Source organism: Ctenopharyngodon idella, chromosome 11 (genome assembly GCF_019924925.1).
Source record: "Ctenopharyngodon idella isolate HZGC_01 chromosome 11, HZGC01, whole genome shotgun sequence".
Lineage (NCBI taxonomy): Eukaryota > Metazoa > Chordata > Actinopteri > Cypriniformes > Xenocyprididae > Ctenopharyngodon > Ctenopharyngodon idella.
This window is the reverse complement of record NC_067230.1, coordinates 9,519,400-9,580,347: the sequence shown is the minus strand read 5'-3', so window position 1 is coordinate 9,580,347 and position 60,948 is coordinate 9,519,400. Positions and strand designations below refer to the sequence as shown.

The window sequence follows — 60,948 nt, the reverse complement described above, 5'->3', positions numbered from 1 at the left end:
CAGTTTCATTTGAGAAAACGTACACCATTACATTCTTGCAAAAGAAAATACGACTTGCATCCGTCTTTGATGATTTTATATTTTACAAGAAAGTGAATTTCTGTCTGACATTATTGTATAGTGTTCACAGAATATATCTTCTTCTGATCTCCCTATTTTCACGGCGTGTATTTAGTCAGGATTTGTCTTATTTATGTCAGGGGTTCTCAACTCCAGAGTTTTGCTCCAACCCTAGTCAAACACACCTGAACAAGCTAATAAAGGTTTTCAGGATTACTAGAAAATTATAAGCAGGTGAGACTGATCAAGGTTGGAGCTAAACTCTGCAGGAAAGTGGTCCTCAATGGCCAGAGTCGAGAACCCCAGATTTAGGGATTTAATCCAATATGTGTACTATTTTTAGGGTTAATCATGTCAAGCTTAGGTAGTTTGCTGACCAGCTATCTAAGGGGTCTTGGAGCTTTATTTCTTCTGTTCGTAGTGTTGTCTATCGAAGTGTACCGTTTGTGCTCGACTTGAGACTTCTTGTATATGTATTTACTTTTATTATTTCCGATATACCTGCACAAAATGTATGTAGGGATTAATTTAGCTGCTTTTCCCATTTTGTTTATTCTTGTTTGTTAAGTAGGCCTCATATTTTGCTTTCATATATAGATTTCTATGTAGGATTAGTTTGCGCCATATTTAAGTTGGTATGCTTATATTATATAATAGAAATACTTATTTCTTCCTTTTCAAGAATTGCTACACAACCTTTTCGGTTTTAGCAGAAAGAAAAAGTTCTTACGTTCTGCTGCAGTGCTTTATGTCGGGCATCATGGTATGCAGTTAACCGTGTTGTCCACTAGAGTCTGCTATTGTTGCTCTCACCCTAAATCTCCTGTCGTTACACATTCTCCAATGAGAATTGGGCGATGTGAGTGAGCTTTGAAGCAGAAATCCTCAGTGCGAAGTCGCCAATCAAACCCGGTCAGACAAACGGAGGGAGAGCGTGCGTCTCATATGGACTAACAGAGACGCACCCGTGACTTGGCCCTGATCAATACACGATCTATTGCCACTGGACACCGGAAACGGCCGCCTGATCACGATCTATCAAAGAACAACGATTGAGACTGATAATAAACGAGGAGGACTATGACACAGGCGCTCAAGAGGCCATGCACACGGTATGTGACGTGCTCTTTCATTCACTATCACGAAGAGCGCTGTTACAAACGCTTCTTGTTTATATACGACCAGCTGTTTTTGCGCAGTGGCTGTAAATTTTCCTAAAATCTTTGTGTTGGTATGAGCTTCTCCCGACCTGAGAACGAAACACTCTGGCGCGATAACATTTAATAGCTGCACGGAACATCTAGAGGCGTTTGACCCCCGCGGTTTTACTCATATTATCGTTGGTTTCTGTTTCAAAAACGAATCTCTATCAACTTGACAAGTTTGAGCTTCTGAGCTCAAATAGATTTATATTCAAAAGAGACGTTTATTTAGTAGGACACTTTGTTTTGATAGACATTTCATCTATCAATGGCTCAGAAGAAACGTTGTGTAGTTGGGTAAGATTACTATTTTTATTGTTGTTGGGTTTGTTATATTTTAAAGACATCTTTTAGTACAGATTTAATCATTTGTAAACTGTTAGATGAGGGTGCTGTAAACAGAAATGAGCATAATGGTGTGTGTTTTTAATTATTTTATGAATGCAATATAATTGATATTGCATGGTTTATTTAAATTTATCTCCGTGACGTTAAGTTAAAGTGTCTTTAGAAGAGACAAAAGTGTAAAAAATCACAAGGTAATTTCAAATCTAAAACAAATGTTGCAATAAGATAAAGTACATGCATTCTAAATCAGAAAATTAAGAAGTCAATGTATTTAGAAATTATTTTTAACATTATTTACATTTACAAGAGATATATAGGCTATCATTCTTATCTGAATTTTACAGCAAAACATTTGCATTAATTATAGTGATTGACGCAAAATGCTCACAAGGAGGTTTATGCAACTCAAAGCACAGGAAAGGTGTTTATACTGCCATACAGCGTTTAGATGCATAAAAGTACATGTAAATGACACTGTAACCACAATTTGGGTTTAGTCTCTGAAAACCTCAAATTCAAAATTCAGCATGTTTTCTAATCACCATGGCATGTTGGCCGAACAAGAATTGCATTGATGTTTTGTAGTGCTTTGTGACTAAGAGAGAGAAATGCTATTCATCATCTTTGATTAAGACCTTATGTTTTCTTCCAGGTTTATATGTCCTCTGCATGATCATAGTCTGCATTCTTCAAATCAACATGACCATCAGGAATTAGTCTCAGACATTTACCTGTTTCAGGTCTATCAGTGTGCAAAATATCACGTGTTCTATCTCTGAAGCCACCCGCGCACCTAAGACCTGTCAGACGGGGTAAAAAAAAGCAACACTGAATATTTTATCAGCTCAAAAATCTGTTTAAACTACGTAGAACTGTGGTGTCTGAACTCTAAAGATGTTCTTGGCCAGGCGTCATCTTCGCAACAGGTCAGACATGCCATGTGTTTGTTTGAGTCACCTTCCTGTGGGTTTTGCGGTTTGTGAGTTTGGCCTTTTCATCAACTGTTTCCATTTTTCTAAATTGGGTCTGGTGTTAATGGTTGGTTTTACTTTATTTCAAGTTTGTTTTGTGTTTGTCAAATGTCAGTGTTGATTTTCTTCTGACTTTCCTACCGGATGCCAAAGAAGAGGCTTAATGGTTCTTCATTGGCTGAATGTGGGCAAGCTCGCCACCATCTGCCTGTCAGATCAGAGTCGAGTCAGCTAGCCCAGAGGTCTTTGAACCAATATTAGGGTGGGAACGCCACAGGAAGAGAGGCATATTGATGATGGAAGACTTCAGCATACGGCGCACGAGCCCTGATCAGCTGGAACTAGCATAAGCGAACACCCTAGGCATGAAGGGAGCCGTGTGATATTTGTTGATGGGTGGGTGTGTTGGGGGAGGGGTGTATATGGGGGACAGGGATGACAGCGGTCTCTTTGTCTTTGGCTCTCCGAGCCGTGTGAACGTGTCTGAGTTGGCCCTGCCTCACGTGACGCGGCTGCCCTCACTCCTCCCTGTCCTTTGTTCGACCAATCTGGGAGCCACCCCTGATTGAATGGGATTATATCCCAGCAGGGGATTGATTCCGGGGGCCTGTATCTGGCTGGCCTGGGGTCCCTGTGGAACAATGCAGATCCACCCTCCTTGCCACCCCTCCTGTCTTGCTGCACCCCTCCGGTCAAAGCTCAGTCATGAGACTGCATAGGAAGCCCACGGGAGGCCGGAGCTTCTGGGAATGAAGCAGAGCCCCAAAAAGGCCGTCTAGAAGGAGATACACTTATATTTGTTCAGTTCATCTGTTGGTGCCTGAGAATGTTGTTTACAAACACATCTAGTTTTTCGGAAGTGTTTTTGCGCAAGTGTTTATATGCTTAACTGACTAGAAATCTGAAGGTTAATCTGAAGGTTTGTCCTAACAATTTGTATTCGTAACGAATGTCAAACAACAGGCTGTTTCGTTGTTCGCTGAGTAGGGTTGTCAAAAGTACCGACTTCGGTACCAAGTCGGTACTGAAATGTTAAAAATGTGAAAATACCAGCATTTCGACCTAGCATTTTGAGTGCTGTTGAGTGGATTCTTTGTGCCAAAGTCTGTATTTTTGACAACCCTACCACTGAGTTTGTATTTCTGCGGCATCAAGTGTGGCGTCAAGCTAAATTTCACGGACAGACAGATGACTTGCTGTTAACTTATCGCATCATACCTGGTTTGAAACGGCGTAATGTGCCGAGTCCTCTCTGTTTACCCTGATCTCCATATGTACATGTTTAGTTCAGCAGAAATTAAACAATTGACTGCATGACTTGCTGATTGAAGGCCTAAAACACGTCACAGTCAGGCTGCTGCTTTCTTCTCTGTTGATCTGGAAAATCATTTTGTTTATTTTACCTTATTTATTCAGATGAATGTCCTCAGATGACCAGAGGCATGCTGGTTTTTGCGTTTTTGGGATGCAAAATGGGGTCAATGTTCAGCGATGGAAGAGTCCAGGAATGTCTGTCAAACAGATGCCTTTCTGCTTCCTCTTTAGTCCTTGTTCTGGTGCCACTCTTCTACAGTTTTCTACAGTTGTGTTTGTGGGCGGAGAAACAGACCCCCTGCCACTGTTGTCACATTCTGAAGGAAACAACGGGTCACAAATGGTCATGCACTTAAAAGGATCGTTCACCCAAAAATGAAAATTTTCATATCCTCACCTTCATGCCATTCCAAACCCTTACAACTTTTTCTTCTGTGGAACACCAAAGAAGATATTTTTTGGGATGGGGGGGGAAAAAGCCTTTTGTTTTGTCTATCCAAAGAAAGTTAAAGTGTTAGTTCACCCAAAAATGAAATTTGTGTCATTAATTATTAACCCTCATGGCGTTCCAAACCTTCATTCATCTTCGGAACACAAATTAAGATATTTTTGCTGAAATCCAAGAGGTTTTTTTATCCTTCATAGAAAGCAATGAAATTACCACGTTCAAGGTCCAGAAAAGTAGTAAAAAATCATTAAAATAGTCAGTGTGACTACAGTGGTTCAACATTAATGTTATGAAGCGACGAGAATACTTTTTGTGAAAATAAAAAAATAACGACTTAATTCAACAAATTCGTCTCTCGCCGTCATTCTCCTACGCTATTTACATTGCAGCACTTCGAGGTTCTACATCAGAATGCTGACTGGGTATTGGCCGACGCTGTTCATGTGAGTAGCACGTCGCACACGTGTACTGAGCTGGTGTTCTGACGTAGAACCTGGAATTGCTGCAACATAAATAATAAACCACTGTAGTCACATTGACTATTTTAACAATGTTTTTACTACTTTTCTGGACCTTAAATGTGGTAGTTTTGCTTTCTATGGAGGATAAAAAAACCTCTCTGATTTCATCAAAAATATCTTAATTTGTGTTACGAAGATGAATGAAGGTCTTATGGGTTTGGAACGACATGACGATGAGTACTTAATGACAGAAATTTCATTTTTGGGTGAACTAACTCTTTAATGGGGTCCAGTGGTGTTGTTTTAGAGCCCATTGACTATAATATGGACAACAGTGAAAACATTCTTCAAATTATCTCTTGTGTTCTGCTAAAAAAACAGACATAAAGGTTTGGATTGACATTATGGTGCATAAATGATGACAGAAAGTTCCCATAAAAATGAACCATCATTTTAAACCTTTTTGTTGAGCCACAAGTTACAACCCATATAATTTTACACAAAGTGGCATACTTTTAACCACTTTGGGGATAACTCTACAATTCATTCATGTTGGAAAAACAGTTGTTTGACCTTAGACTTTCCCATCTGAACCCATTTACCATTGTACAGGACTAGATGACAATTAAACCCAATGGTTCTGCGTCTCTATGGGGCAGCAGCTGTGTCATGCTACATGTGTTGTAAGGCTGATCAAACACTAAATCCATTTTAGCGGCACTCAGCAGGTCTTGGGGTTGATTTAAGTTTGAAACTTAGCATCTGTCCAGCTGTGACATCAAAGGAACAGGCCTCTTAATATGGCACATCAGTCTCCATGTAGGAGAGAGAACAGCTCCCCCCCACCCCCCAACTACGGAGGAACTGTTGTGCTGCAGAAGAACTTGTGCTGAACTGATGACTGTGCTGAAAGAGAGAGAGATCAGCTTGGCTCTGTCTTTTGCTGAACAAGCAAAGACAATAAGAGCCAGATGATCAGAGCTGAAGACTATCAAAGTCAGTCACACTTGTGAGCTTCTCTAAACTCATCTCACATCTGTGACTGAACATGTGGCACTTTGATCCATATGTGGTTCAAGAGGTTCATTAGTTAAATGGTTCTGTCTTTATGTCATTAATTATTAAGATATTACAGGTGCTTTCTACAGTATATCTGTACCATATTCGCTGATATTAAAGATTTTTAAATGTACTAGTTTCAGTCAATATTGGATAAATATTGGCTGATATTGGACGTAAAGTAATCATTAGCATATCTCAAAATGAATATCCATTTTTCATACTGTACATTATAATGTTGTGATGTTTAAATTCACTTGAAGCATTTAAAATGATTCATTTTAGTATTGTTTTTAATTTAGACAAAATAGTATAGAATTATATTTTCAATACTAGTGCATCCCTAACTGACCTCAAATCATTCTTCACATTGAGTGTGCTATAATGGTCAAACTATATACTGCCAAGGCTGATATACTGGGCAATATTTGCCTTTAGTTTTTTTTTTTTTTTTTTGGGGGGGGTTTTAAAGCCAATAAGTTGGAAAAAAAAGACTTATTTCGACTTATTTTGTATCCTAAGTACCAATGGACAGGAGTGAACATTCCTCTGAGTGATATTGCTGATAATATATCCAGCCATTTGTAATCATTAATTTGAGAGTCAACAGGATGTTTATTTAGTTGCTAGCCTTTTTCTGACCAGTGCCAACATCTCTACGTGAAGGTTGATGGCAAATTTTTATACTGGCTCCAGATGTTGCAATCTCTATGAGTGGCAAATGTCAATAGCATGCTTCTTATTCTTTCACTCTTACCTCCTAACAGAGCCTAATGAACCGGTTGTGCAACTCGTAGTGCCGTCAAGCCCCTTTCTGCGTTCCTTGTGCACTGCAGCACCCCCTTACAGGAACATGTCTGCGGCGCAGACTCAGAATGACCGGGAGCAGCGCTGGGGTTGTCTGGAATCTCTCGGCCTCAGCCAAAAGGAGCTGGTCTTAGCAGAGGCCCTACAGATGGAGTATGACGCCCTCGCCCGCCACCGACAGGACAAAAGCCCAGCAAATACGCTACCCCCTGACACCAGCAAGTCATCGCCCTCGAGGAGCGAGCCCACCCTGCCAAGACGTGTTCCCAGTCCACCTTGGAATAATTTGCAGCAAGGTGTGTCCGGATCTGACCCCATGCTTAACCACGTTCAACCCGGAGTGTCGAACCTATCGCATTCCAGCGGTGAGTCTCACGGATTTAGTAAGGAGCCTCGTTACATCCTGGACGAATGGGAAAGTGACTTTGAAGGAACATCGCAATTGCTGTCAAAAGGGCTGCCATCCCTAGATGAGCCTCCACCACCAGTACCGCCCAGGAATCCTATCCCCCAGAATGATCCGTTTATTGTTCATCGAAGCTCAGTCCCACGGGATGTCAACTTGTTCACTCCTGAGGTGGACCAACCCAAGCTTTCCCCTGGAGATGCTCTGAACTATGACAACCTCAATGACTCCCTGAGCAAGCTAAATGGGGATTGGCTGTCACCTAATAGAAGCCGGAGAGTAAATGGGGACAAATCAGGGAAGGCAGTAGCTCGCAGTAACACCCTTCCTCCTCAAGTTCCTCCCCGCACCTATGTTCCGGGGCAGAAGAGCACTAGAAGCCAGCGCAGAGTATCAGTTGATCCGGTGAGCATTCATAGAATCTTTTTTATGATTCTAGAAGGTTTCTTTTTTTTTTTTTTTTTTTAACATTATTTTGAAAAATTCTATGAAATGGTTATCATTGTTTTTACTCTCAGATAAAGGAATATTTATTAAAAAAAAAAAAAAAAACCACAAACTCTTTTAGGTATCTCTGGGTTCCAGACCAAATGGCTTTGGTTACGAGCTCTTTCAGGTGTCTGAAGAGAGGGATGAAGAAGTGGCGGCCTTCTGTCATGTACTTGACTTGTGAGTTACTAATTTTAATTTTATTAATTTAAAAAAAAAAAATGCTGTTTGTATACAATAATGGTTTATTTATTTAGTAAATTAATTGTTAATATTCAAATGTATTTATGTACATCCTTTACTGTTTTCATCAGGCTACGATCAGCATACCCATGCAACGACTACTCAAAAAATGCGGGTTTTGTTTGGAGTCCATGTGTGGCACAAGATGAACTGCAGCAGGGCCTAGGGGTCAGCATAAAGGTCACAGTTTACAGTTACCACTTCAGAGAACCGCACACTTTCTCTTGTGATGGTAAGAACTTAAGTGTATTCACTTAGCCATGTCAACACTGCAACTAAATTCAGTTCAGTTCACCTTTTAGTGCTTAATCCTGTTCTGTTCACACACAGTTCAGTAATTTACAGGAGTGACAACCAAATTAACTTCTGAAAAATGCAGGTAGTGATAACCACACTTACAATAATATCCAGTGTGTACGGAACCGAAATTAACAACTAGTTAATGTCATATTTTAAGAAATGTTTCTCTTTTGTTCATGTGTAGTGCAAAAAATCACAGGGAGAGTGGTACGAGCCTTGAATCATTCGTGTTGCCAGATCTTACTAGGAAAACGGCGGACAAGAATAAGCCTACAATAAACCGAAATAACTCCAAGGGTTTTAAATAAGACCAAAATATTGCGACCTTGAATAACTCTGTAAACTTGATCACTTTATGAGCCAAGCTTAAACAAGACCAAAAATGCTTTTAATAAGTGGATATGGCAACACTGCAAGAGATCACTTTGTGAAGCAGCCTTTCCAATCATAAGCAAAACACGACTCCTTCATCGACTGTTTTAGTTAAAATTGCTGAACCAGATGAGTCTTTTGTCAATGTAAGATTTCTTTGGTCAGAATAGTGGGTACCAAACACGCGAGACGGCAGCAAGTTGCTATGATTACCGTGGTGTCAATCATCGCAGTTCCAAGAGAGTCATGTTCCGTACACACATGGAATGATAACTTTGGGGACTCCCTCCTGCATTTAAATGCAGTTGTCACTCCTGAAACTTTACAGTGTGTATTTGGCCTTATTTATATTCTAGCAATACAGATCATAATAATTTTATATATTCTGTATCTACTCTGTTGAGCTAGGTTAAAATTGTAAAGCTGTATTTTCTGTTCCACATCCTGAAACTTTTTTGAACGGGGCCACGGAATCTCGTTGGAAAGACTGTTCTAAACTCTGAATTCTCTTAATAGCATTACACTGAATGGGCGTTCTGCCAGCCATCTGTTTTGTGTACTCAATTAAAAGAGGCAGCTTTTCATTCACCCGCCTTGGAGGAACACTCACAAACTCTTTCTCACACACACACACACACACACACACACACACACACACACACACACACACACCGATATGGCCTCATATGGCGAGAATCGAGAGGGGCCCGAGAAATATGTCATGAACATGTTTTCACTCTCACTTATTCACTGCACTTGTTTATCTTTTGTTTTTCTAGTTCTTGCATGATTTGCTTCACAGATGCCCTTCATCATGGCTGCCTGCCAGTTTATGATGAATGTTGTCTGTGGTGCCATTCTCACATGGGTCTCCTTTTGTGTCATATTTAGCGGATTTCACAGCTGCTTGTTATTAAAAATGATGCAGGTCAACTCAAAATATTTCATAGGGCATGGAAATGTTTTCATAGCTCAAGGGTTGGGTAGTGAGTGATATATTTACTCTGTCTGCTCAGTCAGACAGTTAAAGAATATCTTTCCAGTGTATATCCATCTTTCATATTATACATTATGCCGTGGTTCCTAAATCTACTTTGATTTTAATTTTTAGTTTTAATTTGTAACTTATTTAGAATAGAATAGAATGACGTTATTGCCAATTATACCATGTACAACGCAATTAGGAAGTGCTTCCCTTGGTGCCTGAAAAAAAACACAAAATCATACATACAAAATAATATAGAACAATAATTTATTACATTTAATTATTAAATTATGTAATTTAATTATTAAAAGAATGAATACAAATTGAATATTAAAATAAAGTGAATTATAAAATATATTATAAACTTATCATTAAAAATAGGGTAACACTTTATTTCAATGGTCTACTTTAGACATTCTAATACTAACTATAAGTAACTTTGCAACCACATTTAAATGAACTCTTAGAGTATTAGTAGACTGTCTGCTTAAAATCTGCTAACACTTTATTTTGTCAATCTATAGACAATCTACTTGACTCTAAGTAACTTTCTACTTTTCTACTAACACAAATCCTACAAAACACATAACCCTAACCTAACAGTCTACTAATAACTCTATTGAAAGTTTGTTGACATGTAGTTGCAAAGCTACTTAGTTTATAGTTACGTATAGCTTAATGTCTAAAGTGGACCTTCAAATTAAAAAAAATAAATAAATAAAAAAAATTGCCAGTGGATTTGCATTGATTTATCAGCCCTTTGACAAGATTCTCATATTAATGGAAACCCCAGAAATAACTGACAATTTAAATGTTTCTAAGCCTGACTTTCAAAAGTCATGAAAAATGAAATATTAATGCCTGGCTTCACAGACAGGGCAAAAGTCAGAAATTTAGTATGACAATGAAGATAGTGATTATAAACGCATGGTGCTGCCCTCAAACTCACGGCATTGGTCAACTCATGAGTCCGTGTTGCTATGTCAAGGTGCTCAAACAGAGAAAAGTTTAAAAAAAAAAACACACACACAGAACCGCAATGTTTGTGCTTTTTGGCGGGAGTCAACTGACAAAAGGGTTTACTTGTCTCTGCATACTAAACTGGAATGAAGTATTTTAACAAAAATAATCAGCAGTAATAATAAGAAATGGCTCGCTTTGTCAATGGAAATTGTGTCTTGCAGAACAAATGTGGGTTACAAGTGTCTTGTTTCTCTCTTTCCATGTGCACTCTCTGTGGTCTCAATTTGAAATGAGTGTATCTGGGTTCATTCACATCAAAAAAAAAAAAAAAAATTAAGAGCCATGCCTCAAGACTCAACAGAACTGCCCAATTCATTATTGAGAAAGTACGGAGGAAATGGAAATGGAAGTGGAGGTGTGGGTGTGTGTGAGAGAGTGAGTGAGACAGGGGCGTTTCTCCAAAAATGTGCTCCCACTGTGACCGCAGTGCAGTATATCTGCCCAGTTAGGGTGTAATTTGTGGGAAGGAGGGAAGGGTGGATTAACCTTTTTCTGGTTCATCCCTACCTGCATTTTTTTTTTTTTTTTTTTTTTTTTTCTCACAACCTCCCAGTGAAGTGACAAACATTGCTATGAACCAAGGGAAAATTCCCATCTTCTTGCCTTTGTCCATCGAATGTATTCAGATCAGTAGGTGCTAATTTACTGTATCGGGAGCATCTGGCAGCGTGTCCATTTCCAGGAAGGGCTGCACAGATTTGTAACTAATTGATGACCTCTTATTGATCTCGCTATAAGATAAACCAATACGTTTTGAGGCATACTGGACACTTACTGTTTCTTTGTGTGCTCACTGCCTTTTGTTGGCATATAATTAAGCATTTGTTTTGGGAAAGTTACTTTGAAAAATTGTAGTGTTTCAAGCCTTTCGTGGTTTAAAGTAGTTAAACATTCAAGCTAACCATGTAAAAACAGTCAGATACTATAAAAGTTTTTAGCTAATTTAATTAAAGCTATTTGAGGCGTCAGTAAGAGATAACTACCATATCATTTAATGAATTTTTACAATCAGCAACGTTTGTCCTGCACAAAAACAATAAATATCTGTGTGGCAGACAGTATTATATTTGAAAAGATGAATTTACAACCATATACAGCTAATAAAAGTATAAAACTATATCTCTTATAAATTGTTTAAAAAAAAATAAATAAATCCACAAACACTTTTCTACAACAAAGTAGACTGCACAATGATACAAATGAATCAGTGATTCATTTTTTTTAATTGGTTAATTTAACTGAATCATTCAAACAAAAGGATTTGTGAAAATGGATCAGACTTTCCAGTGCTACATAAACTACCATTATGTAGGTCAGTAAGATTAATTATTTTTTTGAAAGAAATTATTACTTTTATTCAAAGATGCATTAAATTGATCAAAAGTGACAGTAAAGACATTTGTAATATTATAAAAGATTTATATTTTAAATAAATGCTGTTCTTTTAAACTTTCCATTCATCAATCACCAAATCAGCATATTAGAATGATTTCTGAAGTATCATGTGACACTGAAGACTGGAGTAATGTCTGCTGAAAAATAAATTACATTTTAAAATATATAATTTATTCAAAATAGGAAAGTTATTTTAAATTGTAATATTTCACAATATACCTGTGTTTACTTTTGATCAAACAACTGCAGCATTGGTAAGTATAAGAGACTTATTTTAAAAACATTAATAAATCTAAAAATGAATCTCTGTATATGACAGAGAGGACATTCTAGGAAAATGAGTTATTTCCTCAGTTCACTTGGTTGTAATGCAACTGTAATACAGATGACAATTAAAACAAGTGTATCGGTTTATTACCTCTACTTGTTGGAAATCGTTGCATGTTACTGGAAAAGCTACACAATATGTAGTTACTTATTTACTCCCCAACACTGTTGGATAGTTATTTCTCATCATGCAAGTAAAGTTAAGTAATGTCAGTGTTGTTCTCCTCTTCCCAAAGGATCTTCAACCATAGACCTGCTGATCTATCAGACCCTCTGCTATTCCCATGATGACCTGGATATGATTGATGTGGATGACTACTTGCTGAAAATATGTGGCCAGGCAGAGTTCCTCAAAAAGTAAGAACTAAGGATTCACCAAAAATGACTCATTTATTGATGCTTTGTTTGCTTGCTATCTAAATGCATAGAACTTCCATAGACATGCATTAAAAGTTACATAGTTTCGCCTTTGTCTTTAGCCTGCCAAATGAGCCTACATAAGTGCAATTAGCAGCCTTGGGATGAAGGCTTACTCTGAAAATATTATTCATTCTGAGCTTTTTGTTTTTGTTTTTGTTTTTTTGTTTTTTGTTTTTTTGTTTCTTTATAAGATAAAGCAATATAATCCCACAGTAGTCTTTATTAGACATGCACCGGCCGACCGGCCATATATCAGAACAAGCCGGTTTTTGCTCCAAAGCACAATTATTTATTTATTTATTTTTATTTTGGCCGATCTCTATTCCAGACTTGCACACAAACTGCATTGTAATCATTTCCCAAAATGTCATTTGTGTGTAAATATTACAAAGTCTGTAAACAGGACGTTAACACAGACCAGAGACGGGATATTCTGAAGATGGATGCAAAGACAATAACATGGACGCGTCAGCAGAGCAAATACTGTACCAGGCACAGCAAGCTCACTGTTTGCGATCAAATATTGAAATGGGGGTGGGGGTTTATGTGAATGTATCTCTAAAGGAAACTGGCTTTCTTCAGAATAGTTTTGATGGCATTTTCTTGTCCTCGTACCTAAAGTAATGTTAATAAGCACAGCGCTGCTCAGTGTACAGCGGCACCCAAAGAAATCGCTGCTGTTTCATAAGCACCACCTACTGTCAGAGAATGAATTTGCATTTTCATTCAGTTTGTCTGCTGTTTTTGTTTTTTGCAGGTGTCTTGTATAGCATAGTTTCACAAATCTACAGTCAGACCATTCTGTTTTTGCTTTAAATCTTGAAATTAATCAATCTAATTCAAATCAAAAACAGCTTCTCATGCTACATGTGTGTAACATCTTTGTTTGGATCGTGATTAAAATGCAGTGGTTGCCTCTGATTTGTCATGGTTGATGCATCTTTGTGTAGGAACATGACTGGGAATAATTCATAATCCAGGCTTCTTCCTGTAAATTCTGTTGACAACAGTATTTTTTGGACATCTGCATTTTTCTTCCAGGGGTTTCATGTCCACACCACATTGGCTCAACACGAGTGAGCGGTCGGATTTTCTCCCCAAAGCATTACAGCCAAAAACACCCCCACCTGCTTGTCAGTTTGCAGTGTCTTGTTAAAACATTCCCGTCCAATAGCATAATGAATTACAAGTTACAAGCAGTTCTATTGTAAGTCCGTTTGAGTTGTGGGTGGAAATGGGGTGATTCCAAAAAAACAAGCTAAACTGGAGATCTGCGGTTTGTGGTTTAAAAAGTTCCTCGTCATATAACTGTGGCCCTTCAATTGTGGTTTCATAAAAACAAGCTGTGCTTATGTCTGTGGACTGCTATAACCACATTTGGTTTCCCCATGACACGACCACCATTTTAATGCAAAACTAATCACTCATACGTATGCTCTTCTTGTTTTTGTTTTTTTTTTCTTTAAAGGTCGCTTGACATTTTTGACGATAAAGTTGGTTGTATTTCTTTTAAAATGCAAAATAGACAGAGCTGAGACTGAGTGTGTCTGTGTGACAAGAACCGCAGGTGTGATTCTGTTGAATGTTTTTGCTGTGGGTGCAGCTGCTGTGTGATAGGAAGTGTGTCTTTTCCTGATAACCATGTGCTTGTGCAGGGCCGTGAGGAAGAGGCACATTGTATGACTGTTTTAAAATAAATACATGAGCATCAGTTTCAGAACAATAACGTACTTCACTCAGAGGCCCTTTCTGGGTCCTGCAAACCACAATGCCATTGGTGCAGAGGGGCTCATGCTTCAGTTTTTGTATGATTGTTAATGTGTTTTATTGTCATTTAGAAGAATGGTTTGTGGAATTTTCATTTCATATTAATGTATCTTGTGCTACATTGTAATATTATTACAATATAGAATAGCCGGTTTAGATTTTAATATTTTAAAGTGATGTATTCCTTTGATTGCAAAGCTGATGCCGTTATTATCAATGTTGTATATTTTTGTGGAAAGATGTCTCCCCACCAGGATTTTCAGAATAGAAAGTTCAAAAGAACAGCATTTATTTGAAAAAGATAAAATAGATAAATGACTTTCACTGTCACTCATGATCACTCACTTCAGCATATCCTTGCTGAAGTATTAATTTCTTAATATAGTCTTACTGACCCAAACTTTAGAACGGTATTATATAAGTTTATAAATACATTATGGCTCAATAAAACTCAAGTTTGCTTTTGCTTGTTTTGTTTCTGCTAAGCACTGAGACTCTGGCGAGCTTTGAGTACATCCAGCAATGTCTGAAGTTTGACTGGGACATTCGACTCATTCTTACCAAACGGAGTTCTGTCAGCATGGAGCTCGCCCGAATGGTAAGACCAAAGTTGACAGCAGATGGATTAGTGACTCCACAACATGTTTTCTTCTTGTTTAAAAACAGTTAAAACTGCAGGAAACATCTGTAGGAAACATTTTTTTTAGACCTCTTAAGACTAACAAGTCTGCACTCTTTGTGTAACCAATTCTGGACGGTCTGTATAAAACCTTGAGTTACAGGTTTGAATGAGTGCAATCAATATTAACCTGACTGAATCTTGAACATTTTAAAAATGCAGTCCACATTGCACCAAGCATGTTTTCCATCATGCAATTCCCCAAGCTTATTTGGAAATGTCAAAAACCATTTATTTTAAATCTCACGGCATTCATGTTGCCTTTATTTAGAGTACAATGCATATGCCTGGTATGTGACCTTACACCTAGATGTTGCACTTACACTTTTAAAAATAAAGGTATCAGTTTTCACAGCAATTACGTTGAAGAACCATTTCCTTAGTGTGAAGAATATTTTAATCTTCTAAAGAACCTTTTTGTTTCATGGAAATTAAAGCACCGTTTATAACCTTTATTCATAAGTGTAGTTGCTAATGGTGTTTGAATTCTTAAATGTTTGCATAATTTAATGAATGTTGTTGATTAACAGCCCGAAGATGATGATACTCTATCCACCATGAACCACAGTATTCTACTGCAAGAGAGGCCAATCAGACAGACTGTGACCAGGTAAGAGCAATGAAGATGAGGTTTAGGCTGTTGTCTTCCACAGTGTTTGACGAATCATAATCTTTCATTTGTGTGACAGGGAGGCTCTGACTCTTCTACTGGATACCTTTCACAACGAGGCTGAGTCTTTCCTTTTATCGGAGGTAAGCTTGTTACAAACCATTTAGATAAGCTTGCTGAAGATAGTTTAAGGTAGTGTACATAGTGTACCTTTTTTTTTTTTTTTTTTTTTTTTTTTAAACAATTTAAATGAGGCAATACATCATCAGTCCTTCATTTTGTCTTACTCTGGTAAGCCTGTTATAAGTGTGTGTTTTAGATGTGGCGGGATGGTTTTCATGGGAAATTTTATACATGCGTCATTCGCCCGTGCGTCTCTTGTCATATCCATAAATAGGGAAAAGTTGCTTCGGCTACTTTGACGCGTGTATGTTGTGGGAATGGCATAGGTTAGTTGTCACAATGAGCGAGAAAGGTTGACATGGAGTGCCCTAAATCACGAGTTTTAAAAAAAAAAAAAAAAAATCTCAGAACAGAGGAGAGTCTGTTGGTAAACAGAGAACACAACAGAGCTTGTAATAAAACAAGAATCAACATTGGCTTGGCTTTTTGGAGATGGTGAGAACTTGGAGGATTTGAAATGTTGTAAAAGTGATGCAGAGATTTTTGCTGCTCAACAGGTGAATAAGGTATTTTATTGAACAAATAAATTATCTGCCAATTAACCAGTTGGCCTTTCTTCCCTATTGTGATGTATATCCGAGTGAAACGGCTCCTCGAACAAGAAAAATTAATTGATTGGATCGCTGTGGTTTTCCTATTGCAATCTCATATGAGTGACAGGTTGTCTTGACCCCCTGGGTCGAAAATTTAAGAGAAGAGATGTCGTTGCAAGAGGGAGAGGAAGTTATTTTGAGTTTACAAGGGCACATGTTTTGTTTTTGTTTTTTTTTTTCCCAAAAAAAAAAAAAATAATAATAATAATAATAATAATAATAATAATAATAATAATGTGCCTGGAAGATTCATTCATAATAAATACTGCAATATTCCATAATGGTCAATTTTTATTTAATGGTGACTTTAAAGTATTTAAATGTGAAAAAATAACCTTTTAAATGCACATGCTCATTATGGTTTTTGAAGTGCCTTCATCCTTCCTTCTGTTTGTTTCAATGTGTTTTCTCTCACTTGCAGGTGGAGTTACCGTTGCATGTGGAGCGGTTAGTGCAGTCAGTGAAGGCCCTGTGTACTTCTCTAGCAGCTGTTGAAACCCCTGACATCACTGCTGCCCTAAACCAGCTGCCAGCTTGCCCCTGCAGACTACAGCCTAAAGTGCAGAAGGTAGTACCTTTGAACACCTTAGTCAGAAACATAACATGGGAAACATTTTAGAAATCTGATAAGCAAATATGCATATGCCCGTTTTTTTTTTTTTTTTTTTTTTTTTTTGGCTACTTTCATGTGAGCACAGACGCAGTGCTGCAAAACTGCAGCTTTTGCTGCTTCTAGTTCCTCAAATGATTAGACCATTCTCTGCATTGCTTAAACCGCTAACCTTTAAAACTGCTAGAAGTACACTGTGCATGTTTTTTTCTTTTTTGGTTTTACAAGTTTCATTTTCACTGCAGAAATGATATGTCTTTTTCTGTTTGTCTTTATAGGATGTCAGTGTCTTGGCAAAGAGAGAAAACAGAGGTATGGTGCTTCTGTTCATACTGCTGTCTTGGATCTCTCTGTCAAAGTGAAGCATTTAGCCTTTTTAAACCCAACTTTTATACATTATGACATTTTAGAATAATATTAATCTATATCTATATGTATATGTATGTATGTATGTATGTATGTCCCCAAAAATATATGAATGACATTTCTTATAATAAGATTTAGAGACTGGTTTCCCATCCCTTTATTTATTTAGCTACTTTACAAATGCCTTTTATACATATACTTGATTTGTTTTGTCCTTGTTCCAGACCCAACTTACCATTTTAAGCAATGAAAATCAATCATTTAAAAAAAAAAAAAAACCCAGAGGATTTTATATATAATGTAATATAATATATATATTCTACTTCCTCCTCTTTGCACCGGGTAGTTCCAGGAACTAGCCACCAGGGAGGTTCCCCGAGATGATAGTTCCCCTAGGGCCGTTTTCTTGGCTTTTGCACCGGAAGAACCTTTTCATAGTTCCTAGAACTATTGGCCGAAGTACCCGGATTTCGCACTGCAGGAATTTAGGAACGATTTTAGTTCTAGAAACTCCTTTTGGGGAACAAGTATAGGGTCTAAACCAGCACTATAGGAACTACCAGTGACAAGTGTATGTTGATTGGCCGAACGCATGCGTAACACTGGTACCCGCCATATTCTCCATTAGTTTATGATATGATTAACAGTAATGTCTAATACGTTATTAGATAGAACTGTTATACAAAAAGTAGACCGTATATGAAAAAGTATTTGCGTTTGCCGTGCGGTTGATGCCCAATGTCGCTAGCTGAGCAGAAATACATAATCATGTTTTGCTTGGCCCAAAGTTGTGTTGGATTTTCTCCTTGGTGTAAAGGTTGAGAGGTCCATCTATCACTGCTTTCCATGTTCGTAGAGCTAGTTTGTGGAGTAAATATATAGGCTATAATCTGTGTGTACAAGGCTTTTTTTTTTTTTTTTAAATGGTGGGTGCTGGTGTTCTGTGTGCGTTCGACCAATCAGCGTACATTTGTCACTGGTAGTTCCTATTGTGCTGGGTTAGACCCTACTCTGAAGTAGGAGTTAGTTTAGTTCCCCCAAAAGGAGTTCCTAGAACTAAAATCATTCTTAGTTCCTGCGGTGCGAACATGCCAAAGTGGGTATTTCCGCCAATAGTTTTAGGATCTATGAAAAGGTTCCTCTGGTGCAAAAGCCCCTATAGGTTTATACTTGACCGTTAGTGTTTGCCTCTTCCTGGGGTAACACTTAAGGATGTATGCAAGTGTTTCATGTTTGTTGGAAGAGTGTGTTTATGTAGCATCTTGTTACTATGACGTCTGTGAATTCAGATAGCGATAAACAGGAAGGATGCAGCCTTGTGCTGGACACGTTTAACTTTAACATTTGGTGTGAATTCCTGCTGCTACTTCATCCAACATTCTAGGAGCATAACATGCAAAAGATTTACAAAAAAAAAATCAAGCGTTCCAGAGAGTGGTGTAATAAGTATGAATAATTAGCATCATAATCTGTATGTAAACAAAAGAACCTATTTTGTCCTTTACAGTGACGATTGTAGAGAAGTTGACTGCAGCCATCTTGGATCTTGTGGAGCTGTACTGTAGCACTTTTAATGCTAATTTCCACACCATGCCACACAGCAGCAGATCCACAGCCCCCATACAGGAAGCTGGCATGGTCACCAACGTCCTTTCCTTCAGCGTTTACGCGGCTCACCGCATTCCCATCACATGGGCTGCCAGGTAGTGCCGTCTTTCTTGGTTTGGCTTAATCAGCCTGTGAATCAAGCATAAATTATACACTATGGTTAGATTAAAAAAAAAAAAAAAAACAAAAATATAAAGCAGCACAGCTGTTTTCAACATGGATGATACAAAATGTTTCTTGAGCACCAAATAAGCATATTAGAAGGATTATATGACACTGAAGACTGAAGTAATGGCTGCCAAAAATTCAGCTTTGCCATCACAGGAATAAATTGCATTTTAAAATTTTACATTGGAACAGTTATTCAAAATTTCAGTAATATTTCACAATATCACTTTATACTTAGCTGGTGAATTTGAACGTGGGTTGTATTGTTAGTTTGAACGAGTTCAGATTTGCAGTAGTGAGAATTCTTGTTTGTTTTGCAAACTTCAACAGAATAGTAATCCGGAATGACAGGTTTTAATAACAGCCTTTCCATGGTATCATCTTACGTCCTGCAATTTGCCCCGTCTCTAGGAACCAAAAACTGAAAGTAAAAAAAAAAAAATATTTACAACATTTAAGGCAAATAACATGGACCACATGGATTTATCAGAAAAAATAAATAATTATTGCCTTGGCATAGTTTCACTATTGTTAGGTTTAAAAGCACATGGTTGTATTTGTACAGGAAGTTCTTTTTTTTTTTTTTTCCCAGCAAATAGCATTCCATTGCGTGCTTGCCATCTGTTGATCACATTCATGGTCTCATTTGTGGCCCAAATGATGCTCTGGGTAAGAAAATTGAATGTCTTAAATGTAAATCAAAAAACCTGAATGTTGCAGTTTTAGATTTTTAGATTTGAATTCTGAGGACTTTGGAGATTAGACCACAGGAAAAGTTGACTATTGTGGAAATGGAGGCATCAGAGATGCAGCTGTACACCAGCTGTCTACATTGCTGATCCCTTTTGGTAATCCACCAGGATTATTTGGCATTACAATGCAGAGAGAACTTTTTAGAATGGCTTTCCTTCTTTTCTCAGTCCTCTCCACCCTCTGTCCTAACCCAGAGTTGATAACCACTCCCACCAGCATGGAGACAGATGCTGACCAACCCTAAATGTCACTACACCTCGCCCAGTCGTTCAGTGATAAAGTAATACAGCCATTTCCCCTCCCCCACACTGCACAGGAATGGTCTCTCCTGCCCATTGACCTGGACTAGTGCTCTTTGTCTTCCTCTGAAACTGATGCTGACTGGGAGCAAGCCATCACAAAGAAGCATGTATGGGAACTCAGCATGAACTTTGACCTTTGGAGGCCAGGCGGAGGGCAGTCTGGGCACTAGGCACCTGTGCAGTGGTGACGGAGGGCTGACGTTCCCCTGCATCCCATCTGCTTTAGGCAGTTAGAGTCAATCATTTGGTTCCTTCTGGGCTGATATATAATCTGCTTCCTTTCTCGTATTCAAACCTAAAGAGGCTCACATCTGATCTCAGATCAGTATTAAATGGCCATTTCAAATGTTATTTATCATGAAGATGGTTAAATGATTTTTAGGAAACAATAACCGTGGAGGGTTTTCCTCTGGAGTGTTTTTCTGGTTCCTCTGAGTATTAGGATTAGTAACATTAGTATTTCACTCAGATGTTTTTCTTCCCTCTCTGGTATTCCATTTAGCTTGGGAATGTTTTTCCTTCTATTTAAATCGGCCTTAGGAGAGTTAGTTTCCCATTTAGGAGTCTCTATAAGTACTTAATTGAAGTTGAATGATGTGGGAGAACATTGGATAATGTTGGGATTAGGAGAAAGGAGTTGGAAAAAGGTGGCAAGGTTTCTACAACCACTAACAGAGCTTGCAGACCCCAATCTAAAAGCATGTCTGTTAGTAAAGGCTTGTTTTCTAATTTTCTTTGAGGGTATTCAAGACTGAGTCATGCATTGAAAGACAAAGATCCAACTTTGTGTGTTATCTTAACCTTATCTTGTTGGACTGCTCTGCTTTCAATGCTTTTTATGCATGATAGTTTTACTTGGTAATCTCTATTAAGGACTTACTATAAAATCTATTAAGGGCTATTAAGGATCTATTACCTACCTACTTAAAGCATAAAGTAAAAGTCGTGCCAGTTATTTGGGACTTTGCAGATTTCTCATGGTCAAAAATGTCACAGTAATGGCAATATGTCATTAGTAAAATTATTGAAGACATGAACATGCTCTCCTGAATCGTGCACAGTACATTTTATTAAAAAGTCAGTGCTGTTAGATGATTCATTTGAAATTGAAAGGATATGTTCACCCAACAATAAAAATACTGTCATCATTTATTCATTATCCAAATGACTTCCTTCTGGGAAACGCTAATGGAAAAATGTTGAAAAATTCACTCTTTTCGTGCAATTGCAATGAGTTTTTATGCTTCAAAAAATGATCATTAATTTTGTCACAGAATGAAATTTTAATCTGAATGCTGAAATGTGAATTAATAGGTGTGTTTGACTTGAAGTGGTGCTGTGCAGACTGTGTATGTCAGTACCACAAGAGCAATTAGAGAACAGATGGCTCTGTATGTTTTTAAATCGCTCTTGTGATACTTCCATGTCATACACTGATTGGTCTGCACAGCGCTGCTTCAAGTCAAACACACCTAATCATTCTTTTGAGTCAAATCTTTTGAGGCATTAGTTGATCCAGTTCATAAAACCAGGCTGAATGAATCATTCACACATTTAACTGATCTGGTTTCCAAGTTCAGCTCAATTTGGTCACAGTGGTTCAGTTAGCAGCTCCCTGAAAAATAAGCTTTTCAGTGATATAATGGCCCAAATTGCTTGGCTTCTGTTTGACTTTGGCTGCCATTTGCTGATCTCCCCTTCTTTCTTTCTCAAACACATCCACAGCTATGAAAATTTCTTCCTGTCCTGTTCTCTCACCCATGGCGGGGTGGAATTATGTGCCCCCCAGCACACCAGTAAACAAGCGGTCAGCAAATATCTCTTCCACCTGGTGGTGTGGGACCAGAGGTGAGCCTGACACCAATCCACACATGCTACACATTCCCATGAATACAATCTCTTTGAGGTTTGTTGAAAACAAATGGCCTAATGTTTGAACATGTTATATCGAAGTTTGTTTACCAAGCACTTCAGATGTTAAATTTGAATATGACTCTTCCATCTCTGCTTCCTGTGGCTGTTTTTGTACTCTGCCTCCTCACTGTAGAGTTTTGTTATTGTTCTGGTATAATTTAGTTGACAATTGTCATTTTCTCCATCCTAGTGAATATATTTAGGCGCATGTATGTAGGTGTATGTATGTACTATTATAACTCCAATTGTAGGTGTGTAAAAATAAAATGTTGCATTTATATTCTTGTTCTTAGTTTTAAGAACAAACTGAGAATTTCTAATTTTCTTTACGAAAATGTGTTGCCATTGCAAAAACATGGTTCTGACTGGTATTATTTAAATTATTTAATTAATAATTTATCTTTTTCAATATGTAGAGTTTGCTTCCCCGTCCAGATCAACCAGTTGCCAAGGGAGTCACAGCTGACTGTGACGCTATATGCCACCCCTCTACCGCCTCCTGGAGGTGCGGAGGAGAAGAGCAAGCAGAAACGCAGCATTGAAGCTCTGGGCTGGGTCACCATGCCCTTATTCAACTTTAGACAGTAAGCATGGATCTGTTTGTTTTTTTTTTTTTTTTTTTTTTTTTTTTAACTGCTGGCCAACTTTCACATTTTGAGCACTTTTGTCATAAATAATAAAGGAATGTATGCATGTCATACTGGAGGGCATGAAAACTGGCTCTTTAAGCACTAGAGTTCTGTTGATACTCACCTCCTATAGCAAAACAGTTGTGGTGTTCAGAACAGGCTGACTTTTCCAAGTATAACATGGCCTACAAACACCACACACATTCAAACAAGTGCATAATTTTTTTTTTTTTTTTTTTTTTTTTTTTTTGAGTGTATTCCATTTCCTGAGAAATGGTGTATTGAGAAGTAGATAACAGAATGCTGTTATCACACATAATACACACAGTATGCACACATTTCATGGTCAAATGCACACACAAGTCCAACTAAATGATGTTAAATCTACATAATGTCATGCTTGAACATTTTCATGCTTTTGACTTCTATCTTCAAGAACTTTGAACTGTAAAAAAAATATTTACTCAACAGCCGGACTTGCATAACTTATTGGCATAATTTTGTAAGAAGGTTCACATGTTTGCTTAAGGATTTGTTTGCAGGGTCCATAGAACATTACTAGCAAAAATATTTACCACTGCTTGTAAGATAAACACAAGAATGTACTGAGTAGGTCAAGTACGTATGTATTTATATACTCCATCTATGTCCGTATCCTGTTGTTGCTTGTTTTGTGCATCTATAAGCGGATGTTAGGTGTTTTCTGACCCTGCACCTTATGTTCCCTTTTCCTTAGTGTTCTGACGTGTGGGAGGAAGCTGCTGGGTCTCTGGCCTTCAACCCCCGGCAGTGGAAATGCTCGTTCCAGTACACCCAACTTCAGTCAGCCAGACAGTGTCATCCTTCAGGTTTGGCCTTTTACTGTGTAATCATATAGTTTCCTCCTCGTCCTGCTTCATAATCTTACAGTTAACTCTGACTCACCCACGTTTTCTGTAAACTCACATTTACTCACAACACACTCCTTTTCCATACAATCATTTTTTTTCTTCGTCTCCCCCTTTATTTTGGTTGATCTGTCCTTTATCTAGAAAGTTGCAGCGTGCCAAATAGGCCCTTATCAGACCTTAAGGATTAGGCTTCCTGTTTAAAACAAACCACCATCTCATTTTCATCTTTTTTCAAAGGTCATTTATGCATACACACTCAAATAAGCTGACTATTCAGGACACATGCATTGATAACTTTAAGTTTTAAGGTGTCTATGATTGTCAAGCAGTATATTTTTGAAGGCGGGAATTACTTGTCTGGTTAGATTATATGTAAACGAGTATAATGAAGGTATGTTCTTTGCTTGGCTCATAACTTTGGCAGAAATAGGGTCAGGCCAGTGTGCTAGTGGAAATGTAGGAAGGAACTGTCCCACTCCTTGCAAAATGTCCTAAAAGTAGGTCAGGTAGCTCTGCAGAGAGAAAGAGAGAAAAAAAAAAAGAAAGAAAAAAAAGAGATTTTATATACATCTAAACAGCCCCAGTCAAAATGAAATGTTCAGGAAATATTCTGACAACACAAAACTAGACTTTTTATTCTGATTTTGTTGTTGCAAAAGAACATCAGGATATAACCAGTTACATATTACTTTAATCGGATCAGTGTGATTTGGATGTTAATTCAGTAACTGTTCTAAATGATTCAGTGGTTGGGTGAGTCATTAAAACAATTCAAATAAATAACTTCATAGTGAATTCTTGATTTGTTCACTGATTTGTAAGTCTTTTTGACCAATTCAAAGTAAGCGTGTGTGTGTGTGTGTGTCAGTGTCACATTTGGTGCACGTTTGTCATTAATAATAATGGCATGTTATACTGGAGGTTATGAAAACGGGCTCTTTAAGCACTAGAGTTCTGTTGATACTCACCTCCTACAGCAAACCAGTTGTGGTTATCTGAACAGGCTGACTTCTGCAAGTTTGACGCAGCCTACAAACACCACACACACTCAAACAAGTGCATTGAAGCTGAGTAAATGCAGAAGTGGAATGAATTTCAAGACGCACTGAACCCACATTTCATGGTCAAATGCACATGTAAATAACTTTAAATATAGCCTGGATAAATCGAAAATTTTCATGCTTTAGACTTCCATCTTCGGGAAGTTTGAACTATAAAAATTATTCAACAGCTGAGCTTGCATAATTTGACACGGTCTAATTCTTTGAAAGATTCACATGTTTGCTTTAGGATTTGTTTGCAGGATCCATAACTTTGGCTGTAATATGGTTGGGCCAGTGTGCTAGTGGAAATATAGGAATGAAGAAGGTACTATGAAACGTAACACAGGCTGCATCCGAAATCGCATATTTCCCTACTATATAGTAGGCGAAAAATGTAACAAAAGTAGCATGTCAGTACTCATAAAAGAGTAGGCAAAAAGTACCCGAATGACCTACTATTTCTGGTGAGATCCTGAAGTGTGAATTTGATGGACACTTTACTATCCCATGAGGCCACAGGAGAGGATTTGTGAATGACAGTGAAGCGACGCAACTGACGCTGGTAGCATGATGACATGGCGAATGTAGTACATCCGCATTACATTCATACTACACGCATTTGTACTATATAGAACATACATTTATTTATTTATTTATTTATTTATTTATTTTTTTTTTCAGAGAGAGAGAGAGATAGATATATATATATATATTTATTTTTTTTTTTTTTTTTTTTTTTTTAATACAGTAAAAACGGTAATATCGTGAAATACAGTTTAAGTAACTTTTCTATTTTAATATATTTTAGAATGTAGTTTATTCCTCTGATGCAAAGCTGAATTTTCAGCAACCATTACTCCAATCTTCAGAGTCACATGATCCTTCAGAAATCATTCTAATATGCTGATTTGGTGCTCAACAAATTTTTATTAATGTTGAAAACAGTTGTGCTGCTTAATAATATTGTATGAATAGAAAGAACAGTGTTTATTTGAAATATAAATCTTTTGACGCATTATACATTTCTTTTACAGTCACTTTTGGTAATTTAATGCATATTTGCAGAATAAAAATATGAATTTCTTTAAAAAAAAAAAAAAAAAGTACGAACCTCAGACTTTTGAATAATGAATAGACTATTTCTTTCTACACTACTGTCATTATATTAAACATGGCACTGTAGATTAAGCAGCAATGCAGGAAACGATCTATTAAGCGCACACACATACTCAGACAATCACCACAAACACCTGAGATGTCACTCCCAGACCTCCCTGTGCACTTTGAGTCACCACTTCCTCCACATGCATTAATATCCTCTCTTAACACATTCAGACATGACATTTCACCACCACTCTCTGTAAACAGCACTCCCCACTGGTATTGTTCTAAAATCTGTGTGGTAAATCACATGTGCGCATAGTTTTCTCTTCACTCGGACTGGGCCTCTGTGAAATTCCCTCCCTCCACACAGGCCTCCTACACAATCCCCGTTCTTCTTTCTGCTATCTCAGGGTGCCAAGCCAGCCCATAGTAGTGCCAATAGGGCTCTTTTGTGCTAGAATGGCATGGCTTTGTCTAAGGGCAGTGGGCTGTGCAGTTTAAACTGGGAGCGAAGCCTGGTGCTGTGCCTATTCAGTAGGTTCTGCCCATCATTAAGGTGCCGGGGTTATTCAGTGCATGTGAGGTGGCAGATTTCTCTCAGTCAGTCCCTGCAATCTGCCCGTTAAGATGCCCCACAGCCAAGATGCATCTGGGGCTAATGACACATCTGGGGCTCGTTAAAACTGCCTAACGTGCGCTCGCTCCCCTTAGCTTCTCTCCTTGTCCTATCTGCTGCTGCTTTTCTCTTGCTCGCTTCTTTGACCCCATTTTTCACATTCTTTCTATTGAATTCTTTCTATTCATTTCACACTTTTCTTTGAAATTATTAGTGGTGAACCACTTCCCATTAATTGACAAGACTTTTAACAAGTAATTCATTATTGCAAGCTACTGACGAAGTTTATAAATGAGCATAAACCAAACTGCAATGCATATTTTAGACAGTATGAGGAAGAGACGGACCACTTGGGGTAATATTAATGGGGGAAATTGCTGATTATTAACTGTTAATTTTATTATTATTGTTAATTGTTTATGTAATAATCGACAGCTTTTTAGTTTTATATCATCATCATCATCATCATCATCATCATCATCATCTGTTTATACTATTGGTTTTTGACTCCAAGGTCTCTTTTGTCCAAGACAATAATCAGCCTGATATTTATAGCTGATATGTACCTCTGGAACTTCTGTTGTAATAAACTATTTATTTTTATTTATTACTGTTTATTTATTTTTATTATTGTAAATATTTTTTAGGATGTTTTATTAAGATCATTTAAATAATTAAGACTTTTGGAACTCCCCTTGAAGTTTGCCAAGGCCCACTCAAGAGTATAGAATTTTATTTTATTTATTTTTTTGCCCAAATTAATATTGATGTACCTCTACTTTGATTGGTCTGATTCAAGGTAAATACACAACATTTTGAGTATTGTTGTTGTCTGATTGATTTTTTTTTTATTTTTTTTTTTATTGCTGATTTAATTTTTTTTTAATTTATTTTTTTTAATCAAAATCTTGACAAACTGTTTGAGATTGGTCCCCCTCCCTCATTCAAGTAGATGTACTTGTATGCAATGGCAATTTATTTATATAGCACAATAAAATACAACCTACATTGTCCAATGTGCTTTATAATAGCCAAAAACACACAAAAACACAAAGTAAAAAAAAAAAAAATGTGTGCAATAAAACACATACAGAGATTTGTAGAAAAATACCACAAAATAGACTAGAATTAGTGCTTCAGTGTTATAATATAACAATAAAATACAATGTAAGGGTGCTTCAACATGTATTATATGCTTTGTCAAACATATGTTTTTAACTTAGATTTAAAATGCCTATAGACTTAGTCAGGTTACAAGGCTGATTTATTTTTTCACAAATGAAAATGTTACACAACCTCACTTTTATTTGTGAACAGTAAAATGTGTTGTCTGCCATAAACAAGTTTCATTGCCCGAAGAGAAAATAGCAGCCCAGGGTTGCTACCAAGATGGCTGCCGAGCGAACTGACTTGCCTTATGGTGGGGAACATTTGGTGCGAAGGTCATGAAATAGATGAAGGACTTTTGTGTTCATTATTGTGGTGCGTCTGTTCTGCTAATAGATGTAGAAGTGTGATGCTGAGAGGCATATGGCAATAATGATTGGACTGATTTCAACCCGGACTGAGAGAAGCAGACCCACATGTCCCTATCATTTAAAGTTGTTGTTTTTTTTGTTTTTGTTTTTTGTTTTCTCTCTCTATTGTTCTAACAGTTTTCTTGGTTTCAAATCTGTTTTTGTCACTGGGTCAATGCAGTTGTAGTTTCATTATGTCTTTAGCTCTTTAGTGTATGTTGGATCTATGCTGTTAACATTTAGTTTTTGTGGTATTCATCTTGGCATGAAAGCCTCAGCTGTTCATGGTGCTGTTATGGCTTTCAGCACTCCTGTTAACTGATGCAAGCCGTGACTGTGAACTTTAGCGTTTGCTTTTGGATCATAAACCTTCTGATTTCACTCTAGTCCCATCTTTACAACCCATGAGCTGGAGAAAATTTTACCTGCGATAGCAGTTTTTCTTTATATTCCTAATCCTCCCATGAACAATAGAATAGATAACTATTAGGGCTGAGTGTTATCAAATATTCAAGAAATACTTGTGATTTTGTGATGACATTAAGCAAAATTTGTGACCTATCATGATAATCTCAATGGACCTTTCTAAAATGGTATCATTAGAATTGACAGTTTAGACCTTTTGCCTTTTGAGTTTGATAGTTGTTTTTATAGATCCAGAAGCAAAAATGTTACAGCCCAACACATTTCTGTGAATCTGTTCATATTGACTGTTTCCATGATTCATTTCAATAATAAATTTGTGCCACCACTCAAAAGTTCAGTTCTTGCATGGTATTTTTCATATAACAATGTTTTGTTTTGTTTTTTTTGTTTTTTTTTTTTTTCTAAAAATAGAAGTAATTATATTAGTGTATTTAAATCAAAACCATTAAATTAATAAAATGGTCAAAATGCTTTTTTTTTTTTTTCTGTTATTTTACTGTAAGTTACTGTTTATTTTATATATTTAATGAATTTAAGTATTTTGAATCTTATTGACAATGTTTGATGGTTCCTCTGGTTTAAAAAAACAACAAAAAAAACATATAAATATGAAGATATACTGAATATTGCCAGAGTGCTTAAAAAATATTGATATATTTTAGTTTTTTTGCCCAGTCCTAACTTCCATTACACGCATTGTCTGAAGAATGCTATAAAGAGTCAATTAAAGAGGTGGTTTTACTGTTACAGTTTTCATTTTAGGCTAATAACTGTTCTCCTGGGTGCTTTTACACCCTTCATTGTTAAAACAGTGGCTGATTTTTAACAAAACTCTCCTTGTCTTTTCAGGTGGACTTTCCCACTTCTTCTTTCGAAGTACGCTTCAGCACCCCGGCTCCTGCAGAGTTCAGTCCCCAATATGAGTTCTCCTGCCTGGACCAGGTCAGCCAGAGGCAGCTACATGATGTCTTGCACAAGAAGTCCCTTTTCTGGTGAGTTGGCTGTCTGATAGTTCTAAAGCAAATGCTGAATCCTGATCTAATTATTTGTTTTACAGCATTGAGTTTCAGATTTTTATTTATTTTTTATTTTTTTCCCCTTGAATGGGGGGGGAAAAAAACAAAAAAACAATTTCCTTCCTCCCTTCCCCTTCCCCTTCCCCCTCCCCTCCAATGCTCTATATACCTTGTAATACTTGCCTTAACTAACACTGCGAATCTCTCATTGGATTATGACAATATTGCCCCTTTTCCACCAACACTGTGGTGGTGTCAGAGCCAATCCATAATGTTCTATGAATTTTATGGGCATTTTTGCTGAAAGAGGATGTAAGAAAGCTTCATGGTTCCCATGATTCTCAAGTTCACGGTTCTTGAGTTTTTGCTAATTTTGTGAACCTGTGAGTTAATCATTTACATCTCATTTGATCATTTTAGCTCAGTCATATAATGTTACTTCAAATAGTGGGTGTTTACTCTGTAAACTGCTTTGGTTGGTAACCACAACAGAGAATGCAGTGGGTTGATGTACATATATAAAGGTTATGAAAACTGCATCTTCTACAGGACAAGGATGGTTTAAGTGTAGCTGCAACCACAAATAACCAACTCATGCAAATTTAGATTCAGCTGTCGTTACTCATCATTCATATTTCAGCGACATGCAGCGTGAAATCACTTTTCCACTCCCAAATGAGCATGTCTGCGTGGGAACAGAGGTTGAACAAGCTGAGTGATGTTGAGGAGCTGATCAGACACATAAGAGAGAGGATATAGCAGTTGGTGTCAGATCTTTGCTTGTTTCCGGGAGGGATATCACACAACATTGCTTACTTCCTTTTCTCCTTTGTGTCCCTGTTTGCTTCCCCATCTCATCCCACCTTTCAAATGTCTGTGGAAGGAATAGCGGCATTCATGCAGAGTTGGAAAGGTCGGGATGTGAGAACAGTAGTCTGGTGGTGGGGGAGGGGGAGGAGAACAGGAAATGAGAACACGTGCGCACACTGATAAGACTGGAGAATTAAGTATATATTCTATTTTATTTAATTTATTTCAAACAATTATTTGCATGAATGATCTATTCATAATGAGTTTAAAATATAATATACAGTTCAAAAGTTTGGAGCAAATTTAAGTAATTTATACTATTATATAATATATATAATATAATTTTTATATAATATATATATATAATTTTTTTTTTTTTTTTTTTTTTTTTTTTTTTTTTTTAAACACAATTGTTACAAAAGATTTCAAATAAATTCTGTTCAAGGAATTCTGGGGAAAAAAAACATAGTTTCCACAAAAATATTAAGCAGCACAACTGTTTTCAACACTGATTTAGTAAAATTTCTTATCAATCAAATCAGCATATGATTTCTGAAGGATCATGTGACACTGAAGACTCGAGTAATTATGCTGAAATCCAGCTTTGCTATTACTGGAATAAATTACATTTTAAAATATATTTTCAGTTTTAATAATATTTCACAATATTATAGTTTTTACGGTATTTTTGATGAAATAAAAACAGTCCTAATGCAGCATAAAAGATGTTTTTCAGAAACGTTGAAAAACCTTAACGCTACAAACCTTTGAAAGGTAGTGTATTTAAAGGGATAGTTCACCCAAAAATGAAAATGATCATCATTTACTCACCCTCAAGTTGTTCCAAACCTGAATGAATTTATTTCTTCTGCTGAACACAAAATAAGATATTTTGAAGAATGTGGGTAACCAAAAGTTAATGGGGCCCCATTGACTTCCATAGCAGGGGTGTCAATTGGGTATGGCAGGGCATGGTGGCTTGCCATACCTTGGCTGCCTGGTCAAGTTATATAATTTTATTAATTGCATGCAGGATTAACGGAGTTATATTACTATGTGTAACATATAATTTGTATTTTAAAATATAAAAGGAAGTAAATTAAAGCGATCTGGTTATTATTAGTGTCATGTTAGATCAGTGGTGCTGCCAATTTGTTTATTCACAGCGTGATTTTTGCAGGGTTGAGTATTGTAGCCAATCAAAGGGATTTCTGTTGAAAATAATGACTAATCAGAGGTGTTTAAGTTACCAGTTTGCGACGATTCTATTTTACAAACTTTCTATTTTTTGCTGGAACAACGACAAAGTATGGCAATGATAATCTCAGCTTATGTACTTTGTTTAATGTTAAAAGCACGTAAAGTGACTTTGAATATCATTTAGTGCTCCCAGTTTTGTAGCTGTTAAAAGCAACAATTCACCTCAGATATTAAACAAATGGAAGCAAGAACGTACAAATTGTGAACAAACAAGTGTATTCTATGACACAGATTGTTTTAGTAGCCCAGTATGTGTTTTTATTAATATTTAAATGATGTAATATTTGTAAATTTGATTACAAGTTCAATCTCTGGTGTAGTGCAACTGCCGCGAGCGTCCGCCCACACGCTGTTCTGATTGGCTGTTGCTCTTGATTGATTGACTTCTAGTTTTACAAATGAGGATGATCTTTGTAGACTGAATAAAATGTTTTTGGTAATCATATTAAAAATAACACTTAAATTGGATAAAATTTAGACTTTTGAGCTTTGAAGTGCTGGAAAAAGTTGTGTGAAGAAAGTGGGACTGTCATGTCGAGGGAGTAAGTTTGGATGACGTCATCAGGGTCTGCCATACCCTGGCTTTTGGTGAAATGACACCACTGTTCCATAGTATGTTTTTCCATACTATTGGAAGTCAGTGGGGCCCATCAACTGTTTTGTTACCCGCTTTCTTCAAAATATCATCTTTACTATTATATTAAATAGATTAACATAAGTAATTATCATTATTATCTCCATGTAAAATAACTCCCTTATTGTGCTTATTTTTCTGTTCCCTTTGTTTGAATATGAGGACATATCTGGTGCTCAGCTGGGCTTGATTCTCTACAGTACTCACTTTGTTACCGTCCGCTTTAGACAGCTGATGTAGATATCCTCCCCAGCTGGCCCTGTTCCTCCTCTCCTTCTCTCTCAGCTGTTTTTCCTCTCTTGTTTCTGTTGCTCAGAGTCTGTGGAGCTCTGAAACATTTGCTGCAGTGTAAAACATGGAGCCACTCCAGCCTGGAAATATTCAGTCATTAAGTGTCTCCAGCTCTCGGATCAAAGGTTGAGCATTTGAGTTGGGTATAAACTCTCTGATCTGGCTTGTCAGCAGAGAGTTAATGTTTCAACTCTTTTTGCTTTTTCGTTTTTGTGCAGTTTATCGATTCTACAAGCATTTGCTCCAGTTACTACTGCTCAGTGTCTGAAATGGACAAGCACAACCCACAATTTCTTCAGAAACTTTGCAAATCTAGATGTTTGTCTTTTTGTCCAATGTTTTTTGTTCCAGCAGGAACACTGTTTATTAAATTTAGCATTAGTTCATGCCCATAAGATTGTCCTTTTCTTTACCAATTTGATTTGCAGAAGGGCCTCGGGGTTGCTTTGGGCAACTGCAGCCAGGAATCAATACTCCTCAAGCCTCTTGTGAATTGTGGGATATATAGTCATCTAATGACAGTCATGCTTGCATGTTGAAGAGTGTGGGTGTGACCATATGAAGCATTCACAACCCTTCCCCCAGTATATTGAGCTGTGTGATGACTCTGTATGGTTACGGCCCAGCAGGCGCAGAGGTAATTTGATCCGGGGGTCCTGCCCTACGGCTGTCATCCCTAGAGGGAGAAGCCACTCCCCAACATGAATTCATAAGCCAGCAGAAAAACACAGTAGCTAAACATTGCCGCTAACGTATGTTTAACAAATGACATCAACAAAGGATGAGATGAGCAGCATGAAGGACCTCAACACATCATTATAAAAGTGTTTTTAAGCATGGATGGTGTGTTGATCATTATTTGTACAGGCTAAAGCTAGCTATCAGTCCTCTATGTATTTAAATATTATTCATGAAAATACAGTACTGTTTACTTTGGACTAAAGTCTTCTGGAGTGTTTACCTCCAGACTTAGAGCTCAGGGTTTGGTATATCAGTATAGAAGACATGCAGCATAAATTACCTAGAGATTTGGTGTGGTTTTTTCTTTTACTGCAGTGAGAGCCCACGCACAGACACCTTCCTGGAGATGCTTTACTCTTTTAATTGCTGTGTTAGCAGCATCTTAATTTTGTCAAGATTGCACACATTTAAACATTATCAGATTGGCTAATCGTGTGTTGTTGGTTTTTTTTTTTTTGTTTGTTTTTTTTTGCTGATAGCATGTAGATGACTGGTTGCAAGACTTTTTGAGGTGCTTTTTGTACGTGTTTGGACTTTTTGCCCTTTTTATCATTCATTCAAAATCAAAAGACAAAAAAAAAATCCTTCAGTTAAACTACCAACGTAACTTCAAATGTTTGGGGTTGGTAAAAATGTTTTAAAATGTGTTTTTGAAAGTCTCTGCATTTATTTGCTCACTTCTTAAACTTTATCTGATTGGGTTATCGTGTTTTTTAGATAATGATAGCATGTATGATGACAGGATGCAAACCTTTTTGAGGTGAGGTGTTGATGATGGATTGCAAACTATGGCTGCTTGTCTGGAAAAAACATTAAATTCTTCCAGCAAATCCCAAGGGGGAAGATGGAGGGATGGATGAATTGGATGGATGGAGGGATGGATGAATTGGATGGATGGAGGGATGGGATGCATGGATGGAGGGATGGGATGGGATGTATGCATGAATTGGATGCATGAATGGATTGGATAGATTGATGCATGGATGGATTAATGGATAGATGGATTGACTGGATGGAATTGATGGATGGATTGGATGGATTGGAAGGATTGGATGCATGCATGGATGGTTTGGATGGGATAGGATGGATGGATGGGATGGATGGATGGGATGGAGGGATGGATGGGATGGATGGGATGGGATGGAAGGATTGGATGCATGCATGGGTGGATGGATGGGATGCATGGATGGATGGATTGGATAAATGGATGGGATGAATGCATGGATGGATGGGATAGATTGGATAAATGGATGGGATGAATGCATGGATGGATTGGATAAATGGATGGGATGAATGCATGGATGGATGGGATAGATTGGATAAATGGATGGGATGAATGCATGGATGGATGGGATAGATTGGATGGATTGATGCATGGATGGATTAATGGATGGATGGATTGGATGAATTGGATGCATGGATGGATGGGATAGATTGGATGGAATTGATGGATTGGAAGGATTGGATGGGATAGATTGGATGGATTGATGCATGGATGGATTAATGGATAAATGGATGGATGGGATAGATTGGATGGGATAGATTGGAAGGGATGGATGGGATAGATTGGAAGGGATGGATGGATGGGATAGATTGGAAGGGATGGATGGATGGGATAGATTGGAAGGGATGGATGGATGGGATAGATTGGAAGGGATGGATGGATGGATGGGATAGATTGGATGGAATTGATGGATTGGAAGGATTGGATGCATGCATGAGTAGATTGGATGGATTGATGCATGGATGGATTAATGGATAAATGGATAGGATGATTGGATGGGATGAATGCATGGATGGATGGGATAGATTGGATGGATGGATGGGATAGATTGGAAGGGATTGATGGATGGATTAATGGATGGGATAGATTGGAAGGGATGGATGGATGGATTGATTGGATGGATGGATGGAGGGATGGATTGGATTGGATTGGATTGGATGCATGGGATGGATTGGATGGATGCATGGATGGATGGGATGGATTGGATGCATGCATGGATGGATGGGATGGATTGGATGCATGCATGGATGGATGGGATGGGATAGATTGGATGGATTGGATGCATGCATGGATGGATGGGATAGATTGGATTGATGGATGGGATGGATGGATGAATTTGCATGTGTGGATGGGTAAGTACTGTGCAAGTTTGTTTACTGTTTGTGCTAACATGGAATAAAACCAAAAAAATCCTCTTTTAATGATGTTTTCATTTTTTTTTTTTTTTTTAAATCAGCTAAATATATTGTTGGTCCCTTTATCTAGGTTGACTCCAGAGGACCGTCGTCTGTTGTGGGAGAAGCGTTATTTCTGCCATGCGGAAGCCAGTCGTCTGCCGCTGGTCCTGGCCAGCGCACCCAGCTGGGAGTGGGCATGCTTGCCTGACATCTATGCTCTGCTCCGCCAGTGGGAATGCATGAACCACCTGGACGCCCTAGGCCTACTGAACGCCACGTGAGTGTTATGGTAACGATGGCAACAGCTTGCTCTGTTGTTTAGCTGGAGGCTAAGCAGAGCTTGACTGTCCTTCAATGGCTGGCAGTCGGGCTGTTTTGAGTAGACCATGAAGAACTGACCTTTAGATTTGTCCAGCAGAGCACATGTGGAGCACAGATATCTCTCGACATTTACTGACATGATTTAAAAGCTTTTATTACTGTTAAAAAAAAAAAAAAAAAAAAAAATCAGCTCAACCAAGAGCCACCAGCTTTGATAGCGCCACCAACTAGGTTGACCAAGATGGTCCACCAGATTAGCTTTGTCCTAACTGGTTGGTAGCCAAACTGATCAACCACCTAAACTAGCTTGGTCTGGATAATGACTACTACTGTATATATTATTTTATCTAATATATGTCAGTTATTTATAGTCATTATCCAGTTTATTTTGTCCATATTAATAGATAGTTTATAGTGCTTAATAGTACGGTTTATTGCAAAATAGATTTTCATGTTTGGATTAATGTCCCCTTTAAACCAGGTTTCCAGATCAGGAGTGCAGGCGGACGGCGGTACAGTGGATGGACTCCATCTCTGATCCCGAGCTTTTGGACTTCCTTCCTCAGTTAGTGCAGGTAACAAAGGCCTTGTATCTCACTTCCTACTTTCATGCTGGCACTATATTCCCTCCTTTCCCATTGACCTTGATCTGTTTATATTCTACCTGTCTTTCTTTTTACCTTCCGTCCTTTTTGTTCTCTCACCCTCTGATTTCTCCCTCCCCATCCAACAAATCCCCCTCTAACACTTTCTCTTTGTGCAGGCACTGAAGTACGAGTGTTATCTGGACAGTCACTTGGTGCGTTTTCTGCTGAGGAGGGCCATCGGGGATGTGCGCATAGCTCACTACCTCTTCTGGTGTGTCCTCTACTCTCAGATTATACTTAAAAATCCTGTGCGCATATATTATAGAGCACATATACTGAGAAATCAGGTCATGCTGCCTCATACTCTGACATTCAGTGTTAAACTGATGTACTCGTGATGAAATTTGAATCTTCAACTTGTCAGCACCTTGAATGCTTGATAATTTGTATACACAAAGTCATGCATTGCACATGTAATTTCACACTGTATCATGCTGTTAGCGTGTGTGTATGAAATCAGCTAACAGCTCCACCTGCTGTACAGATGCAGTAACTTTGTCTGGCCTTTATGAATACGGTTTCATTTTACCCTTAAAATTAAAAGGAAAAAATTAATTTTTATTAAAAATTGTATTTATTTTGTTTCATATTTTTTCATGAAGAAAATAAAGATATTTGCACTGTAACATTCTTTTCAGAACAATTAAGCTTAGCTTACCCTACAAGTTCTTATTGCTGTAAAGCAACATTCTTATTCTTATTATTGTAACATTTTAAAAACATTGATTTAATATTTAAAAAAATATTTCTATAAAATAATTATACATTTTAGCATTTGTTGCACTGCATTTTAATTTAAAATATATATATATTTAATTGAAATGTGACCTGGAAATGTCTTTCATGAGACAGGTTTCATGAGATTCACAAAGTTGTGCTCACATCTAAACTGTTTCATTAGACAGAAATTGCTCTCTGTGAGTGCAGTCTATTTAAAATGGCTTCAAAAGGAAATTAACTGCTCTAAGGGTATTGCATCATCGGTTAAAATATACTACTCTTCCTTTGTCTCTCTCTTTGTAGGTTGTTGAAAGATACTCTTCAGGACTCTCAGTTTAGCGTGCGGTATCAATATCTGCTGGCGGCTCTTCTCTGCTGCTCCGGTCGAGGTTTAAGGGAAGAGTTTGATCGGCAAGGCTGGCTGGTTAACATTCTGGCTAAACTAGCCCAGCGGGTCAGAGACGCCTCACCTTCATCCAGACAGGTCAGCTTCACTTTTCCTCATTTAGACCTGGTAGTAACATCTATTTCACAAAGGTCCGATCAGTGCCCAGTTTTTTTTTTTTTTTTTTTTTTTTTTTTTTCTGCGAAAATAATTTGCTAAAAAGAGCTGGCTTCTAAATTTCCTATTTAGTTGATGGCTGCAAATGCTCTTACTATTTTTAGCTTTAAAGAACAGGTCTGTGCCAAAGACTGTTTGTTGATCCCTAAAGGGCATTTTAACATTCTCCAGACTGTCTGGTCAGCATGTTAATCGTTGTTTGTCTGGTTTTCAGGCTATTCTCCGTGAGGGGCTAGACGAGGTCAAACAGTTCTTCTGTATGAACAGCAGTTGCCGACTTCCTCTGAACCCAGGCCTGCTTGTCAAGGGCATCAACATACAGGTAATTACAGAATGTGACTTTATATCAAGCATTTGTAGGTCATGTGTTTTGATTCTAATCTCTTGACAAGAACAATACAATCTTTCATTCTCTCTTCATGTAGTCTTGCTCCTACTTCAACTCTAATGCAGTGCCCCTCAAGCTCTCATTCCAGAACCAGGATCCTCTGGGTGACAACATCAATGTCATCTTTAAGGTACTGCCTTCCCATATCTGTGTGCATTATGGATCAGCAGTTCTGCATTGAAACACTTTTCCAGATGTTGTCTTGGTGATTTATGGTTGTGTTCTCTCACTCAGGCTGGAGATGACCTGCGGCAGGACATGCTGACGTTGCAGATCATTCGGATCATGAATAAGATCTGGATCCAGGAGGGACTTGACATGAGGATGGTCATCTTCCGCTGCTTCTCTACGGGACGGGGCAGAGGTAAACACCCATATATATATATATATATTTTATCAAATTTCTTTTTTTTTTTTTTTTAAAGAAAACCAGGGCATGTTTTATATTTTTAAAATGTTTATTTAAAAACTAATTTATTTTATATCTATATATCTATGGAGCATTTTTGTCACTTTTGTGATACTTTTTGCCCCAAACCCTTGATTCCACTATAGACTTTTGTCTAAACAGTGTAAATGTGAATGGAAGTAATTTCATAACTCCTATTTGCCCTTTGTGTAGGCATGGTAGAGATGATTCCTAGTGCAGAAACCCTGAGGAAGATCCAGGTTGAGCATGGAGTAACTGGTTCCTTTAAGGACCGGACTTTGGCAGACTGGCTGCAGAAACACAACCCGACTGAGGATGAATATGAAAAGGTACTGTATAGTATTGTCATACTACATTAAAGACTAATTTGCTAAACTAGATGTTATGTGGAAACTGTTTTGCAGTGAAATGTCAATCCATAGCTGCTTTAGTTGCATTGGGTTGCATTATGTTTCTTATTTTGCATGTCCTAATAATAATATGAAAATGTATTTAGAGATTTGGTGTTTCAAGCCCTTGGTGTCTCAAAGTGATTAGTTAAAAACTAATTCTGTTGATTTGTTGCTTTTTCACAGGCGGTGGAAAACTTCATCTATTCATGTGCTGGTTGTTGTGTGGCCACATACATTCTAGGCATCTGCGACCGCCACAATGACAACATCATGCTAAAGACCAGTGGTCACATGTTCCATATTGACTTCGGCAAGTTTCTGGGGCATGCACAGATGTTTGGCAACATTAAACGGTAGGAACATGAAGGAAAAAAAAAAGTTCCTCTGCCCCACATTTTGATCACTGCAACTGTTGTCTTTCAGAACAATGTAGAACTATGAGAGTTACAACAGCCTCTTTCATATTGCTTCTTCACAAAGGAACTGAATAAAGTAATAAGCCACAAGAAGTGAATTTAGCGCAGCTAAGGGGTGTTAGGCAAAACACATGTGTATGTTTGTAGTCATTTACAATGGCTTAGAATGCAGCTCAACCAATCAGAATCAAGGACGGGAATTATCCGTTTTATAAAAATGTTTTTGAGCTAAACCTGATCTGGGCTGTTGATAGTAAATGTTATCACAGATTGTAATCTTCCTGTTGTTGTTTTACAGCGACCGGGCTCCTTTCGTGTTTACGTCTGACATGGCGTATGTTATCAACGGTGGTGACAAGCCATCCAGCCGTTTCCATGACTTTGTAGACTTGTGCTGTGAGGCCTACAATCTCATTAGGAAACACGCACATCTGTTTCTTAACCTGCTTGGCCTGGTGAGTTTGCAGATTTTGTTTTAGTAATGTTCTCTGGCTTGCTTTTTCTTTTGCCTGTTATTTGAATCCTTGTTTGAATGCATTGATTTCTTGTGGTCTAACAATGAAATACTATTAGTAATCCCTGTGTGTTTGTGTCCAGATGCTGTCCAGTGGGATACCAGAGTTGTCTGATGTAGATGATCTGAAATATGTCTATGATGCTCTGAGACCACATGAAACAGAAGCAAATGCCACCATGCACTTCACCAGGTGAGAACTTGGAGGTTTTTGTTCCTTTTGCACTTGAAATCCACAATTTGAATGAAAAAAAAAAAAAAAAAAAAAAAAAAGATTAGTGCCCTTGATGCCAGTAAGAAATCACCTATCAAGCACTCAGAACACCCTAGCAATTGTCTAACAACCAAGGCAACACACCCTAGCCCGGGGGTGTCCAAACTCAGTCCTGGAGGGCCACTGTCCTGCAGAGTTTAGCTCCAACTTGCCTCAACACACCTGCCTGGAAGTTTCTAGCAAACCCTGGAAGGCAAGCCTGCAACCTTTAGCCAAAAAAGCGTTAACAGCTAATGCTAACGTTCCGGCTGTGGCGGTACGCAGGAAAGGAGACCAGAGGCCATTACACGATAGGCTGAGAGGTGCCGCACGTGATTAGCCGTTACGCTTTCTCCAATGGTAAGAGATACAGACCCTCTCATCTCCCTATAATATACAATCTCTGTTTCTAGTATGCCTAGTAAGACCTTGATTAGCTGGTTCAGGTGTGTATAATTAGGGTTGGAGCTAAACTGTGCAGGACAGTGGCCCTCCAGAAGCAGGATTGGACACCACTGCCCTAGCCACTGCCATTTAGAACATTTTAGAAACCGTCTTAGTTTTAATTAGTGGAACAAGGACTAATACCGTGTTTCGCACTCTCTCTACAGAAAACTTGCAAATTACATTTGCCATTGAATCCATTTGTCTTCTAGCCTTAATCTTGTCCCATTTTTCTAGGCTGATCGAGTCAAGTCTTGGCAGTGTGGCTACTAAACTCAACTTTTTCATCCATAACCTGGCCCAAATGAAGTTTGCATCCTCCGAGGAACGTCCCGTTCTATCATTTGCTCCACGTGTCTACACTCTAAAGAGTGACGGTGTCATTCGCAGCCTGTTTGTTTGCAGACACATCAAAACCTTTACTCCAAGCAAAGGCTACGTAAGTCTACTGCATTTAAATTTAGCCCAAATGCATTTAAAGTACATTATAATCATTATTACAGATCTTCATGTTCGCATATTTATGCCTCCATGCAGTCTTATGTTGTAAAAGTGGAGCGGGAAGGTCAACCGGGGTCAACAACTTTAGTCCAGAGGACCTTTGAGGAGTTCCATGAACTTCACAGTAAACTGCAGCTCATCTTCCCTTCCTCAAAACTACCCAGGTACAATATTAAAACCTGAGAAATGTGAATTATATGAAATCAAAAGCTCACTGAATACAGATCGTACACCTTGACCTTAAATGACTTGGAAAACTACTGACTGTAGTGGAAACTAATGCAGGTTTCTGTTATCAGTGGATATGTTTAGTCTGAAATCAGTGATAAGTTATGAAACCAAATGAAAGCTGGTCATTGTACATTTTTTCTCACTACTGCTAGTATCAATGTATTAAGCAATGTAATGTTAAACCAGCCAGTCATTATCACAAAATAAAGCCCCTCAGAGTGGTGTACAGGATGCTGATCACCCCTTTGGGATGTATTTTGTGGTGACATGCCACATGTAGCAGTGCTCTTCAGTTAATTTCACACCCCTCAATGTAATGTTCCCACAGCTTCCCCAGCCGCTTTTTGATTGGTCGGTCTCGAGGGGAGGCCCTAGCAGACCGAAGGAAAGAGGAGCTAAATGGATATGTTTGGCATTTGATCCATGCTGCTCAAGAAGTGGCACAGGTAACCTTTTGTAAATTATAATTATTTATTAATTTTTTTTGGTGTTTTTTTTTTTTTTTTTTTTTTTTTTTTTTTTTTTATATATATAAAGAAGTCTATGCTCACCAAGGCTGCATTTATTTGATTAAAAATACAGCAAAAACAATTTAACAATTTAAAGTAACTTTAGTTTTTTATATTATTTATTGTTGTTATTATTATTATTATTATTATTATTATTATTATTATATATCTATTTTAATAAAATGCCATTTATTCCTGTGATGGCAAAGCTGAATTTTCAGCATCATTACTCCAGTGTCACATGATACTTCAGAAATCATTCTAATATGAAGATTTGATGCTCAAGAAACATTTGTTTAAAAAAGTTTAATTTTCCAAGATTCTTTAAATATACTTTTTTTTTTTTTTTTTTTTTTTTTACTTAAAATTATTTAAAATATAAACACTAAAAATGCCTTTTGATAAATTGAATTCATCCTTGCAGAATCTTACAGATTCCAAACTTTAAAACAGTAGTGCAATTGAAAATAAAAGTGAACTTTTATAATGTTAAATGTATGTTAACATTCACCACCATTATTTTATTTCCTGAATAACAATAATAGTGTATAGAAATGTGGGCAGCTTGCAATAATTAATGTAAGAGGTTTCAGTTTGACTATCATGTTTTTGGAAACCAGCCATGTTCTGTGAAAACCACACATTGTCTGTAAACACTCAACCCACAGGCCTATTGAGGCAAGACGGGCACTGCCAGACCGTGCACTCTTTCACTTTTCATATGTTGTGCTGTACTTTATGGTGCATCTCAAGAATGCAACCAGATTGCATGGCATTCATATTTGTTGCTGTGACTGTATACCTGCTTTTGAGTTAACTGCAGTCAGTAGTAATGTAACCCTCTCTTCTTTCAGTGTGATCTGATCTACACCTTCTTTCACCCTCTACCAAGAGACGAGCGGGCAGGAAGTGTAGGGACTGTTGTAAATGCACTCCATAATAAACCAGCAGGTATATTTATTTGCCAGTTGTCTTATACACTCACACATACACCTTCTTATGAATCACTCTTACACATGCTTTTGTATATGATGGATACAAAGTTCATGCAGTTCAGACTGCTGTCACAGCAAATCATCATGAGTTAGTGTAAAAGAAATGTCTGTTTGGGCCAATCAGCTGCAGGTCATGTGATTGTGACTAAGTGACACACCCAGTGCTAATTCAGAGTCTTATTTTTAACTACTAGTGTAATGTGCCTGCAATCACAAAACTTTAGTCCAATGCACTCTGACACAAGAGATTTTAAAACTGGGGTCCAAGGAAAAATTGTGTGAATTTCATTTTCTACAGACTTAGATTATTTTATTCAGTTGACGGTCTTAGTTTTATATTTGCTCTTAAGCTTTATACATCTAACAGTACTCTTAAAAGAAAAAGACGGACTGTCAATCAAGTAAATTTTTTCCAGATATTATTTTAATCAATATTCTTTTGGATATAATGACTATATTAAAAGGCAATTATTTAATTTTGCGAACAGCAAGTCATCTTTATAATATCTTGCTGTTTGTTCACACAGTGTAAATGGGAGTTTATACATGAAATTTATACTTTATATCTGCCTTTTTATTTTTAGGGAAATAGTTCCTCACAAGGGATCATCTTATTTGCGGGTCTATGGCATCAAACCAGGCTGTTTTTGTTTTTTGTTTTTTTGTTTTTTTTTTTCCTCTCTTTCTCTCTGTGGGGACAGTGACCAAAATGAAATCTGACCCCCCTCTGGTGCCGGGCCTGCACCAAACATTTCGTACATGCTTCCATAGATCAAACCCTAAGAGTTTATCACAACTAGTTAAATATTGAAAGAGTCATCATGAGTAAAAGCTGCTCTGTGGAAGCCATAACATCTGGCGGGTCACCTTATCTGATTTAAGTCTCTACTCAACAGGTTCCAGTCCTGTCAGTCTGAACTCTGGAAATCCAATTAGTTTATTTACTTACACACACACACACACACACACTCTCACTCTCACTCTCACTCTCTCACACACACACACACACACACACACACACACACACACACACACACACTCTCTCACACTCACACACACTAAATCCAGTTCCCCCTCTTTTCCAGATGCGTCCTGGGCTCCTGTGACCGGTACAGTGGCAGGTGAAGTGAAGCTCTCGATTCTGTACAAGAGCGACAAGCTTTTCATTATGGTGATGCACATCAGAGGCTTGGTGAGTGTCTGCCTTTAATCATATGCACATAATGCACATAAAAATGTTGAGTTGTCACTCACCAATGCGTTATGGACCTTTCTTCAGCAACCCTTGCAGGAGGGAACAGATCCTGATCCGTACGTCAAATTGTACCTCCTCCCAGACCCTCAGAAAACTAGCAAAAGGAAGACCAAGGCAGCCCGGCGAACATGCAACCCCACTTACAATGAGATGGTGAGAAAACGTCACTATTAACTACTATAGAGTGTAACAGACGGGTTCCAAAAGTAAAAATCATATTCATTGGGGAAATAAGTTTAGCGATAACTTACATGTGAAATAATATTTCACACGACGTTTCTTATATTGTCACATTCATTTAGGAATTACATGAATCTCACAAATTATACCATATTTTCAATTCAAAATGGCCATATTTAAGGAAAAAAGTCGTTTTCTATCGTAAAAGAGTTGCCAAATATTAAATGTTTTGCTACTTCCATCTTACCTCGCTTTTTCAATGTTAAAATGAATGCTTTGCAGTTCGCACTGGAATTTGCGCTTCAGAAAACCCTGCCTACTTTGATTTGATTGGCCATCTCAATCATTTTGACATTGACAAGCGCTGTTACACTGCTGAGGTGGCTCCGTTCAGTCTTGTACCTTCTTGTACCTTTTGTCCCTTTTTTTTTTTTTTTTTTTTTTTTTTTTTTTTTTTTTTTTTCCAAATTAAAGTTTGTAATGTTGTGATTTACCTTGTATCTGGTTGGTTTGGTTCATGGCTTATACCTCCATAATAAAGACTTTTTAAAAATACCTATGGAAAAAAATTAATTGGAAAAATACTTCTGGAATCAAGGCCACAGAAAAAGTGGGTGGGCACTGTTGTACATTTATTTTTATGAATCCTCCTGAGTGACATCCCTTTGTCTCTATTTCAGCTGGTGTATGATAAGATCCCACGTGGCGATTTGCAGCAGAGAACCATTCACCTGCGGGTACTGAATGAGGGAGCATTCTGGGACAACACCCTGCTGGGTGAAACCATCATCCATTTGAAAGACCTCACCCCGGGCCATCGTAAGGTGGACTGGTACCAGCTTGGCAGTAGAGGCTCCGACATAAACCGCTAGTGCTTGTATGGATGCCCAGAAGTGAAGGATTTCACTTGTGTCCTTCAGTGTGCATGTGTTTGTGTCTGTCTTTGCTTATGGGTCGGGAGTTGGAGATGCCCAGCTGCTCAGAAGGCTGTTTCCCCCAGTGGGGGTTTGTGTTTGTTGATTCTCCTGCCCAGGAGATGTGTAGATTCGGTGATGGAGTGTCATCACTTAATACTGTTCTGGTGGGGTACCGTGCACCATGTGAACTAGACCTCGGATTAAAGCAAGCAGTTCTTGGTAAGACTATGGGACTAAAACCATTTGGTGACACAAGGATTGGCAAAAAGAATATTTAAAGATGAAATTACTTCCATGCACCATATTTTTGGGGGGATTTCTGGAAAATTGCTGTCCATGAAACTTTTTAAAGCCCCATTTTGTCTTCAGAATGCTAATGGAAATTTTAAGTTATTTTCTTTTTAAGATGTTTCTCTATTGCGGCTCTATTTTGAGCTACAGTATGTTGTGTCTTGTGACATTAGTTGTCTCTTTGTATCAGATTTTGCAGATTTACCTAAAGATTAATAGTTAGGGCTGCTTTTGTACTGTAAAGTTGGGTAAATTTTTTTTTTTTTTTTTTTTTTTTTTTTTTTTTACATTGCCTGATCATGAAAAAGGGAAGAACACTTGATGGTCTTTGGCTTGAAACCGTGGAATTAACTTGCTTCATATAACCACTGCAGTGGAAATGACACACACAGAACAGAGTGAATGTAGATTTTTGATCATGTAAAATAGGTGGGTGCATAAAAACAAAAACATGAATTGCATGTACAGTATATTGAACAACAGAGACAAACCCTGAGAAATATGGATAATTTCTTTACATAAACCTCTAACATTTTGTTTCTTTCTGAAATGATGGCACATTTTATACAGAAAAGGCTTTCAAAGGGACTTGACTTTAGAGTCAATGATTTTTGCCTTGATGATATATAAACAACCTACACAAGGAAATTTCTATTTGAAAATAGTTGATTTGCATGCTGTAAAATTTGCTACTGGATAAATATTGCATTTTTGCATTTGTTTGTCAAGTACATTGACCTCGTATTTTTCCAAGTTTTATTGGTTAATTTATTTTATTATTTTTTTATTTTATTTTTTTTTCAAAGGGGGAGTGAAATTAAAGCTTTAGACTGTGGTTCTGTCAGTATTTTAATTTCTCCTTTTTATGTAAAACTGCATGTAAATTAAATGCTAAATATACCACAGTAGTTTTTTCCCCCTGGGAAACTTATGCTTAAATATTTTGCATTCCGATTTGCTTTATTTTGCACTGTTTGATTTTGAGTAGAAATACCTTATGGCTCACAGTAAGGTTGGAATAGAAAAATTAAGTAATTGGAAGTTCCTTAAATTGTTTAATCCAATTGGCATTGATATTTAGTGTGTGTAAAATAATAAAATAGGAAAACTATAATGTTTTTGAGCAAAATGCATAATGATAGGACCTGTTTTCAATCTTTATTGAATTCATATCCTTTAAATCAATAACTTAGAAGTTGAAAGTGAAACCCTGTATGTCGAGGTGCTCTAACAATCCAGTAGCCTTAAGCAAACTTAGATATGATTATCCAGGTCAAAGTAGTCCCTGTTGTTCCATAGCTTTTTCTAACCAGACAAACCAGCTCAATTTTCGATATCAAGTACTTTTTTTTTTTTTTTTTTTTTTTTTTTTTTTAATAAAGTATTGAACTTTCTTTCAAACGACGAATGATTATGTGTGTGTTTTTTCCAAAGGGCACTGCTGTGTGATGTTTAACCTAATGGGAAATGATTGTATGATTGCATGCCAACTCTTATGGGAAAACTGAGTGTTTTAGAAAATCGTTTTTGTTGTGAATGTGCAGAAAAGTTTGGGTTTAAAGGTATAGAACTTTTATAACATCTGTGATCCTTATTTTAATAACTAAAGAGAATGTGCGAGTAAAATCAACAGGGTTGGCATATGTAAATGCTGAGAATCTAATTTTGATGTGATTTATGGATTATAAATGGGCTTTATTCCTTTTTTTTTTTTTTTTTTTTTTTTTTTTTTTTTCCATTTCAAGAAAAGATTTGTTTTCTCTTCTAATTTCAAACCATGTTTTTAAACTTTATTTGCACTTAATAAATGCACAAGGAAACCGATTTGAATACTGTGTGTTTCTTGCCTTGGCTACCAGTTTGCCTTTGTTGGGCCAAATAAACCTCTACAAAGATGGTGCAATGATCAATGTTAAATGATGAAACTTGTGCAAGTCTTGTATAGATGCACATTCACACTGATTCCATGTTGAATCTCAGTTGGGCACGACTGACCACAACAATCCGCTTTACTGAGACACCAGTGACTTTCCCATATGCTGTTTTGTCTGTCATCACACTGAGGTAAGGATTACATCAGACTCAGGTTTATCATAAAGGCTTTAATTGCCTATCTGAACAGTCTATGTTCTTCCACATTACTCATTGTTCTAATACTCCTCCAGAGAATTCTGATGACATTTCTCATGTATCCATGTTAATGTAACAATTTACATCATTCCACTGAGAATAAATTTAATTAGGACAACCAGGGAATAAAATTCATCTCTCTTTCACATCAAATAGATAGGTAAATAGAGTACAGACCTATAAATTAGACCAGAGTTGGGTGTTTCTTGTTTTGTTTTGTTTTCCCTTGCACCCCAGGATTGCTGTTACCAGAGAGCAGGGAATGGAAAACTCTTGCGATATTGCTTTAATAAAGACTGGCCTATGTGTCCACATATTGATATTTAGTGAAAATCAAAAAAGAAGAAGAAATATGCTTTTATCATATGGCATCTGCAGTCAATTCCTCATGAAGCATTAGTTCTATGCCTGAGGGATTCTGCACAGGGAAGTTTTCCAAAAACAAGCCAAGGCACTAATGGATCTGTCAAATTCATGCTGAAAGTCTCACTGGACTTAGACTAGATTGGTCACAACTACTAGAAGCAGGAATAGAGCGTCGCGTTAAAGATTTAGAAGATCATGAGGGATTTATGCATTGCCCGTGCATTGCGTGACATGCACTGAACATCTTATATAACACACGTATCAATTTACCACGTGAGATCGGAATTTTACCACGGTCCCTAAGCGCGCGCTAGTGCTACTGAAATTTAGAGACGCTCCCTTACAGCTTTTCTGATGAAATCTCTCTTTAGCTCCGCGGCTAGCGAGCACAACGGCAACGGCGACGTCAACGAGTCTGAATACCAAGTATTTCTATTTAAAACGTATTAAAAGTGAAACTACTTTTTTGTAACTTCAAGGAGATTGCTTTGACTCGATTTTGACGGTACAGCCGTTTTTTTCTCCTTCAACTTACAGTATTTTTTTCCGAAAAACGCGGCAGCTGGGCTCGATTGAGGAGGTGACAGAAGACTGACAGTTGAAGAACCGACGCACGCTTCCACTCAAACGTCAAAATGGCTTTTGTTTCAAGCTTTCCTTTGGAGTATACCAGACTATCTTACTCTTACACCACCTCAAAATGCCTTTCCTTGCCTTCTGCTGTTTCTACAGTCCCTTCAAACCGAAATAATTGGTGTTATTTTCCTCAGGACAGCACGGTTGGCGTTAACACTGCGGTCAATATGGACGCTAAAGCTATTCGCGCGAGCCGGCTCGGACTCAGCACAGTCTAAACGGCATGGACTCTTCATTTACCCCGGAGAATATTTATCAGTACTCATGGATGGTGTTAAGGGCTGAAAGGAATGAGAAAACTGAGCGTTTTAGTTTTTTGTAGCTAACATTTAGCCATACATTAAAGCTTGGTACTAGCTGCGTTAGCCAGCTAAGCCTTATAAGGCCATATCTAGGTTGCATTAGAAACTGTTCTATATATTATTAACATTCAGAGACATTTAAACTTGACGTTCTAAACCGGAGCACTTTTATGCAAATAAAGTCTAAACAGTGTGTTTAACGAGCCACTTCTAAAGGAAGTAACTTGTTAGTTTGTTTCATTTTCGTTAAGCTTGTGTAGTTCAGCGCATTTCATATTTTTCAGAAGTATGAGCACACATCGACACTTTTCTCAAGGGGACACGCGGTCCGCGCGTGACAGTGACGAACGCACTGACAGCTCGTGGATAAACGTGTTCTCTCTGGTCTCCAGGCCTGCGTGGTCTCTCCTGCAGAGATATTTCCCAGGAAGAACCCAGACTGCATTTGGAATGAATTCAAATCTAGATATCGGAAACTCTCTGGCCCCTCTGAAAGTTGCATACCTCCACTGCCAGCATGAAAACGTGGCGCATGCGTCTTCCGGAGATCCGGGGACCCTTGCCTGGTTCACGCACGATTCGTTGAGCGAACTGGGAATTCAGAACACCTCCCAGAAAGATTTCAACCTTCAAAAGCAGGCATCGGTCGGATACCTCGGAACGGCGAGAAACTTTCTCAGCCAGGCGTTAACGAGCACGCAGGAAAAAAGGCGCGCGGGAGGCGAGCGCGCAAAACCAGAAAGCGGATGCGATTTGTGCCCGGATACGGCGTCCGTGCGATCCACTAACAGCTGGTGGTGGAGTGGATTTTGGGAGGCCGACGACAGACCTCAAAACTCGCTGCTTAATGTAGCACAAAGCATAAAAGAGACTGATACGTGCTGGCAGCATTGTGGAGAACATCACAGTGTCGGCTATTGTCAAAGCCGCTCGCCAGCGGGCGTTGCTATGACGACCGAACTGTGTGTACGTAGCCATGATGGACGATCAATGCACAACGAAAGCACTGGACCCTTGTGCTCCAAAGAGCTAACCCACAATGCAAGCCTGCACGTGCCCAAACCAGAATCCCTGCCCAACTCATACCAGCTTCCACTAGATGTCAAGCAGCAACTACTAGTTTGTAGTAGAGCCTATAATGAGGTGGCAGTTCTGACCCCTGACCAAGATAATGGCTACTCCAGCTTGGAGGAAGAACACTCAAATAGTAAACTTCAGATGAAGCTGCTTTCCAAAGAACAGGAGGTGTCGGAAACAGCCGAAGACAACCCATCTCGGAGTAACACTACAGAGAGTGAATTTTATAGTGAACCTGTCGTTTGTGAGGAAGAAATTAAGGAAAGAGAAAAAGAGGACACTGAGAAGACCACAAAAACAGTTTCAGCTGCTGAAAACGGGTCATTTTTGGCCACGCCTCAATGTCAAAACAAGGTCATTGCTTACATCATGGGAAGCCCTTGTAGTGGTGAATCTGAATCGGAGGATGATGGCGATTGGGACAGTAATGACGATGATGGCTTTGACAGTGAAGGCTCATCCCACTTCTCAGAGTCTGAGGACCTGGATGACAGCGACGATGAATCTGAGGAAGACTCAGATGGAGAGGCCGACTTTGAGACTGAGAGGCTGTGGAATTCTCTGTGCCAAAACGGGGATCCTTATAACCCAAGGAACTTCACAGCTCCTATAAAGACAGCCTCCAAGCCAAGCCCTGCGACTACAGACACCTTGGTCTCAGAGTCTCCACCAACACATATGTCCTCCCAGCGTTCGCCGCCTCCATCGTCTCCCTCGCTCTCAGAGAACGAGTCCGGCGAAGATGCCTGTGAGATGGATGAGGAAGATAATCAGAGACTGTGGAACTCTTTTAGCTGCTCAGCAGACCCCTACAGCCTCCTCAACTTCCAGGCCCCCATACAGACTCAGAAAACCCCTAAAGGGTGCCGTAAGGAGAAAGCGCCTGGAACGCCACGCTATAGGAGAGAGGAGGCTGAGGAGAGGCTGGACAGTGGATTCTCAGAGATTTCCCCTGTGCCATGCTCAAGCAGTGCCACGGCTGTTCAGCTGAGGAAGGTTTGTATAACATTGACCACTAATTATTATCACATTTCAGTCTGAAAGTACTTATATAATTATCTTTCTGAACATTCTGTTTGCTTACAAAGTGTGAGGTGGCGTGGTTGGCTTAAGAACACCTTCCTATTATGTCTGGAATGAAAGAATGAATCAGATGGAGACAATAACTCCTTTGACTCATGCAGTTGTTGTTAGAGTAGTTTTGCTGCAGGTTTGTGTGTAGTCATAGGCTGTTCATCCACTTTAAGTTCACCAAAATGTTTAAAATCATTACACATGCTTCTTCAAATCATGGTAAGTTAATTTTAGGTGTTTGAGAAAGCAATTTCCTTAGGAAAGTTAATTTAAAACAGCCAACATGCCCTTTTTAATATCTAACATAGTTGTTTTAGATAAGATAAAACTTTATTGACCCCCTGGCAGGAAATTGAGGTGCTTGCAGCAATGGTACAAGGGACTTAAATACTGGTAGTCAAAAGAAAGTGATAAAACTTTACAAGGTTCAGTTAGTTGACAAGTTAATGCATTAGGTATCATGATTTTTTTTTTTTTTTTTTTTTTTTTTTTTTTTATTTATTAATCTAGGTTAATATTGATTTCTAGGTTTTTGAAAGAAGTCTCATGCTCAGCATGGCTGCATTTATTTGATCAAAAATACACAAAAAAGGTTTTGAAATATTAGTACAATTTAAAATAACTGTTTCTATTTTAATATATTTAGAAATATTATTTATTCCTGTGATGGCAAACTTTAATTTTCAGCATCATTACTCCAGTCTTCAGCATCACATGATCCTTTAGAAATCATTCTAATATGCTGATTTAGTGCTCAATAAACATTTCTTATTATTATCAATGTTTTTGTGGAAACTGTTTTAACAATGTAAACAGTGTAGTTTTTTTATAATTGTAATAATATTTCAGAATATTATTGTTTTTACTGTATTTTTGATTCAATAAATGCAGCTGTGGTAAGCATAAGATACTTATTTCAAAAACATGAAACAATCTTACTGACCCTAAACTTTTGAATGGTAGTGTATATGTGTTAATAATTTTATTAATCAAAAGTTACAGTAAAGTCTTTAACATTGTTAGAAAAGATTCCTATTTCAAATAAATGCTGTTCTTTTGAACTTATTCATCAAATTATCCTAAAAGAATGTATCAAGAATATTAAGCAGCACAACTGTTTTTAGCATTGATAGTAATAAGAAATGTTTCTTGAGCAGCAAATCAGCATGTTAGAATGATTTCTGAAGGATCATGTGGCACTGAACACTGGAGTAATGATGCTGAAAAATTAGCTTTTCCATCACATAGTATATTAAAATACATTAAAGTAGAAAACAGTTATTTTAAATTGTAATAATATTTAACATATTACTATTTGTACAAATAAATGCAGCCTTAGTGAGCACAGGACATTTATTCCAAAAACATCTTTCAGACCCCAAGCTTCTGAATGGTAATGTACATTACATGATTGATTTAACATTTTTATTAAAAATTTCAACATGAACAATAACATTTTATACATTAACATTAACCTGAAATAATACATATCGAAATTGTTGCCCATTGTTATTTCTTGACACCTGATGCATTAACCAATATTTATGAATTGAATGAAGCTTATTATAGTTTTGCCAAGAAAGATGAACAATTGAATAATAGTAAAATAAGAATAAAGTCAGAGAATACAGGATGAATTGTGCCGTTCATATATTCAGAATAATGATTAATGCCCTCATCGGATAAACAATAGGGTATTTATGTGCATGATGATAATCTTTTATTGTATATGACGAATGGTAGCAACACTTAATCCTCTTTCACGCCATCATTCTGCCTTATTTCCATTCTTTTACAATATGGCAACATAGGCCAGCTTGAGAAAATGATGTAAAGCCATGCAATATCATTTTTTACTTTTTTTCCCCCCTCCCCTGTCTGTGATGATCTGATGCAATGGTTCCATTTTGCTGTCTCCAGGGAGACTGAGTTCGTGTTCTGCCCATTACTCATTATCACTTTATAGCATACTGCATTTCATGACTCTGTCATCACACTAGTTAAGAGTCATTAGCTTTGGACTGAGGGTGATGGCACTCCCAACCACTCAGATGCATTATATCTCAATTCTCAACAATTTAAGCGAAATCTCATGTTACTTAGCAACAGTGAAGGGGTGAGTCTGAAAAAGGAGCAGAAATAAGAGCATTGGGTCTAAATACATTGTCAAAAATTTCCTTTAGTTTATTAGTTACCGTCGCTCATTCGATTGCTTTCAAGAATGTAGACAATGCTTATCATGGGATGCCTGGTTTTAATGGCACAGAATGCTCCACTTATATAATATATAACAACTTGTTGAACAATAGATGAAATTTGATTATACTGTGTTTTTGTTTCTTTCTTGCACAGGTGACATTTATGGAAGAGGTCGAGGAGTTCTATGCCAGCAGCGATGAGGACCGCCATGGCCCCTGGGAGGAAATCGCCCGGGACCGCTGTCGTTTTCAGCGCCGTGTTCAGGAAGTTGAAGAGACTATCAGCTACTGCCTTTCTCCAACTTTCCGCCTGGACATTTTTCAAAGACTCTACAGTACTAGCTAATCAAAAGCCTTGTTTGTTTTTTGACAGTGTAAACAATGAATAAGAAATAATATATATATATATATATCAATAGTTTATTTCAGGGCATCCGGAGGCCCTTAAATGTTCAAAGGGCTCACAAGTCACAAATCCAAGCGGAACTCCGTGGTTCCTGCCAGGGAAAGTCACCTCACTCGAGTCATGCTGAAATGTTTTGTGCTGAGTGTCGTGTGGATTTTGGAAATATGCATTTTGTTTTGGTTTTTCTTTCCCACAAGTCACACTGTCCTTTCTAGCCATTAATACAATAGTTTAATTTTAAAGAGAAAAACAGGAACTACATATGTCATGTCTGTTTAATCGCAGGATTCCCCCTAAAAGTTTCAAAATAACTATTTTATCTACTTCAGAGTTTTTCTCATGCCTATTGGAAAGCTGATTTAATGATTTATTTGACTTGGTTTAGTGATGCACGAACAATACACATAAGTGCACTAACTTCACCTCATTAAGCAACACTAAATTGACGTTCATCTTTCTATTAGAACTGTATTAGTGCAAAAGTATTCTTGAGGGAACGAGATGTGTTAGCTCTCCAATCCCTGTTGTTTTCATCTCGCAGGCCTTCTTACAAACCCCTCGTGTTGTAACCTCAAAGCCAAAGATAACGTTCTTCTGCTCTGCAAAGGATCATTAAGCCAGGCCTCAGTATTTGATGCTACAGGGGCACACCGGGTGAACCATCCCCCAGAGTAATCGCACTTACTACCCACATTAAACCTAGTGGTATTTTGCTGGAGATGAGCAATGCTTATGTCAGTGTCTGTTCCTGTGTTAAGAGTGAAGATATATGGACGTGGGCCTTAGTGCAATGTATTTGCATGATCCTAAATGGAAAGATGTTCTTTTCCCTATCTCTATTTATTGGACACCACCATTTTACTTAATCTGTGGAAATCACTGTCGTGTAACGGGGTTTTTCTCTGTGCTTTGAACTGTGGCAGCTGTGACTAACGTTGTGAAATCTTGACTAAAGGTGAAATGCAGGGACAAAATGCATGGTTTTGATCTGAACTATAATATGCTTGATGTTGAAGCATAAAGGTAATTTGTTAATCAGTATAATTAACAAAAGCATTTTATTTTTGTAATACATTTTAGCATTTAAGCATCTGTTATGGGATTTGTGACAAAAGACTAGTCATAATTAACAATCAATAAAAAGTAATGCAGGCAAATTGACTGTTGTGTACTGTTGGTTTTATGCTGTACATTTTATTTATTTATTGCACTAGACTGCATCATATCACATTCAAACTTTGGTATACCTTGGCATGATCTGTCTATTTTCAAAGAGGTAACACAGAAAGCAAGATGTTATGTGGAAGATTTCTTTCTCTCTCATGCTTATACACACACACACTTAAAGGGTTAATTCACCCAAAAATTAAAATGCTGTCATTAATTACTCACCCTCATGTTGTTCCAAACCTGTAAGACCTTCATTCATCTTTGGAACACAAATTAAGATATTTTTGATGAAATCCGAGAGCTCTCTGACCCCTCCATAGACAGCAATTTAATTACCACTTTCAAGGCCCAGAAAGGTAGTAAAATACATTGTTATCGACATCGTTAAAATAGTCCACGTGACTGCAGTAATTCAACCTAAATTTTATGAAGCGATGAGAATACTTTTTGTGCACAAAAACAAAACAAAAGCGTTGTGCTGCTCATGTGAACAGCGTCGGCCAATACTGAGTCTGCTTTCTGATGTAAAACCTGGAAGCGCTGCACTGTGTCTACAACGTCAACAGCGGAAGAGAATGACAGAAGAGAAGGAATTGTTGTATAGAGATATTTTTTTGTTTTTGCGCACAAAAAGTATTCTCGTCGCTTCATAAAATTAAGGTTGAACCACTGTAGTCAAGTTGACTATTTTAACGATGTCTTTACTATTCTGGACCTTGAAAGTGGTAATTAAATTGCTGTCTATGGAGGAGTCTGAGAGCTTTCAGATTTCATCAAAAATATCTTAATGAGCCGGTTTGAAATGACATGAGGGTGAGTAATTAATGACAGAATTTTCATTTTTGAGTGAACTAACCATTTAACCTTTAAGGTCAGTTAATGTACATTTTGAAAGAAAAACTTGTAAAATTACTAACAGCTTGCGCCAGCGCAAACCCTCTTTTGGCGTTAAAAAACTACTGTCAGGATTTACTAAAGACACGCAGTTCAAAATTAGCGCTGAAAATGCGGGGACTGTGTTGTTTTTGCGGCTGACCTTATTGCATATGCATTTGTAGGAGTTTCCCTTTTCGGACGCAAAATATATGGGAGGAGAGTATTTAAAGTAATCACGCAATGCGATTTACTAAGATTAGCGCTTGTCAATTTGCCCAAAAAAAGCATGTCTTAACCCGTTTTGCGACATAACTGCAATTGTTGCTGCTAGGAGGAGACACCGTAGAGAACAGACAGCGCGTGGTAGAAGGAAGAAAATATTTTCCACTCGTATTAATTTCTTTGGAATGCCAGAGGAAGACGTATCCGAACATATCGTTTGCCAAGCCATGTTGACATATATATATCCTCATTTATGTCCCTGTTACACAATTTTAAGTTAACATTACATAAAAAGAGAGACCAAATACAATTCTTTTTTGTTATTTTTACACTATGTAATGTTCTATTTATTAAAACCAAGTATAAATTTAATCAAGTTAGTGTTTTTACTCATTTTTACATTTATTCCAAAATAATAACTAAAGGCAGTAACAATTTAAATATATATTATTTATATTATTATTAACTAATATTCAGCTTTTCTTTTTAATAGTCAATTTATTTTCAGCGGTCATCAAGCTTGTACGTACTGGTCAGTGGTCACAGACACGAACCACGCTGATCGCTCACTAAAAACCCCGCAGTCATCATGTTTTCAGGCCACATCCTTTTACAGTTCTCCCTCACAGACACGCTCAGCACTTAAGGCACACCATGCTAGAATTGCCATAATTACAAGATTTCAACTTGTAAAAAGCATTCATGTCCTCATCCACATCCTTTTTCTAAGCAGTTTTCCAAGACTTTTGCACACCTTATCTGATCACTTCTCAAGACGGCCACTGACAATCACATGAGCAGATGACATGCAGCTCCTTCATAAATGCGCTCTAGCCTCTATTTAATCGCGCACACACTGTTAATACATTGCTACACGATCATGGAACACTTGGAAATTTAGCTTGGAATTTTAAAATTGTGATTTCCAAGTCATGAAAAATCGCGAAAATGAATTAATTAAAAACTTAAAAAAAAAACAAAAAAAAAACAGATGCATTCTAGTAAAATATAAAATAGTTTTGCTCAGTTATGTTCAGCTCTAAAATATTCTATCAGCATATTGCGCTATTTGTTGAATAGGAGCCTATTATTTGATGTGATAAGTTACACCTTTCAGAATCTACAAAATATCAATAATTTAAAAAATAAATAAATAAGTGAGATCAAAAATATTTTTTTTATTTAGCACTGCAACAACAATGTATTATTATGAGATGTTTACATATAGTCTACAATATATAATATCTGCCTTTCTTTACACAAATTAAGCAGTTCAAAAGTTTACATACACTTAATTTATTCTCAGTACTGTGTGTCATTAATTTAAACGTTTTTATAATTTTCTTTATGATAAGACCCATGTTTGGGACTCTTCTCATACCCAACTATTATAAATGGTGAAAACATTTACTGATACTCCAGAAGGAAACAATGCATTAAAATTCAGGGGGTATAAACATTTGCACAGGATGGTTGGGGGGGGAAATTGTTTTTATTTTGTCTTCTGGAAAGTGTTTTATGAAACTTTTGTAGGATAAAAAAAAGTAGATCTTTAAATAAAATATGAACTTCCAGTCTTATTCCAGTCAGAATTTTCAGTTTCCTGTTCATAGGTTTACAACCCACTGGCTCTCTTATTGTGTTGTGTTGTCTTGGGCATCAGGGAAGAGATCATAAACCTATGAATCATAAATCATATTATGCTGCCCCACCAAGTTTTCGAAATGCCCCCCCAGTCATGTAATCCTAGAACCGGGCCTGCAAAGTGGTGATATGTAAGTGACTACTTACTTTTTAATTAGTTTTCCATTAACGCCATCACTGTCTTCATTCAGACCGATTCGACGAGAACGCGCACGAAAACAAGAGGCGGGATTTATCGCACGAACCAATCATGTCCAATCATAACCGATCATATCCAATCATAGCGCAATTGAGGCATTGCCTCCTCTCACGTGACTTTCCCACATTCATTCTCAATTACCCCCCACTAAACCTACCGCACGCTATAGGCCCTGTCCCAAATGGCACACTGTGCACTTTCGGTCTTGTGGACTTACAATGGCTGCCGCGTGTCCGTTAAGTCCACGAGACCGTAGGGTGTCCAATTTTTCAATTTTAGGCTTCAGAAGGGTGCTCGCGAGCGCCCCCTTTGCGGTCGATATGCGCCCTCGATGCGCACTTATGCTGAGCCCGCACTGGTGCGAGCTCCGCGGCAGACTTCTTCCCGACAGTCAACGAAGTCAGGAAGGCCGTGAGTGTTTAGGGTGCCATTTGGGACAGGGCCATAGAGGTTCTGCTTTATTTCTATGAGCTGAAAAGGAGGCACAGAGACGCGGACTCCCCGCTGTAACTTTACCTGCGGGTGTCGCTGTTTGACAGTCTTTCTTTTGAAAAACGAGTGACTTTTACACTTTTTAATGTCAAATTTTGTAACATTTGCATTGTTTTATTTTTGTAATATCGATTATTTTCTCAACCAGTTTTTTTGAAGAGGCACCGCCTCCCTTGCCTCCTCCTCCCTTGCCTCCTCTGTAGCCTATGTATATATATATATATATATATATATATATATACACATACAGGTGCATCTCAATAAATTAGAATGTCGGGGAAAAGTTAATTTATTTCAGTAATTCAACTCAAATTGTGGAACTCGTGTTTTAAATAAATTCAATGCACACAGACTGAAGTACTTTAAGTCTTTGGTTCTTTTAATTGTGATGATTTTGGCTCACAAAAACCCACCAATTCACTATCTCAATAAATTAGAATACTTCATAAGATCAATTAAAAAAAGATATTTTAAACAGAAATTTCAGGCTTCTGAAAAGTATATTCATTTCTGTGCACTCAATACTTGGTTGGGCCTCCTTTTGCATGAATTACTGCATCAATGCGGCGTGGCATGGAGGCAATCAGCCTGTGGCACTGCTCAGGTGTAATGGAAGCCCAGGTTGCTTTGATAGCAGCCTTCAGGTCATCTGCATTGTTGGGTCTGGTGTCTCTCATCTTCCGATATAGATTCTCTATGGGGTTCAGGTCAGGCGAGTTTGCTGGCCAGTCAAGCACAGTAACACCATGGTCATTGAACCAGCTTTTGGTACCTTTGGCAGTGTGGGCAGGTGCCAAATCCTGCTGGAAAATGAAATCAGTATCTCCATAAAGCTTGTCAGCAGAAGGAAGCATGAAGTGCTCTAAAATTTCCTGGTAGATGGCTGCGTTGACTGTGGACTAAAGAAAACACAGTGGACCAACACCAACAGATGACATGGCAACCCAAATCATCAATGACCGTGGAAACTTCACATTGGACTTCAAGCAACATGGTTTCTGTGCCTCTCCACTCTTCCTCCAGACTCTGGGACCTTGATTTCCAAATGAAATGCAAAATTTACTTTCATCTGAAAAGAGGACTTTGGACCACTGAGCAACAGTCCAGTTCTTTTTCTCCTTAGCCCAGGTAAGATGCTTCTGACATTGTCTTTGGTTCAGAAGTGGTTTGGTACGTGGAATGTGACAGTTGTAGCCCATTTCCTGAAGACATCTGTGTGCGGTGGCTCTTGATGCACTGACTCCAGCTTCAGTCCACTCCTTTTGAAACTCTCCTAAGTTCTTAAATTGGCTTCGCCTGACAATCTTCTCAAGCTTGCGGTCATTCCTTTCACTTGTACACCTTTTCCTACCATACTTTTTCCTTCCAGTTAACTTTCCATGAATATGCTTTGGCACAGCACTCTGCGAACAGCCAGCTCTTTCAGCAATGACCCTCTGTGGCTTACCCTCATTGTAGAGGGTCTTGATGATCTTCTTCTGGACAACTGTCAAGTCAGCAGACTTCCCCATGACTGCTGTTGGGATTACTGACCTAAACCCAGTATTTATACCCTGAGAATGGTAATTTAATAGAACTTGAAATTAAATATTCTAATAATTTGAGATACTGATTTTTTATTTTTTATTTTGATGAGCAAGCTGTAATCATCAAAATGAAAACAAAAAAGTCTGGAAATATTTTACTTTATGTCTAATAAATCTAGAATATATTTAAATTTTACTTTTCGAATTAAATTACAGAAAAAAAAAAAAAAAAAAAAACTTTTTCATGATATTCTAATTTATTGAGATGCACCTGTATATATAGGCCAACATGGCTTGGCAAACGATATAACATGTTAAGTTGAGCCTGTCGACCCACACCTGATGAGAGCATCAGCTCTGCTTATTTGCGTCCCAACGCTAATTTGCACTGCTCTTGGTAGATTGCGATGGTCATTATGTAAATGATTGTGACTGCGTCTGTGTTCTTTAATTTGTACGTCAGCAGTAGATCGCGCGCAAAACTTGCCACTCCCATCGGCGCATTTGTGGAATTGCGCTCTCACGCTAATTTGCCCCGTTTAGTAAATCTGGCCCTAAAACTTTCTAGCACTCTACTACATATGAAAGCTGGCTATGATGGTATAAAAAAGCATTTATTTTTGCAGTCTATAGTAAGTATAGCTTACTTTGTAGAACAATATATCCCACAATGCAATGTGCTTGACCTTCATGAACAGGAACTAATTTAAATTTGACTTGTTATATCTTGGTTTCACAGACACGGCTTAGATTAAGACAGGAGGCCTTAGTTAAATTAGGACGTGCATCTTGAGACGAAAGAATGGCACTGACATATTTTAAGATATGTCAGTGATCGTTGCTCTCAGTTAAAACAGCTCAAACATGCATTTTAGTCTGGGACTAGCCTGTCTTGTCTGTGAAACCGTGCATAAGCTATTATTTATGCCTCATTAATTGATTTCCACACGTTGAGACATTTTATACAAAACTGGATTAAAATGAGCATTTTTATTTCTGTGCATCCATGTGACAAAGTAGCACACTGCTGTTAAAAGCTTGGATTTTGAATAACGCCTACCGTTTCACATTTTTTTTCTTTCATGTGGGCTACTGAAGTAGTTGGCAGTATAGTGCACAGTATTCAAAAGTGCTGTGGCACGCTAGTATTCCAATCTCAACATCATCACTCAGCACCGAGGCCTGATCAGGCTGTGGATTATATTCGACGGACGGAATAATGTTATCCTGAAGATTCCATATTTTCACCCACATGATAGCTGATTCTGGTTCCTTGGCTGGACAATATAATGTGATGATGTCTTCTTGATCTGTCAAGATTGT

The 60,948-nt window shown here is 37.8% G+C and overlaps 2 protein-coding genes and 1 long non-coding RNA gene across 5 annotated transcripts; 2 read left to right on the top strand and 1 right to left on the bottom strand.

Annotated features, from left to right (window-relative positions):
* The first annotated feature begins 316 nt into the window (after positions 1-316).
* On the top strand, positions 317-48,333 carry pik3c2b (phosphatidylinositol-4-phosphate 3-kinase, catalytic subunit type 2 beta). Of its 3 annotated transcripts, none has more exons than XM_051913293.1 (33): positions 319-1,172; positions 6,631-7,481; positions 7,645-7,745; positions 7,880-8,040; positions 12,447-12,567; positions 14,884-14,995; positions 15,607-15,686; positions 15,766-15,829; positions 16,884-17,030; positions 17,351-17,384; positions 18,946-19,141; positions 21,995-22,117; positions 22,600-22,767; positions 23,549-23,660; positions 29,258-29,400; positions 35,430-35,618; positions 36,144-36,237; positions 36,426-36,520; positions 37,333-37,513; positions 37,806-37,913; positions 38,017-38,109; positions 38,214-38,343; positions 38,602-38,738; positions 38,985-39,154; positions 39,516-39,672; positions 39,815-39,924; positions 40,666-40,867; positions 40,966-41,093; positions 41,489-41,606; positions 42,524-42,620; positions 43,750-43,856; positions 43,944-44,072; positions 44,780-48,333. In XM_051913293.1, exons 2-33 carry the CDS (start codon positions 6,717-6,719, stop codon positions 44,969-44,971), a joined length of 4,764 nt encoding a protein of 1,587 aa, XP_051769253.1. In that variant the 5' UTR covers positions 319-1,172; positions 6,631-6,716; the 3' UTR covers positions 44,972-48,333. The 3 variants fall into 3 exon arrangements, with proteins under 3 accessions (XP_051769255.1, XP_051769253.1, XP_051769254.1); XM_051913294.1 differs by lacking the exon at positions 319-1,172 and adding an exon at positions 1,232-1,559; XM_051913295.1 differs by lacking the exons at positions 43,750-43,856; positions 43,944-44,072; positions 44,780-48,333 and adding an exon at positions 43,249-43,659 and having other exon boundaries at positions 317-1,172.
* LOC127522926 (uncharacterized) lies at positions 46,652-49,260 on the bottom strand. The gene is made up of 2 exons (XR_007932773.1): positions 49,114-49,260; positions 46,652-49,046 (listed from the first exon to the last, which is right to left on the bottom strand). It is a non-coding gene; the product is annotated as an uncharacterized LOC127522926 (long non-coding RNA).
* Positions 49,030-54,657, top strand: LOC127522925 (protein phosphatase 1 regulatory subunit 15B). Its single transcript, XM_051913297.1, has 2 exons — positions 49,030-50,814; positions 53,245-54,657. Exons 1-2 carry the CDS (start codon positions 49,030-49,032, stop codon positions 53,434-53,436), a joined length of 1,977 nt encoding a protein of 658 aa, XP_051769257.1. The 3' UTR covers positions 53,437-54,657.
* Positions 54,658-60,948: the final 6,291 nt, after the last annotated feature.

Bases quoted from the DNA above. Each gene is read 5' to 3' on its own strand.
- pik3c2b (XM_051913293.1), top strand. From the start codon at position 6,717: ATGTCTGCGGCGCAGACTCAGAATGACCGGGAGCAGCGCTGGGGTTGT. The intron at 14,996-15,606 runs GTAAGACCAAAG...GTTGATTAACAG, and splicing joins GCATGGAGCTCGCCCGAATG to CCCGAAGATGATGATACTCT. The intron at 22,118-22,599 runs GTGAGCCTGACA...TTCAATATGTAG, and splicing joins CTGGTGGTGTGGGACCAGAG to AGTTTGCTTCCCCGTCCAGA.
- LOC127522925 (XM_051913297.1), top strand. From the start codon at position 49,030: ATGAGCACACATCGACACTTTTCTCAAGGGGACACGCGGTCCGCGCGT. The intron at 50,815-53,244 runs GTTTGTATAACA...TTTCTTGCACAG, and splicing joins CGGCTGTTCAGCTGAGGAAG to GTGACATTTATGGAAGAGGT.